The sequence below is a fragment of the Megalobrama amblycephala genome, linkage group LG14, assembly GCF_018812025.1.
Source record: "Megalobrama amblycephala isolate DHTTF-2021 linkage group LG14, ASM1881202v1, whole genome shotgun sequence".
Classification (NCBI taxonomy): Eukaryota; Metazoa; Chordata; class Actinopteri; order Cypriniformes; family Xenocyprididae; genus Megalobrama; species Megalobrama amblycephala.
Window position 1 is genome coordinate 3397483 of NC_063057.1, and position 72089 is coordinate 3469571.

The 72089-nt window shown below is 38.9% G+C and overlaps 1 long non-coding RNA gene across 1 annotated transcript; it reads right to left on the minus strand.

The window, feature by feature from the left end:
* Positions 1-5263: 5263 nt before the first annotated feature.
* Positions 5264-39506, minus strand: LOC125244682. Its single transcript, XR_007179356.1, has 3 exons — positions 39317-39506; positions 28364-28456; positions 5264-7425 (listed from the first exon to the last, which is right to left on the minus strand). It is a non-coding gene; the product is annotated as an uncharacterized LOC125244682 (long non-coding RNA).
* Between the last annotated feature and the right edge of the window lie 32583 nt (positions 39507-72089).

Consider the following 72089-nt stretch of genomic DNA (forward strand, 5'->3'; position numbering starts at 1 on the left):
AAAAAACATTTATAATCTTCAAAAAAAGAGAAATAGATCAGATTTGAAAATAAAAATCATAGTGATGCTGCTTTAAAAATATAGATGTTTTTTTATTTATTTTGTTCAAAATTTAAATTGATTTTACTTATTATAAGCTTTATATGTTTTATAAATATGCACATTTTAAATATTAAAACGAAAATAAGTAAATGAATGGCTTTGTCTGTTTGTCACGGAACAATTTCTATTTTAAATGTTTTGCATGTTAAATTGTAATATACATTATGTAAAATGTTTTATATATAAAATTTAAAAATGTATCAATTTATAAATTTGGACCTAAAATTGGGTTGCAGGTCTGATATACAGTAATTTTAATACATGTATATTTGTGTTTACTTTTTTATGGTACAGTAGACGATTCTAGTACAGTACTTGACCTACAGTAAAATCCTGAGACAAAACCACTTTTTTTTTTTTTTTTTTAATATATGTAATTAACTATCATCTACATTTAAGCACATGTAACATACTGTATCTTGAAATATAATACTCGTGAACCTATGAAAAGAATTATATTCCTGATTAACACACACAGCAGTTTGTCACACTAACCTATTTTAACATTCTGCCATCATCATATTCAAAAGACATTAACACAACTTTCCTTAACTTTCTGAGCGCCAAGACAGACAGCAGGAGGGCGGGTGGTACAACGTCTTACATACACAAGCAGGAAGACGAGGTAGCGTTTCCTTTGTGCTCGGCGCAGAGGGGCTGATGTGTGTTAATCGGAAGCCCTCTTGCCCTGCCTGGGTGTTAATTCAGCAAGCTGTTAAAGAGAGCTGTAGATTAACAGATAAAGGTGCTGTGCGTCGGGGTCAGGCTGATATGGACTCCCAGCCTTCCCAGCGCTTGTCAGATGCCTGCGTGGATTAACAACGAAGCTTCCTGTTCTCTCCCTCCCGTTGTCGCGAGGTCAGAGGTCAACCGTTTAGCCCTATCCTCAGGCCCTCGACGAGAGGCGAGAAGGTAGGCGATCTGCATACGGGCGACGTACGCGCACTGGTTCATTTGGAACGGGGCCGGGAAGGGAGAGAGGCTGTGCGGAGTCTGCCGCGAGGGATTATGGAGCGCACCGGGCAGACCAGGCATAAATTCCAAGGATTTTATTTTGTAAATTCTGTAGATCTCTCTGTTAAGACGGAATCGCGAACGTACCTGAAAAGAGATCACACTTTTCGAGGAATGTGTCCTAATGGAGGGAAAGAACAAAAAGCTGGAGGAAAACGTGGGAAAAATGAAATATGTGGAACATGAAACTCTGCAAATTTGACTTATAACAAGCAAAATTACACCCGCTGTCATTTAAATTATGGCTGCCCTCTATAAAGGTGTCTTTTAGGTGCATTAATTGAATTCGGCAGTATTTTCCAATAATAATCTGTAAAGTTCATCCGTCCATCGCTCACAGGATCCCCGCTGTGTGCGCGAGGAGGACGTATCTATTTCAGTGGCTTAATTTATTTTCATGATTCGCTGATAATGACTGCCATGCAGGCTGTACATCAGAATTAACCTTCATTTCACTGAGGTATATTACGATGACAGTCTCCGACACATTTCACCTACACAAAGGGCATTCACTCTCTCTCTCTCTCTCTCTCTTACTCTCTCTCTCTATTTCTCTCTCTCTCTTTCCTGGCTTTATAATCATCCACGGCAGACGAAGATTGTTTGATAGCCGATTAATTTTCATAGGAAATCAAGTGGCCAGCTCTCCCAAAAGGCACACATGCAATGTGCTTGCTGCTGTTTTCCCCTGGCAATTAGCCATTTTATTTAATGCTTTTTTTTTATTTTAAAAAAAATATATATTTTTAAATTATTATTATTGCAATTATTAAAAATAAAATCCCCACCCAGCGAATTATTTTCGGCGCTGCCGACATAACAAAAGTGGTGTAAATTAATCAGGCACATCAAGCACGGGAGCTTTCTAATTTCTATGCAAACCATTAAGTGTCAGATATGAATTTCACCATTTGCTATGGTCTCAGTCAAAGGATTTCATTAGGGGGCTGACGTCACGTTTGAGGCACGATCCGGATCATTCCTGTCCTATTTTCTCCCTCATGAGCTCTTTGTTCTTCTAGCCTTTGTGGGATCTTTGCACTAAAAAGGACTATGCAAATTACAATAATAGATTTCGCTAAGCGCCACGGCAATGGCATGATAGCCTATTTAGAAGAAAACCAAAGCAATATTCAATTTATGGTATTAACCCAGGCACATGCAAAGGTTGCCAAAAAAGTGATTAAGAAATTACAAAATTGGTCCAAACCGCTTGCAGTCTCTTTCTCTCTCTGTCTGTCTCTCTTCCCTCCCTCCCTGCCTCCCTCCGTTCGTTCGTTCGTCCGCACACAATGACATGGCAAACATAATGAGGGTGGACTGGTAATTAGAATGTTCTGGAGAGCTGGAATAGTGAGCTTACCCAGGGCTACCGGCTCCACACTGACGCTGAGAGGTGAAAACCAACGGCACGCTACAGTGAGGTCTGGAGGTTACTGTCAGGAGTCGAACCAGACCCGTGTTGATCACATGACTGCTGATATAGAGGATTTTTTAATTCTTCATATTTTTGAGCAGGAAAAATTAAACAATGCTGCTTATAAAATAAAATGCAATAAAAATACTATATAAAATAATTGAAATATTTAATATATAAGTTTACATTACATAAATAATAATAATTATTTTTATTATTTATATAATAAAAATATATTAAATGTCTCATTTTATTATAGTATTCTAATATTAGTATTAATAAATTAATATTAATCTTTATTTTTATTACTATAATAATTAAAAATATTAATCATGATATTAGTAGCAATAACAACACTCTGGATAGATGACATATAACACACTCATATATAATCCATGGATATGTTATGTTCACATATATATATATATATATATATATATTCTGGCTAGATGACATATATAATAATACTCTGGATAGAAAAAAAAATAAAAAAAATAATATATATATATATATATATATAGAGAGAGAGAGAGAGAGAGAGAGAGAGAGAGAGAGAGAGAGAGAGAGAGAAAGAGAGAAAGTGTACTTTTTAGTAACTGTTGATCATTTGTTTTTTCACAAGTTTTTCAATTTTTATTCACCTTTTTGCCTTCACAATGGTTCTGCAATGAAGCAAATTAATTTTTATACAAATACAAAAATCCCAAGTAAAGTGTCAATTAATATGAGGTCATAAAATCTATAAGCAAAATATTAACAAACCCGCATCTCCCTAATGAGCGCCACAGCTCAACATGTCTGGACCATGTGTGCTATCAACTAAGCCACAGCTCTGAAAATGAAGGGCTAATTTAACTGCTTCTCACTGTATCTGGTGGTTTATACAGAGACCCCGCAGGTAGAGCCGCGAGATGATCCGTCCCTATAGCGCATCTCCACCATGAGCCTACAAATAAATATAATCAATCCCACATTTACATACAAATAGGCTTCTTAGCCCTCTTCATACTGATCTGACGGCCGTCCACACGGGAGCAAATATATTCACTCTACACGGCAATTTCATATTTATCATCCGATGGCTTATTGATTGTTTCTTTTTTTTCATGCTTCTTCAAAGAAATTTTCCCTTTCATTTTATTAGTGGATATTGAGGGGCATGTTTAGCAGATACGGCACGTGTGTTTCATCATTTCCTGGCGGGCGAGATTATGACTATTGACATTGTCACATCTCTCGGCACTTATCGTTGCTTACTGGTAGCTATCAGTGCATCGGCGTGCCACTTAAAGGCCGTAAACCGGAGGAGCACATGTGCGTCTAATATGCCTCATTCACTTTGTGTCAAACTGACAGCCCACCACGCTCAAATAGATGTCAATCCCAGAGCAGGACAAATATCCACCGCGGCAAGCGTGACCGATGCAGTATGTTAACACAGCGGCCTGATATACAGATACACACTGAGAGAGCTCCATTATCCAGTATAGACTACCAGTAAGCGTCCGCTTTCACATGTATAATAACTTACGTAAGGTATCGCTTCCTGCGACGCCGACGATACAAAGTCACACCGAGGCAACTGTCGTGGTGAAAAATGCAACTTCCTCCCCCGCCGTAATTACAGTGCCAGAATGCGGCCGGGCTTGCAGACAATAACCCTGCTAGGTTTAATTTGAATAGGCAATCTCTGCTTTGGCTATGCATTAAGAGAAACATCTGAGATATTGCTCTATTAACTGTTTCACTCACCCAGTGCTGGCCTTTTAATTAGAGTTTAATAGCAGTTATTAACTCATTACGGGGCATAGGGGGAGCATTCGTAGCTACTGTGACCTCTAGCAAAGTTGACACTTCAATGGTAGAATATTTCCCGAAAATTCATTCATTTAATTGTGACCTATGCAAATGTAGAGTTCGTCATTACAACCCAGATGCAATAATTAACTAGAGTGCCTCAAATTAAAATATAAATGGAGGGATTGTGTGTCAGCCATGGCATGAAAAAAAGAAAGGAAAAATTGAGATTTCATTTGTTTGAATTGTTTTAAATGAACCCGGCACTGTTGGCAAAAGCCGCATCCTTTGTTTTGCAAATGGGAGAGGTATCAGAGTATCAAAGACGATATGTGATGCTCGGCGTGAGTTTCGTACACGCTCCTCATTCCAAACACACACACACACACCATAAACAAACTCTCACCCTCGTTTCACACATTCAAACGTGGAGTTTCAACACGTGCCACATCACATGTCGGCACTCGGGGATCTTGTGAACAAACTTATTACGACTTGTTTTTCACATTTAATTTGTTTGCTCGCAGACACTAAGTGGTTTATCAACACATCAGAGTCACCTGACACCACTGCTGTCATGTGACGCAACAAAACAATGCATTTGCAGTCAAATGCAAATATTCCAGGTTCATGACCACTCCAAGATGAACAAACTGAAGGTCAAAGGTCAAAGAAACAGCACAGCAGGCATCCAGGTATGAATTTTCAGGTACTTTAAAGGATGGAATGCTCTGAAATGAACATTTCCTTCTAGAGAATTCTTGGAAGGCTTCCTAACAATATGTGTGTGTGTATATATAAAAAAAATATTCAGTTTTTTTTTATATTATTCATATTTTTTATTATAAAAACAAATAATTCTATGTTATATGTTTTTATTCCCTTCAAAAGCAGTTATTGTCAAGATTGATAGTAATCAATATCCATGTTTGGGTCTCTGAGGATTAAAGCACCACTATAAGTAATAATTAAAATAAAATAAGATGCAAATACATTTAAACTCACTAAAGGCAAAAATGCACAGCCATCAATATCTATCCGTGCTTATTAAGCAAGAAAAAAAAAAACTTGCTTTAAGTTTTACGATACTCATCAGATCGAATATGTCTACAGCTGAGATTTCAGTCTTCCCGTCCTCCCCAGAAGCACGCATGCACACACACTCACACTCACACACCTGCCTGATTTTCATTTATAATGCCCCCTTCAAATCGCCTGAAGGAAAAGTTTGATTCAAACAGGGGAGGAAAAAAACACCTCACAAATTAACAAAACTGTCACTCAGGAATTACAGCGGGCTGAACGCTGCAAAATGCATTCTTTGAAGTCCTCATTTCAGCAAAATTATGTGAAAAAAAACTTTATATCTAATTAAAATGATAACTGTATTCTCATTTTTCAAACTCTCCATATCCTGAGGGCCAATTGGGATGAGTGGGTTTTTTTTTTCCTGGCATTTTTTTTTTTGCCATCTCTTCACCGCTGCGGCGTGCTGAACTGCTCCTACAGCAGGATCACATCATTACCATCTCCCCAGCTGAGTCGCCAGCAACCATTATCATGCAGCATTATTAATCTTCTTGTCTTATCAACTTGCAAATCACAAACCATTGAGCCTTATGGCGTGGTTTTGGGTCCACGGTTATTCATTTTGTAGGTCTACCTAGCCTCCAAGTCCTCTTAATCACCTGACGATTGTCAGTCTCTTCCTTTTGCCCTGCCCCCGGTGGCCTCAAAAAAAAAAAAAAAAAAAAAAAGTCTTTTAGCCCCGCTCCCTTTATTTCTCCCTCTTACGTTTTTTTTTTTTTTTTGAGGGTCCCTGCTTTTGAAGCGACTAGACAGTGAAGAGGATAAATTTCATTAATAGAAGAGAATTAACATCCCACTGCCATGAGATGACCTCTTTCCCTGACATGTATGTCTAAGTCATTCTTGTCATTTTTTTCTTCTCCATTAACATTCTTGGAAGAACGACAGCGGCATATAGGACTGATAGAGAGAGATGGGAAGAGAGAAAGGAGAAGTTTCTTTAAAACTAGATCCACTGACCCTCAGTTCTTCACTCTGGAATCAGTTTGCTTTTCTTAGTACTGAAATATTCATCATATTGAGAAAGAAAAATGTGTGCGTGCCTGTGTGTGCATTTAGCTGGAGTTTCCTTTTTAAAAACTATGCCTGAATTTGTCTTTTTTTTTTTTTCATTTAAGCATTGTTAAAAAGCTTTGTGGAAGATGGATGAGAGAGTATGAAACTCGGACAGATGCACGCGAGAGTCAAATTAGCCAGTTCAGATTTCTTTGATATTTTGATACCTCTTCAAGAAAGAAATTCATCTCAATTCTCACAGTTTCTGAGCACTTCATTTCATCTTTGAAGTCACACAGTGTTCAAGTGGACACTTGCGTTCTTCACTTCCACACAAAGGCACGGCTAAACGCATGCGTCCACACGCTGAGATATCAACTTTTTTCCATGGGATACATGGTGAAATGTGTTAACGGTGCAATGCGGGGAGCAGATAATAATTTCCATGCTTCTCAAATCAATTCTGTAAGCTTCATCTAACTCCTATCAAACCTTTGCGTGAAATCCCAGCCCAGTTACACCTCCGGAGCACTTATAAATAATGAAAACTCGTTTGAGAAGAAAAAGACTGCTTAAGGACAAAATGTTGATTATAAAAGTGTCTTTTATCCTCCTGTTCCCATCTTTCTGAAGATGCAAAGACTCCGGGCAAACAAAGCAGAGCGGTAGAGCCACATCCAACCAAAAATTAATTTTGATGTGAAAAGTGCTGACGTTCACGAGACAGACGGACAGGTGGTATTTAGATTCGAGCTGTGAGATTTGAACAGGCCTGACTCTTTGACTGAGATGTCTTGTGTCTATATTTGTCCTTGATCTTACCTTCTAAGTAACCCAAGACATCTGTTTGCACGCAACTCGAAAGAGTTTTCTGCTGTGACCGCTGAATCTAGTGTCGGAAACGAGATGTTCCCTGTTGAACCCGTTGGCCGGACATCCAGTTACTTACGGTGGTTTGGGTGGATGGTTATTTAGGGTCGGTTTGTGAGTTAGACGAAGATCTGAGACTTCTGTGGGAAGAAAAAAAAAAATCTCAGTATCTTCAAAAGCATGTTTTCCTATTTTATTCATGCCACTGTGATGCTGCAGCAAATTCAACAGCAATTAGAGGCGGTTTCATGCCACTCCATAAATTGCAGCAAATGGATGTCAAGCAGAAGACTAACAGAAAAGTTATGGTTCGTTTTTAGTTTTAGTTTGTTTCAGCCATGATTTTGATAGTTCCAGTTTAGTGTTAAGTTTATTATATATATATATATATATATATATATATATATATATATATATATATATATATATATATATATATATATATATATATATATATATATATATATATATATATATATTAGTTTAGATTTGCATCAGAATTAAACAACCCTTATTCTCATGAAATGATGAGATAAAACAAGCCGTACAGTGATTTTTATGACAGTAGTAAATATTTAGGAAATGGTCTGAGATGTAAATCTTACAAAAATACATCAAAAACCAACTTTGTCTAAAAGTTTTAGTTTACAATTAATACCCCTGGACAGAAGAAGAGAGACGTGGAGCATGAAAGAGTGTCTGTATCCTTTGGTGATCCCTCAGTCTAAAATTGAAACACAAACACGGCAACTAAACACACTCATGGGCGAACTGCAAGTTTTCATTCAAAGCCTTGTGGCGGTCAAGTTTTCCACATGCATAAATACCAGGATAAAACCAGGCGAGGATGACACTGGCTCCACGGTTTAGAGCCGGCAGGGGCAGAAACCTGCTCCTCTCCTCCGGTGAGGATTTTCTCGAGGCCCCTGGCAGGTCAAGCGACAAATTGCAGCCTGAGGTGATGGAAGGTTCTCGGCCAGCGCGGAAGAGCAATCAGTGGCCATCTCTCAGAGGATCGGCTTCCAGATCAGGCCACGTTCCTGAGGGGGTTTTGAAGGCAACCATACTCAAAGTTTCAGTACTCTATGCTAATCCTTAAAGGACTGTAGTTAGCGTTCTCTGGCCGGACTTTTAGGCTGCCGACCGGTTGATCGGAATGGGGATTGGAGGTGGGGGGCAGGACTGAGGCCTCCCAACCCCAAAGGCTGCTCTAGGGTGGGTGCCTGGGGCTATTGCTTGCAAATCAGCACATTTTCCCCAATCAAAGCCCACAGAGAAGGCCCACTGAGCTCCTTAAGAGAGTGAATTATTCACAGTCAAAAAGGTCGTCACAAACTAACTTCTCAGAAATGAAACGAACTCGCTCTTTCTTGGGCCCATTTCTCAAAAAGTACATTTCAATCTTTAATGGTTTGAGAAAAGAGGAAATGGGGGGGGGGGGGGGCACAGAAAAACTGCAAATGGAGAGAGTAAGAGCGAGATGCGATCAAAGTGATTTTCAAATTTGCAGATTTATGCACTTCGAAATATTAATGATAGATTTATTAAGAGCGGACCTCGGCTACACCCTCGCTGGCTGGGTAATTAAGTTTGCTCTCCACCTTGATGGTGAAATCCACAGTAAGTGAACTTTTGATGATGTAAACTAGTTTAAAACGGCTTCTGATCACCCACATCCCAAAAAGGCGGAAATCAAATGTGTTCTTTCAAATTAAATTATTGGTCCTTACTAAACTTTTAAAGGCGTTGTAGATAAAACTACTTTAACTCCACTGCAGGCTGGAGATAAAGACCAATATGTGTTTATACTTTGGTAAAATATAAAATTGATTTCAGATGTCAGAGTTGTGACCTAGTGGTAAATACACAACACAATAAGCTGTGGTGCTCCTCTGGGACAAACCAACTTTCAACATTTCCTGATCTGTTTCATCTGTCAAAACTCTCAGTAAATGTGACAAATTATGAGAAACTAAGCCATAATTATGACAATTTTAATCTCATAATAGACTTTATCTCATCATTTTGACATTGTCACAATTTTTATCTCATAATTTGACATATTGACCTATTATATCATATTTTGTGCTTTGTATCATAATATATCATGACTTAGTATCTCAAAGTTTTGACTTTTTTTATAATTGTTGACTTTTTAAAAATGTGGCAGAAATGGGCTTTCATAATAAAAAATACCCAAATTCACTAAAAAGTCAAAATTATGAGATTATGAGAAAAGTCAGAAATGTAAGATGAATTATAATTATGGCAGTCTTTAATGCCATAATTGACTTTATCTCTTATTTTTGACATTGTCGAATAAAATGTGGTGAAAATTTGCGAAAATTGGTTTCCATAATATAAAGACCCAAATGAAATAAAAAGTCGAAATAATGAGATACTGAATCATAATTATGGCAATCTCATAGTTTCGATATTGTCACAATTTTACATTTTATAATTTGACATTTGATCTCCTCATTATGACTTACAATGTCATAATTTTGATTTGTCATAATTTTAATTTTGATTGTCTCATAACTATGACTCAGTATCTAATAATTTTGACTTTTTATAATTGTAATGTGGTGAAAAATGGCTTCCTTAACATAAAGGCCCAAATTCCCCAAAATGCTGTTTATAAAAAGTGTCCAACAAGAAGAAGAAAAAAAACAGAGCTAAATGTTTATTTGATGGCACTTCGGGTGATTTTGCGTCAGTGTTTGAATAATTAACCATGTTTGAGTGTCCCAGGCTAGCGGAGAGGCCCGTGGAGAGACTCGGTGGGAATGTGGATCTGCAGAGCTGGTTCCGTCACCGTTGGCGGCACTTGTTTTCCCGTTTGTTGAGGCAGCGTCGGTCTGCCCTCCGTCTTAATGAGTGTGGACGCGTGGGTGCCCACGCACCTGTGTGAGGACCAGAGGGGTTAATCCCACGCGGGTGAGCATCCAGCTGACAGAGGTAAGGTGGAGGAGAGATACAGGAGGCTGCTGTTCCCTCCGGTTTCTACCCCAGCACGCTAGAATGAGTTGTTTCAGTCACCGCTGGATACCTGACAAGCAGGCCTTCATGAATTACAAAATGAAGATTGATAATCCCTTGTCTGTTTCCTCTGTGCGTGCACAAAGAAACACGCACGGTAAGAGAAAACCGAAGAGTGATGCAAAAATCACTGTCATTTGCCACGCAAGCTGTTCTCACTGGTTGGTACTTTTTCTTAAATGTCCTTAAAAGAATGTTTTGGGTTCAATAGGTTCACGTTAAGCTAAGTAAACTCATCCCTCAGGTTTAAAAAAAAAAAAAGAAAGAAATTGTGGTCTCACTAAAGCTTTTAAAATGGAAGTAACCATTTAAAAGCTTTTAGTAATGTATTTACATGAACTATTACTTAAAAAACATGTTTTTTTGAGTTAAAAATTTTTTATACTTTGAAAATAGTGTCTACTTGAATGTTTATTCAACGCTTGCACGGAATCGGGAACATCGCTTTAACTAATGATAATAACACGCTGGCACAAGGAAATCTAGTCAACCAGTCAACTTGTCCCAGGTGTGAGTAAAATAAGCTGAAACCATCATTTTGCTTGAACTCTGAGCTGCTTAATCTGAAGTCTTGTGCAGTGGTCAACTATCAAGTGCAGTGGGGTAAAAATTCAAAACACTGGGCTTGACGAGAGTGATGGACCAGTGGCTAAAATTGTTAAGGGGTGGAAGAAGATGTTTCTCTGCTAGTGTCAGCAGAAGTTTGCGGTGCGTGGAGGAAAGCAGAGAGGCAGAGGAAGATGCACTTGCCAATGCAGTCACAGCGAGACCAAGGAGAAAAAAAAACAAGTGCCACTGTTTGGGAAAGCTTGTTACGCTCCAACAGAAAAGTCTGACTTTCTTTCTCTCTCTCTCAAACACACAACTGTCAGACAAAGATTTTTCCTCTTCTACTAGAACCCACACTATATTTTCATATTAACATTTCATTTACAGTGTCACTGTACCACATTTCTGTGAAATATCGTTCCGGTTATTGGGTTTGTGTTCAAGGGAATGTGTGAAAATTCATTTTACAGTGATACAAAACCAGTAACAGAGCTGCAAATGAAACCTGCAAGGAAAACAGATAATAAATAAATAAGTGGATACAAAACAAGACACCGCAAAGTCACAGCACGACGCGAAATAAAAACCCTGGAACGCATCCATATCAATTTCACCCCTCCAGCCTACCGAGAGAATTCCAAGGGAGATAAATAAAGAACATTTAACTGCTCTCCTTTCCTGCGTTGCCTCTGGCCGTGTTAAATTCAGGGCACTTTGGAGGAAGAGATTGATGCTTTCCTATCTGATGCGTTACAAATGTCTGGAGGGATCCCGCTGTCCTGACTCTTTAAAAACCTGCACATCAGCATAACCGCCACAGCCACACACGCGCACGCCCGGGAAGTTTATTGACTTGTGAAATCGCATTCAGGACAGCCTTTTATTTTTCCCAGACTATAACCTTGCCTTCTAGGTTGCTTACTCAACAGAGCTGATTATGAGGAGCCGTTATTCTCCCGTTGAAAGGTCAGTGTGGTACTACACGCTTCCGTTTTAATATCAGCTCTCCATTATGAGCCTGCAAGCGCTCTTAGCTTATTAACAAATTGGCGCCCAACGCGGGGCGTGTGTTTTTTGCAGAAGGTGAGGGTTTGTTCATTGACGTGCCTGCGATTTGGGTCGGAGGGCTGTTGGTGGGTATCGGGGGTGCAGACAACAACCCCCGTAGCTTGTCGGGTGGAACATGACAACATGCTACATCTCTCTCCTTGTCACGGCCAACACGCCAAATTGGCATCGCTACATTGAGATGGTCAGCCCCGAGGAGGAGGAACACAAGTGGAAAGAAAAAGGAGCGCTTTACATATAGACACACAAGGATGACTTCAGGGCCTGTCAGAGGGAAAAAGTCAAATATAGCTGAGTGATAGTTTTCTCTTTCAGCCGGCCAAAATGCCAGATAGCATGTAAATCATGATCGGTTGACCGTTTCCCCGGCTTCTCTTGGCTACTTGTCAGTTTCCTGTCGGCCGTCTCCGGCTGCACGGTTTGGACAATTGTCTTCGACTTAGAGAGAGCCTGAGATTGATGTTTATTCAAAGCGTCTCGCTTCAATGGCCGGCCAACATATTTCAGCAACGGAACCATCAAAACAGACACCTCATCATTAGTCCACCTATTCTGGGTGTAGAGGAGTTTAATATGCTCGAGGAGGGGAGAGCGGAAGAGGTTGAGAGATTGTATCATTTATCTAACCCATATTTAAAGGGTTGTCGGGGAAGTTTAGTGAGCTCGGGTTCAGGGAACTAATGGCTCAGGATGTCTTAATATCCTTTTTAAGTGTTAGCATTTGCCACTCTGGATTTTCACATGATCGTTTTTAATGTGCCATAAAAAGCAATCGCTCAGACCATATGTGGCCAGTGGTGGAGCATCAACAGTGGGGCATCTTGAGCGAAGACAATTATGAAACAATGACGACTCCTACGCTGCATAAAATTTCAGTCAGACACTGAAAATATGTGAAGAAAATCAAAACATACAATGCCTGTGGTGGGCTAGAGTTTTGGGCCAAATGTAACACTCTAAGTCCAAAATGTGAGTAAAAATGGGCTATGGTGACAGCTGGCCGGTAACTTTATTAGGCACTACAAAAATAATACATTGTCTTAATGCACGTGAATCAAATCAAACACATACAAACTATTTAAAAAAAAAAAAAAAAACAAGATATATTTAGGATGCCTACAATTTTTTTGTTGCCTCCAGAACTCATATTTTTGTTTTGTTTTTTTTGTTTTTAACAGGTGTAGTTTAAAAATTATTATTATTAAAAAAAAAAAAAAAAAAAAAGTACTACAAATTTTAAATGAAATTTAAATTCTAACAATTTGTTAAAAAGCTAAGAATGCTTGCAGGGTCATAATAAAGAGTTGATATTAAATTAGAATTTAAATTTAAATAAAAATTAATAAATTATTCGAAATAACATTCCATGTTACATAAGAATTATTTACTAATCAATACCGTAATATGTTGCTACGTATGACAAAAATGTCTGATGTTCCTCCCAATGACTTCATATCATTGTCTATAGGTTATAAATAAATAAATCTTGTTCTAATTCTAAATCTAATTCTTGGCTCCTGAATGTCAAATGAAATTCAGTCATTCAGTCAACTGGTCTTATTTCCTTCTGGGACAATGAGAAATAACTTCAAGCAACAGGAAATGACACCTCATGTAATGACCATATCTCACATCAGATTACAATTTAAGCAATTCTACATATATTGCTAGCATTGGAGCATGATGCAATGTCTTTACAGTGCTGCAAGATGGCAATGTAAGAGACATACTCTTTTTGGATGATGTCCTGTAAAGAGTGAATCATCCTAACGCAGAGTAGTGGCTGTGCCTCCAATGACCCGGGTACGCGTATTGACTTAACCCAGTCGTCATGGCTACCCCACTCCATGTATATTTCCACAGGTGAGCAGTTAAAAACATGGATGGGCCAAATCCTGTCCAGAATGAATTATCCAGACGTCTCTCCTTTCAAAACATCCTCTCTGGTATAATAAGCCCTCTATTGGAAAAGAAGAGGTCTGACACCAAAAGCTTTGAATCAGAAAAAAAAGTACAAGTTTAAATAATTTTCAAAAACAGCAGGCCAATAAATTTCCAAGCAGAGGTTAATTTAGTAAGGAGAAACCCTAGCGCAATTACTCTGTCCGATTTCCCCTCGCGCCCCGGGGGCTCGAGTCAAAAATGTCATGGAGGGGAGTTATTTTCTCCTAAAACACAGCCCGGAAAAAAAAACAAAAAAAAAACAGCCTGTCCTAACAAGGCCCCGGCTAATATCACCCCCCATCATATTAGCTTTTGTCACAGGATATTACCACATCACCCGCATCCCACCGTCACAAATTTCTTAATAATGCACTCATGAGTGAAAACAGGAAATGTTTTTTTTTTCTTTCTCATTCTGCACACTGCATTGACGAGAAAGCAATTCCAAGCAAGGCAAAATAGGCTGGATGATGTATTCCACTCGGGTGACAGTTTGGGCCAACAGAACTTCATTTTATTAATCATCCAGGGCCTGCGTCAAGTGCAGGTTCCTAAATCTAACCCACCCATTACACGTGGTGCCGGGTATTCATTCTGACAAGATGTGAAATGTTTAGCAGTCACACTCTTGTCTTACTGACACACGGACTGCCCACCCTGTCAGCTGACAGCACCCTCAAACACACACACACACACACACACACACACGACTGCTATCCTGGAAATGTTTTAATCCTCTTCTCTTCCCATGCCGGACCGAGCCGCTATCACCGCCATCCCGCACGGCACTAATTATGATCTTAATCTAGTCACATCAGTTAGATCCAAATCAAATTTCCCCAGGCTGCAGCTTCAACCACCCAGGCAGAAAGACGACGAGCTCCCCGTCCTTTAATCAAAGTCTGATTCCAGTTATTTCAATAAGACAGAGGCAGAAATACACCACGCTGAGGCTTTTGGAGAGAGAAAGACGACTCCTTGGTGAAACATAACAACCCCCAAAAACCCAAACAAGCCCAGAAAAACACACCCACACATTTTTGGGGCCTCTCTGGTGAGCAAAAACATGTTCAATTTGTGATCAATGCGAGCTTGCTCTATAAACAATCAGGTTAACTTTAGCGAGATGAAAGCTGCCAGTTGCTGTGAGTTACCTGTACTTTTGGACACTCTTAATGTTCTCTGACGCTTTAGATCTCATCGACCAATAAATAACAGGGCACTCTTGAGAAAAAAAAATAGTGGGAGATCAGATATATGAGAAAAAACGAATGCTAAATTCGGTAAGAAAGCACTAACATCATTTTGTTTATGTTTTCATGCTCACTCTTAGCGCTATGCTAATCTGAAGTGAAATAAACACGCTTCTGCTGATGTTGCGGTTCATAAAAACATAATCTAGCATTGGTTGGGGTGAAAAACGCTCATTTGCACTTCAGAGGTGTAACATAACAGGCTTGGCAGGCCTTTGCTTATGTTTCATAGACTCCCCGCCTATCACTGCTAAACGCTAGAAAACTCGAGTGCGAGGACTCCAAAGCAGCCTATTAGAATTTATAAACAGTTTAACGCTGTGCGCCAAGCATTTAAACAAACATCATGAATATTTCACTATTCATAAGATTTTCCCTCTGATGCTCTAAACGCTGAATCCACAACTAAATGTAACCTGTAACATCTTGTTAGCTAATTGATTGTGACGGCTTGCTAAACACACGCAAATGCAATGCGCGCCTCTCCCACCACACAAAACTACGAAAGCAGATGATAGTCGGCTCCGCTGACTTTATCAGGATGTGTCTCTTGCAAACCAAGGCCTGTTACACATATTTACCACAGTATCTGGTAAAATACCATAGTAACTGCTGCTATTGTTAAATCATAGTAAATGAACAGAATTTGTTGGTGATCATCATAGATAATTAACACAGACTCCATCTTCACACACAACAAAGAAGATTTTACTATAGTAAAACAATGCAACTATGTTTTTTGTCAGAAAAATTGTAAATTCATGCTAAAAAATCAATTAGGAGAGAAAAACAATGCTGGTACAGTTTCTACAGTGCTATTTTCATTACAAATGCCACACTTTGCCTTATAAAACCAAAGTTACATTGCTCTGAACACTATAAAGAGGATCTTGTTGAGGGCCTTACATTGACAGACTGGCAGAGATCCATCACTCAAAGTGAACACTGTAGTGAATTTCACAACAAATCATGACCTTTGGAACTCAAAAATGCAACACACTTGCATCTAGAACCTGTCCAGTGGCATCCATCATAAACGAAATTTTATTGTGACATAAATAAGCAGCCTAACTGACACATTTTGTGCAAAGAAGATCTTTTTGATGAAATCGGAGAGCTTTCTGTCCCTCCATTGACAGCTACACAACTGACACTTTGACACTTCAAAAAGTTCATAAAGAGAATGTAAAACTATATGAATATTCCATATGAATTCAGCGGTTTAGTCCAAATTTTCTGAAGAGACACGATCGCTTTATATGATGAACAATTTGAATTTAGGCTTTTATATAGATATAAATATTCAGCTCATGCACGTTTGCTTGACGCATGCGAGAACCAATGAGAATCATTCTCATGTGTTACGCAGCACATTTGAGCTTCCGGATGAGGTTTGTTCTCGCGTGTGAAGCTGATTCGGTTGATCTTTTGTTTATGTTCGCTGATCAATGTTTAAATTAAATCTGTTCATCATATAAAGCAATCAAGTCCCTTCAGATAATTTGGACTAAACCATTTAATTCATATGGATTAGTTTTACGATCTCTTTATGAACTTTTTGAAGTGTTAAAGTGGTAGTTGCGTAGCTGTCTATAGAGGGATAGAAAGCTCTCAGATTTCATCAAAAAGATCCTCATTTGTGTTCCAAAGACGAACGAAAGTCTTTCAGGTTTGGAACGACATGAGGGTGAGTAATTAATGACAGAATTTTCATTTTTGGGTGAACTAACCCTTTAATCTGTTTACATAAGAAAAAACTAATATATCACAAAACGCCTAATGTAAACTACCTGCTCTTACACTTTGCAACTCTGGTCTTATGACTGACTTTCTCCGCAGCAGCTGCTGTGGTAACAGTAGGATGAGCCGCTGTGTGCTGCTGCAGCAGAAAGCACTGATTGAATCAGAATGCCTACACGGGGGCTTTGTCAAGCATCTGCACCCGCCAGCTCCCCTGGGGGATGCCTCCGACCGCATCCTCCACCTGCCCGGCACGACACGCGCCTGTGTGGACCCTCGGTTCTTCTCCGAAGGGGGCCTGCACCCCTCTGCTTGAAGAGAAAGGGGGGTGTAGAGAAGGCCAGACGCCCTCACAGGTACGCTTCTTCCACCGTAACATTATGATAATGCTGTAATCGCAGCAGACAAGCAAATCACAAAGCAGGTAATTTCCTATCTGCCGCGCAAGGCTGATGTAAATGCCGGTGTCTCGCACCACAGGGGGAAAGGCACGTATGGCGCTGCCTTGTTGAGATAATAGGCGGCAACTATGCTATTTTTATACCCGTGAAATCCCAAATCTCACCAAAACAGAGCCCCTTACATACGTTCTCTGCGGATGCTTGTGCATTTGGCCCCAATCAGTTCGTATTAAAATGTTCAAAACCCGCATTTGTCCGGTCACAAGAGAGATGACTTTCGTGTTGTATATGCAACGCGCATCAACATCTCCTCCCACAACAGTCTGGTGCACCCAAAGAACTATATGATCAAGGGAGCTACCGCTCAGTCATCCCTTCCAAAACATACACACAAATCCACAACCTCCCTGGCACCCATCTCTGTCAGTTCGGATGCCGGGCTGAGCTCTTGTTATTTCAGTCTTTGTGTTGTGCGGCAGTGTGTTTACAGCACATAGGCCTTGTTTCCTCCCTCAGAGAACTGCGAACTGATGAATAAGTAACAGTGTGTCTCCATGTGGCCGGCGCTCTCTTCATCCCTGCGAGTTCCACGAGCTCCCCTGGCAGCAGAAGACGCTCCGCAGAGGCTGCCGGCTTTCCGGAATGCTCTCTGAGGGTCTGGGGACAAACATGCTGCAGAGAGAGGGGGAAAAACAGCTCTTTATCCCAGACTTCAGTGGGAATATGTAGAGACGGAGGAGGGGGTGGAAGTGCTACACTCTAGCAGGAAAGGGAATGCATTATGGAAGTGTCAACTCTCCTGAGGAGACACTCCAGCGCCGGAGGAGGAACTTATTAACCCTTAGCCTGCTAATTAAACAGCTCCAACACTGAGTCAAATGGCATTTCATTTCCTTTAACTGTGAAGAGGGAACTGTAAATACTAACAGTGTTTCTGTGTTTGCGTGGGCAGGGGGAGATCTTTGTATCTTTGGCTCGCAAAATAATCACAGAAGGAGCTGTTGCCAGAAGTTACAGGCCATGATTGTGGACCATTTAGAATTTAGATGAGAATGCCTTTTAAAATTCCAAATTCTTACATCTGAATTGTGGTAGCAAATAAACCGCAGAATAAAAATCATTGTCATTTTTGAACTAGAAAAGCAAAGTTGTCAAGACGAACTTGTTGGCTTGTCAAAGTCTTGTTTGAAAGTTTTAAAAAAAGCTTGAAAAGCCTTAAGGATGGATGGATGGATGACAGAGATTCAACTTCTTGTGTTGAGGCCAATTCAATTCACATTCTAATTTATGAATTGAAATGAGCCAATTCTTCAATTGTGAACTTTACACAACCCTGCCACAGGCGTTATTCACAGAGCGTGACATCTTCCAAGAGGGTGTTTACTAATCGCATTGATGCGAAAAATCTAAAAAGGAGCCTTAAATCTTTAAAACAAGCACACATAGAGAGCCGTGACTCTCTAATGGTGTGTAATGCCTTTTGTTGTCGAAATGAGAGCAATTCATATCGCCGCTAAAAACAATGCATCAATTAAGCAATTAGCCGCGAACAAACTGGGCAGCTATCCAAGCCACCCAATAAGGCACTGTGCCAAGGGGCTTGTACCATTCATTATGAACATCACAGAGCAGAGGGTTGCCTTTCATTCACAGAGTGGAGGCATTTGTCTGGCAGTGAGGAGATGTTTTGTTCCACCAGATGTGCTTTTAACAGGGGCCACATGGTCGGTCAAGGCTTGGAACTATGGGGGGACACTGTGGCCTCTTCACTGAATCAGATTAATTAAGTCATCAAAGCAGCCCAGTGGCAGTCGGGCTTAATTGTGGTAATTGAGGTTAATAAGGAGCTATTATGCATTGATCACAAGCTTTGTCTCATTGAAGCTGCAAATTGTGCTTGGTTAAACACCCAGAGAGTGGAACGGCAAGCCCCGTTTCTGTAGCGCTTTTTCATTTATTCCCACCCAGGAACCCAGCCGGTCTTAAGGAACGGGCACAAATTCACGGCATGCGAGCGCCGCGTGGCCATTCGTTCGCTGAGCTATTACAATAATGCGCCCGCAGCTTAGCTGAAGGTCAATTTTATATTTGAACAAATCGCTCAATGGAAGGTGGCCGGGCACTTAGTTCTGCTGTAGTTTGAGGTCTTATTAACAACAATCTAGATGGTGGCTTTTATCCGCCTGATATTTGGATCAGACTGAATTTTAACCTTTCTGCTATGGGCCGTGTTATTAATTAACACCCACCAAGAGCGTCCCTAAACCCCTTTCCCTCTCATTCTGCATTAGTTTATTAGGAAGTCATCACTCTGGGTGAATTTAGACATGTCCTTTGCTAACACTTGACCATCTTCCTTAAACAAATGTCTCCGACCTTACGACAGAGAAAATCAAAGTGACATGACCGCCTCTGATTAACGATATGCTTTCACGTCTGGCTAATTTCACCAATGCGCCTCTAAAACCCTGCACATCATCCGCTCTGGATGTGTCTAGATGGGAACCCAAAGACAAAGAGGTATACTATGGGTTTATCAATCGAAAAGTCCAAAAACTTAATTCAGAAACTCTAATAAGGGCTAATTCCAGCCCTATTACGGACTTTAAGTTCTTGCATTACCCGCTGCTTTCTCCCACACAGTGGCTGCAAAAAGCTCTTTGGGAGTTAATGCCGCAAAATTATCTGCATTAAATAAAACGATGCGACTCGTGGTCTGTCCTTTCTCACTTTTAGTGGTTTCACGCTGACTGAAGGCAAAGGCTGGAGCGCTTCATAAATTAGACGCTTATGGCTGATAAAAGGCCTGTGATGCGAACGCTTAAAGCCTTGCACGACTAATCCGATGGAAGGGCCGCCAGGCAACTGTGTACTTTCCAGCTCTGATTAATGCAGCATGATCTGTTTTGGGCAGAGCTCCACATCCTCACGGACAAAAGAGCGCAGCCCTGTATCTCTCAGCAAGTGTGTTCTGAAAAGCACATCCTGAGGGAGAAAACGAGTGCGGTGTGAGAAAGTGAAGTGGCGGAGCTTCCTGGTCTGTTGTGCTTGTACAGGGCTGGATTTTCCCTGTCAGGTACTAGGATGAGGGGGATGGAGAGGTTGTAATTAATCAAAGTCAGATGTGGCTGAGCGCCTGGCCATGCAGTAGATCCCTGTCCTGGAAACTATCTCCCCCCCAACCCCCACCCACCCCGCTCCATCACAATCTCTCTATCTGAGCGCGCTTTCATACTAGAGGTTTTGGTCCAGACCAGAGTCCGTCTGATGTCAAAGTTTGGTTTGTTTAGTTGCCATGTAAGCTAGTGTAGGAGTTTGCAAACTGTTGGCAAACTGTGAGAATGGTGCCACGTTCATGTCAGGAATAAGTTAAAAAGTTAAGTCCTCAAAATCAATTAACAAGTTTGTTGGTGGGCATAACATACTGCACAACTTGTGTATTCTGATTCATGCACAAATGAGTTTTATGGGTCGGTTCTTTCAATGAATTGTTCACAAAGACTCAAGGACAAATGACTTGATGAATCCTTTTGAAAAATCCTCCAAATCCATCCAGAGCAGCTTTAAAATAAATAAACAAACAAACCTAAACCAAAGGAACAAAATCAAAAGGAAAACAATGAAGCTAGTGTTTTCTCCTCTCAAGTCAATACAGAACCAAATAAAACACTGTGGAAATATCCTGAAACACTATATCTAGGCCTTGCGTGAAGAACTTAAAGGGATAGTTCACCCAAAAATGAAAATTATCCAAGGATTTACTGACCCTCAAGCCATCCTAGGTGTACATGACTATCTTCTTTCAGTCAAACACAATCAGAGTTATATTAAAAAATATCCTTGCTCTTTCATGCTTTATAATGGTAATGAAATGGGCTTGAGATTTTGAAGCCCAAAAAAGCACACCCATCCATCATAAAAGTAATCCACACAGCTCCAGGGGGTTAATAAAGGCCTTCTGAAGCGAAGCGATGGGTTTTTGTAAGAAAAAATATCCATATTTAAAACTTTAGAGTTTTAAATGTTGGAGGGTTTCGATATAAGAAAAGAGGAACTTGAGTTTGTTGCCCAGCCCTATTTTTTGAACTGTGAGAGGCGTCTATTCTCACCTAAGATTATGCTACTCCTACATCGGGTCAGAGGTTTCGACTTGCATACGGGCGTTGTTATTATAGTTTATAAATTTTTAAATATGGACATTTTTCTTACAAAAACCATCACTTCACTTCAGAAGGCCTTTATTAACCGCCTCGAGCCGTGTGGATTACTTTTATGATGGATGGGTGCACTTTTTTGGGCTTCAAACTCTTGAGCCCCATTCACTACCATTATAAAGCTTGGAAGAGCCGGGATATTCTTTAATATAACTCCGATTGTGTATGTCTGAAAGAAGATATACACCTAGGATGGCTTGAGTAAATCATGGGATTATTTTATTATATTTAAGATCTTTGAGGAAGGAGAACTGAAACTGAAGCTCAGTCTTCATCTTCAGTGAAAGCGTCAATAAATTAAAGACTACATCCACCACCACATGCACACACAAACACAAGCATACGCCTACAGAACGTGGCGATGTGCTCATTAAATAGGAAAATAAGCAAATATACGGACACATCTTGGCAGACCGAACATAGCTAACAAAGAAAAGAGGCCCAAATCAATTCATTATTTTTGAACTCGACAAGGAAATGGTTTGCCAATTAGAGCAAGGTCGATAAAGCAAACCTAGAATGACATTCAGGAAGAAAAACGGAAGCTTATCACCTTGTTTAATCACACCAGTTATTCACGGCTCCAATGGGAAAGGGGGTTTAAAATAGCACTGTACATCCACACTTAATCCAGTATACAGGAACAGAAGAAAGCCTGGGAAAGAGAGAGAGAAACAGGATACATTTATTGGCCCTGAATGCTCTAATCGGACGATTTTTTTTTTTTTTTGAGTAAACAGCTCTAGTCAGAAACAGCTTTAAGTAGTCATTACTGCATCCACGACCAAACAGCAGCATGGCAGCTCTAATTTTGCCCACCTGACCGCCTCTCTTGTAATTGCACTTGCGTCCATCAGACTCAACAACATGATTACACGTATGATCTGGAGTATGTTGCATGTGTTGTTGTACGAGGTGGAGTGCGGCTCAGGAGCTGTTTATCAGCCGGGGCAAGCCGTAATTACATGCTTTCGAGCGAGAACATGTCGCAGAAACAAGTACAGAGAGAGAGAGAGAGAGAGAGAGAGAGATCATACAGCACCAAAAATGAAAATGTATGTGATTTGACTCTTGATTATCTTACACTGCAACTATCTAATCAAGCCTCTCTGCTGTCAGATCTAATAACACAGTGCCGTACGTTTTCTTACTGCTTGACCAAGAGCTCCAATTATTCTGATTCTGAGCGATCTACTTAAAAAATGCAAGTCTATAAATAAATGCAGCATATTGTGAAGATATTCACTGATTATTAAAGGGAGCATTACATGGAAAATAAGATTTCGCTGCTCTTTTGAAATAAGAGTTTGATGTACTTTAGTAGACATGCTTTGACATACCCCATGCAAAACTCTCTTTTCAGTCCATTTAAAGCATTTCTGAACTCTATAACAGGCTGTTCAAAATATGGTATTGACATAATAACCATGAACACGCTGACCTCCCTGACAAACTGCTGTGTGAAGTGTGCTAGTACGTGTTGGTTAACCAAAAAACATTGATGTCATTTACCAAAGGTGGGTGACATTTGGTTCGGTACAGTGATTTGATTTGATTCGGTACAGAACTTGATGCCTTGTCTTTTTATGACTTTGTGAATTGTAGACCTCATTTAAATCTTGAAAGTAAGAACTAAACTCTTGTTTGCGACAGCCCATGCATGCATACTTATGTGTGACTTGCACGCTAACACTACTGCCATTTACATTAAAAGAATCCTTAAAGGTACAGTAGTAAAAAAATATTTTTGCTGTTTTTGCTTCTTTCTTTTTTTTGCTGTTTTCGTGGAAAATTATCTTATTTAAAACTAACCTACAATGCCCTCCCAAGACTTTAAAGATTTTGTGATGACTTTGCATTGATAATGAATAATACAAAGTAAGCATTTTATTAAATGAAAAATAATGAATTCGGAATATAATATAATATAATATAATATAATATAATATAATATAATATAATATAATATAATATAATATAATATAATATAATATAATATAATATAATATAATATAATATAATAATATTTAAAAACCTACTTTAATGCATTTACGCCAAGAAATGATAAAGATTTCTGATGATTTTACAAAACCCCACTTTTACTCCTAGTGTGTTTCCAAATTTTTGGAGGACATTATATGTTACGGCATGAAACCATGCAAGCAACCATGATTTACATAAGATTACTAAAGAAAAAATTGCTAAATAAATTGATCCTACAAGAGAAAAAAAGAAAAGAAAAAGAAAACTCTAAAATCAGACAGCAATGGAAAGGTTCACATTATTCCTATTATTAAAACTTTTCAGTGCACCATAAGCCTTTCATTACCACCAGCAGTCTTTGGACAAAACACCTTAGTCCTTCTATACTGAGTTTCTAGCTTAAATATTGTTCTAGGAAGACACAAAGTGAGATATCTCTTTCTCTCTCACTCGCTCTCTACAATGCAGTACCAGTGCAGGATGGGGGTCTAATAGACTCTACTGGGACCCAGCATTTAGCACTTCTGAAAGCACTGGCGGGATTCCTCTGCTCCTTCACTGGTTTTGTTTAATACACTATAATACAGTTTTATCCATGGAGGAGAGCCGTTCCATCTCCACCAGCCTCCGGCCTCTTTGATCAGCGGCTATGTCGAACACGGTACCTTCTCTTTGTGCGCTTTCTCCGATGATTTGCCAATAGAGACGACTTCCCAAGGAGTTGTGGGTATTCTCTGTGCGGTGCTTCAAAAAAATAAAAAAGTAAAGAAAAAAAAGATGAACTCAATGCATTACAATACATGAGTATTAGTGTATATCTAAGGCTACATTCAGAGGCAAAATCAACACTGCTTCTCGCATTTTCCCCTGAGAGGACGGCCATGCAATCGTAATGTTTTGAAAGCAAAGAGCAAAAACGCTAAATTTTATGCTTGCAATGAAACAATACACATGACCTCAGTCTAATAGAGTGCCTATGTAAAACAGCCATTGACCTTTAAATATTATATGCTAATAAATAGCCGCGCCGAGGCCAGGAACCCCAAACATGAGATCTCAGGGTGCCGTGTGGACTTTTAATAAGGCAGGTTTCTTTTTTAAAGATCCCGATGCCAAGTAATTGATCCCAAAAGGAAGGGCTTTCACCCGCAGACCAGGGGAACGGCCCTCTGTGCATTATAGCTCAGTCACACTGCCCTTTTTTCACAGGGCAGATGGAGTGAATGAATGAAAACATCCCGAAGCTACTGCTGGTTACGCCAAAACAGAGTTTAGTGACTAATGTGTTGGAACGAAACCTGGCGTTTGGGAGATTCAAGGTCAAGAAAGAGCAGGATTGAGTCAAAAAGTGGTACTAAATGAAACATGAAGTGTGGCTAAATGAAGAGTGTTTTTAGCTGCAATCATCTCAAACTCACAAAAGTGCTCTCATGACTTATAAACATGCTCGCGTGCACAAACAGAAGTGCGTCTTCTCATCTAGGATGAGAGGTTAAAATCGTTTTCCATTTCTGCGTGTCGAAGCCACATCCGCACGCACAAAGAGAGATTATTCCTAAAACAATTAGTCTTCTCCTTCCCTTGTGAAGTGGAGCAATTGATCTGGTGATAAACAAGAGACTTATGGGCTATTGACTCCGGCTGGGTTTAGTGGCTGCCTAGAATTACAGCTGAATGCAATCCATAGAACATCTCAGTGAGACCACTGGACAAACAAAGAGTCAAGGCTTTTCAAGGAGGCCAGAGGCCTTTAATGACCAAGCAGCATTGTCCAGGTTTAAAGAGATTGTCTGACTAAGCCCGGTTACATCAGTCAGGATTTATTACAGATGTGATGTATACTCCACAAACTATCAGTCATAAGACATTTTGTATGAGTAATGCTAACAAGGTTGATATAGAGGGTTGATAACAGTGTCTAGACGCTAGAAGATTTCAATGAAGATGGTGTGTCGCAATAAGTTTTCTAAAGTGACACTCCATCATGTGGCCAAATTTGGAAAAATTTTCATTTTTGCTCAGTCCTTATAGTGTATAATACAGTTTACTTGCATATATATATTACCAATTTTTGCTCATCAGCCACTGTGGCTAGTGGATTTCCAAAGTTACTAGCCACTCAGCATTTTCACTGGCCACAATTTTGACATTTATACAATGGGGAAAAACTGCCATACATATATTTTTAATAATTTGGTAGCAGATATATTAGGCTGCTGTAACTTTAAGACCTTACACACAGATCTATTATACTGTTACACGTGTTTTCTTTCTCAACTGTTTACGTGCACTTAAAACATAACTGACTGTGTTTACGTCAATACTCGCCAAAACCGGCATTTTTACATTATTTTGTGCGTATCTGACTGTTTAAGCGCAATAAGCAGCGAAAAATAACTAAATTTAGTACTGAGAGGCGGCTTTATGTGCATGCACTTTGGGTGTCAGCACAAAATCTGTGGGAATGAGTAAAATTATACACAATACGTGCAATCCCATGCAAGCCCTGTAACACAAACAATATTCAACTGGAGCAAATGAAACGAGTGAGTGAGGGGAGGCGGGTTTGTGTGTCAACTTGCTGTCGGAGAGATGAGAGAGCGAGAAAGCGCAGCTGGTATCGTGTATCTATTCTGCGGAAAATGAGAAGGCCTATTTCAGATATTGCAGATGTAGCGTTTCAGATATTTCAGTGTCGATATGTCTCGAAAAATCTACATTTTTGACAAGACTACATTGCACTTAGTTTATTATTTCAGATGCAAAGTGGTTAGAGTGGCTGCTGGCTAACTAAATTAATGACTAAATGAAACAATGCAATGCGATAAGACAAAAAACAAAACAAAAGTTTTGTTTGGGCTTCACTGGCACTTCTTGATCTTAATGATGAAGTACTGTTCATGACAAGCTTTTATGTGCATCTGAACAAACAAGAGAGATAAGGAGAGACACACAGATAAAGAACAATACCAAAATCATAACACTTATCATATCAAGTCCCTTCATCAACCTAAAGAGATGAGACTTCAGAGAAAATGACTTCAAATGATGGCTTTCACACAGCAGAAACAAGACAGCAAAACTCAATGGAATTAATCAGTCCAGTGCCTTCGGTAATTGTAAATCCTTCCGTGCAGAATTTCGATATAAATAATATATGCTATGTACACACATCACGCTGTAATCAACACTAAAGGTGGAATACAAACAACTGTATCGAGTATTAATATCGAGATCTATAATTGATTTATATGAAAATAAGTTTGGTGACCATCTCCTGGGTAAGAATGTGTCTCATATGAGATACATTCTTATATACTTGAGCTCTTTTCCCCATCTGGCCTAGGTAGGTGCTTCAAGTAAGTACATGGAAACTGCAAATAAAGCTAATAAATAAATGGTAAACAGCAGAGTCGCCTCTTGGGGAATAATAAGAAGGCCTTTAATTGACAGATTTGAAATCTAAGGCCAATTCTCCACTGCACTGTGATTCCTGTATGCACGTTGCCTCTAAACTGTCCCATAAAATCCTATCACTGCACTTAATTGTTCGATATCAAGCCGAAGCGTCCAAGGTAATTCAAATGTCTTTTGCACGATGAATATGTGCAATCGTTCTCTTTTCCTATTCTAATTTAATGCCATCTGGGCCACATGATTGGCCCGGTGTTGCCATTGCTGCCAACCGAGGTCAGCATAACCATCAAGCGCTGTAATTGAGTAGTTAGTAGCAATTTTCTCCCTTTAATTTCCATCTGCAAAACCCAGGCCTGGCATGGCAAATAGCACATTACACCCGCACAATGCAGCCGTCCAGTAATAACATCATTTCCACAGTTTGAAAACTTCCATGAACAAATGACGAATTGTCGGTGTATGTGTCATCTCATTCGCTGCACACAGGTGTACGTACCTATTTGAAACATTGAGATATTCTCATTAGGACACTGGTTTCCATTTCCAACAGATAATCCCAGTTGATCGGGAAAAACAGTTGACTTTTTCAATTTGCATCTGCACGTCAGATTTATGAATCTCTAATCCATAACCGATGCCCATCCGGGTGTATTTCCCACCAAAAAGGACAAGGTGCTACTGCAAACTAATGGTCCAACGCAGTCTATCGTTGTGACTCGATAAGTTTTGCCGACAGATTTATGAAGATCGTAAAGCAAAATCAGGGACGAGAATGCAGCAGGCCGACATTTAATGGCTGCTTATCACACGAAGGGTTTTATTCGTCGGCACGCGTGTGTACACACACCTACTGGATCGCATTCACGTTCGGCCAAGTGGAAAATGAATGCTTTATTCTCGTCCTAATGATGTCCTTCTGAATGTGAAAGGGATGTTTTTAAGAAAATGTTATTTAAAATAATACATTAAGTACTGTCAACTCAAGACACAATTCCCTCGTAACATAAATTTGATTTTTATATCGCTCGCGGAGAATGGAATCCCTTTTTATACAATTTTGTAATTACTCTGATGCACTACATCAAAAGGAAAAGTAATAATAGTTGTAATTTAATCTATTCTCACAAGTCATTTTCATAAACTCTCCCTCTGTCTGCCTAATGCACGTTTCATTCATTATTTATAATGCGCTGATGATGTGGTAATGACAATGCCATTGTTTTTTACACTTAGCGGTGATTCAGAGCTTTCATTACGGGCACGGCGGGCCGCGGATTATCAAGGGCAAACAAAAGATAATTAACGACAGGAAGTAGGGCAGCCGAGCCCGGCTGGGCACCGCCAGGAACCCCCCGATTCAGGGTTCAGCGAGCACAGGTCTATTTAGAAGACTTGGCTTCTGTGAGGACTCAAACAGCATAATTAGTGAAGGCTCCCTGTTAGGAGGGGAATGCAATTTATTTTTACCTCCTCCTCTTCTTTGCACCTCCTCCTTCCATTCTTTCATTCTCTCTGTCTCTCTCTGAACAGATATCAACGCTGAGCTGGAGGTGTGAGAATCTGAGCATGAATATAGAGCGATCAAGAGGAAGTTAAACAATGGACAGTCAACTAAATGACAAAATGTAGCAGGAATTATCAAGTCTTAAGTCAAAAAGATGATGTGTTTGAGTGGATTTTTTTCTGATATATTCATATCAATTATACATAAATAAATCTATTATGGCATTCTAAACATAAAAGATTGTTTAAAGGGTTAGTTCACACAAAAATGAAATTTCTGTCATTAATTACTCACCCTCATGTCGTTCCAAACCCGTAAGACCTTCGTTCATCTTCGGAACACAAATTAAGATATTTTTGATGAAATCCGAGAGCTCTCTGACCGATACTGAGTCGGCGTTCTGACGTAGAACCTGGAAGCGCTGCACTGTGTCTACAACATAAACAGCGTAGAAGAATGACAGGAAAGAGAACAAATTGTTGAATAAAGTCATTATTTTTGTTTTGTTTTTGAGCACAAAAAGTATTCGCGTCACTTCATAAAATTAAGGTTGAACCACTGTAGTCACATGGACTATTTTAACAATGTCTTTACAACCTTTTTGGGCCTTGAAAGTGATAATTAAATTGCTGTCTATGGAGGGGTTGATTTCATCAATAATATCTTAATTTGTGTTCTGAAGAACAAAGGTCTTACAGGTTTGGAGCGACATGAGGGTGAGTACTTAATGACAGAAATTTTATTTTTGGGTGAACTGACCCTTTAAGTAGTGCTGTTTGGATACTGTTAAACGACAGTTAAACCACTTACCATCATCTTCTCTTTGTGTTATTCTAGCTTTTCTTTCTCCTCCTCAGATAAATAAATGTTCTGGATGGTGGTAGAGCTGACAGAACCCCAGGTGTCCCTGTATGTTGTTTGACAGTGAGCAGGGAATGACAGCTGTTCAGCAGTACAGAACTCAATCTGTCCTCAACTCCTCAAGAAGTGTGCACTGCCTTTCACACCTCACACACAACAGGAGCCTACTGCACCGACTCCACATCACACCTGGACCACAAACGTACAGTGTGTTAGAATGATATGAATCTTTCAAGCAATATCACGGATCTCCTGGAAGCTGATCCTCAGGTGGATGCACACTTTCACAAGGATGCGGCATATACTATAAACCCCAAACTCAATCATTTGCCACATCTTTGCATTGATGATCACTTAAAACTTAAGAAAACATGGAATATTTGCAGCACAACCACTAATTCATCACTCTTACACTCAGACACTTGCATTAAATAGGGCATATTATGCTCTTCTACAAGTCTTGATTTTGTTTTTGGGGTCTACTAGAATAGGTTTTCATGCTTGAATGAATTCTAAAAACATTATTTATAACATATTTTACATTGTTGCAGCACCTCTCTTCCCAGTCTGTCAGTAATGCTCTGTTTAGTTCCTGTCTCTATAAAGCCCCTCCTCCCGAAAAGCGTAATGTGCTCTGATTGGTCGGCTGGACCAGTGTGTTGTGACTGGTCAACTGCTTCGAGCGTGTTTGGGAAATGTCACGCCCCTTACCATAACTGCGATTTTCGATGCACTGCTAACACAATACATATCACAATTTAAATTTTCTTATATTTTTTGTTTTTATTATATTTAAAAAAATATATATATAGAGAGAGAGAGAGAGATAGAGTATATATGTATTAAAATATACACACACATAAATTTTTACATGAATTGAAGGTTTATCTGTAGCCATTATTTATTAATTTTATATAAAATAAAATTATAAATCTTTGATATGTCCCCATTTAGACAGGAAAGTAAATGTTTGTGTGTGGTTGTGAGACTGAACACACGCGGGATTGTCGTATGCATCCACACTCTGACATGTTTTTCTGAAAATATACATGTACGAGAACAATCTGACGATTCAAAGAAAGAAGTAAATACAGCTAGAAGAAAGACTTCCTGTGAGAGTGTGGGGGGCCTGGGCAAAGCACTCGAGGACCTGTAGCAGACTTGACTGGCATGACACCAAAGAGGAACGCCTTCAGTATGACTACTAAGAGCTTTGGCAGGATTTTTATTAAGGAGTTGGGACAGCATTCATTTTTAAAACCTCCTCAATAAAATATCATACAGTCGTTACATATTCCTCTGGATTATAATGATATGAATATTTAAATTTAAATGCATTCTGAGCACGAGGTCTCTTCTTCAGTAAGGCATCAGATCTCATTTTCTACTTAAGCTGCCCCGTCATGTTTATGCATCTCCACATGCATGATACATATCTCTCTCTATCTCTCTCTTTTTTTTAAAAGCTTCTTAATGCAACCCGAGTAATTTTGCCTGAATTTAATGGGCGATGACTTTTCATTGGTGATCTTTTTTTCTCTTTCTGCCTCCAAAAAACCCCCTATATAATATGATCAAATGTTCCTTTCATGCAGAACACAGCGTTATCTGAAACTTCACACTTTGTTGCACTTGAAGAAAAAAAATGAAACCCTAAACTTAATCAGTATTATAGTTCATTTCTGATATGGAGAGGTATGATTACTATGTATACAAGAGAAGAATGTGACAAGTACTAAGACAAGGCGCTGATTAGCAAAGATCTGTTGTGGGAAGATAAGGTGCGTTACGAATCACAAAAAAGTAGCCAACGTTCATTTATTACGTGCTTGGTGGAAGCTAGAACTTCTGTGAAATGGTGACAGACCCTAGCGATTTTATCTCTGGAACCAAAGTCCTCTGATCTTTCAACTTCCTTGACAAGATGTTGTCATTTTATTTTTTGATGGGTTCAAAGACGCTGGGAGATCGAGGATCGTCTGACATACAGTAGATGACTCAGTTTAACTCACCCAATGTTTAATTGAAGGATGTGGGGGGGGAGGAGAAACTCTCTGCTTTATTAGAGTGCAGTGCTTCAGTATCAGCGGAGGTGAAACATGTTAATAATTTTGTTTTCAGAACATGTAAGAGCATGTAAGAATTTCACACAGAAGAACGTGCGAGAATAGAGAAACTAACCACAACAGTTGCATACGGGTCCCTCCTTCAATGTTTTAACAAACACTACTGTTTCCATTTTTTTTAATGAGTTTAAGTAATGTAAAAACACAAGTTGCCAAGACTAACAGATCATATTATTTTTCACAGTTTAAGATAATACTGATGTACTAATAGCAAGGGCCTAAAACTAACCTTTTGCCACACCTGCCAATTTCCGTAACTTAAGAAAATGGACCCGCCATAAATATATTTTACCGTCCATGAAACTGGCCAGTTATGACACCACAATTTTACCAGTGAAAATTCATAATTCTCTATTTCAATATCCAATTTCAATACCACAGCTAAAACTACTAGCCCAACTAATATAAATTTAAAACATTATTAAAGACAAGTAAATAGTCAGTAATAAAATAAGAACAAATAATCAAATTACAAGCAAAAGCACAAATCAATACAATATAACAAAGATAAAAATGAAATAAACAGTGCTTTTCAGGTTTTTCATGTAGGTCTGACAGTAGTTTTCAAGTACAGAAATGTAATAAAGTAAGCAAATGTAAAATAACACTGCATAGTCACTGTATAAATTAAACATCCTTATTAATTAATCCTTATTAAAGTTACAAAAGTTATTCAGTCAAGAGCAGCGAGTGATTTTTTTTCTTTGTCCTTTTAACATTAAAAACACAGACAGCAGCAGGAATATTAGGCTGCTGTCACTTTAAGAGAGAAATGCACAGATCCAATATACTGCACACATGCGTTTACTTTCTCAACTGTTTACGTTCACTTAAGACATAGCGACTATGTTTACTAAAATATTTGCTATTTTTTGACATAATTTTGTGTGAATTTGTCTGCTCAAGCACAAGAAGACGTGAAAGAGAGCTCAGTTTAGTGTGATGATGGCTTTCTGGGTGAGTAATGAAATGGGCTCCCTTTTGCGTCTTCTTGCGCTTAAATATTTTAATTGTCAAGGCTTAAACTTTTGTGATGATGCAGCACTGGTCCATCAACTGTTTCGAGCATTATTCATGTTCATGCATCGTTCGAATTCATAAAAATGTTACCGCCCAACTGGCAAGTGACACTGTTTTATATACTCGCCAACTCTAATTTCTACTCCCATTTGGCGTTTAGCGAGTGTTAATTTTAGGCTCTGACTAACGTACATAACTAATGAGAAAAAACTAAAAAGAAACATTTGCTACATCAGAAATCATGTAGGTACTACATTTGGTTTGAAACTTACTTAACAACTGTTAAAAAAGTACTTTGTATATACTATGAGTGTGTATAGTATGAATGAAATTCAGACATACTACATCCACCATGTTGTCACTGTCATGTGACCTACGGAGTCAGTTGCATGGCTTCACTGCCATTCACAAATCCTTTCCCGTGGCCTAATGGGATATTAAAGTGTCTATTGTGTGCAATTCAGAATCTCGACGGAAGTCATTAGGGTACTTTTCGCCTACTAATTTTCAGATACTATGTATTAGGAAATACTATTCTGTTGGCGAACTGTTTTTCACATACTATATACTAGGGAACTATTTGATTTCAGATGCAGCGATTGTTATTTCAATGAAAAAACATAAAATTTTAAGTGTCACAGTGAATTCTGGGAATGCCAATTTAAAGTTTTTCGCTGTAAATTTAAAAAAAAAAAAAGTAAATTTATCAATATTTTACTTTATAATGAATTGTCCCATTATATTAACTATATTTTTTTGTATTTTTTTATGTATTCTTTATACTAGGAACATTGAGGAAAAGAACTTTAAGAGAACCAACCGTTTTTACGCGTAGCATTTTTATTGCTCGGTACGGTACCATACCGTACTGTAGTTATTTCCACTTCGATTGTCAGAAGTTGTGAATGGTACCAAAATACCGAACTGTACCATACCACTTTTTTGGGACCCTTCCGTTGGGGTACATAGCACAGCAGTCTGTTACCAAAAGGGTGGAGCTAGACCCGCTGCAGAATGTTGATTGGTTAGCAGAGAATCGTCACTTGTGTGTGCTACAGGGGGAATGACAACACAAGGGGCGCCATTTTTTAAATATTAAAATATTGTCGTCTTCTTGTGACAAACAGCCACATGCCAAGAAGCAAGAACAAGATCAGCTGTATGTCCTCCATTGTTGTTAGCTGTGTCACATTGTTCTTCACGTGAGAATGACGTTGATCGCTACTTTCCGACATACACCAAGTAAGGGTACTGTTGGCGGTGGAAACGCAAGCCGGACCAGGGTTACGCTCCCGAATCATACTGTACTGTACCGTACTGTATCGCTCGGTAGAAACGAGCCATTCGTCTTGTACCATTAAAATTATTAATTTCTTCATGCATCGCTACACTTTTGACAATAGGCATTATGTGAAATTTCTCTAATATGACTGATTGGGAAAAAAAATGACACATATCAGCTTTAAATAAAAAGACTCCCACTAGTTACTGCTTGTATGAGCGAATACACTAGCTCAAACTCTCCACTTATGTGAGGACGGAGCCAAAAGAGAGGGAATCGATTTCATCCCTCTTGACCCGACGACCCTGTTCGCCTGAGCCGCCTCCGAGGGTGGCGTGGTTGGTGTGTCGCGGTGGTCCCCGCCACCGACTTTGATGTTGGGGGTGGAGTAGGTGGGTAAATGGCGAGAACGCGGTGTCCTCACATAAAACGGAGACAGTTGCCGGCACTTGGCATTTCCAGTGCTGACAGGCTGGCTTGTTTGTTCACTCTAACGAGCACTCGGACTCCATTAATGAGCGGACTGAATCCATTATCATCATCATTTCAAAAGGCAGCCCTGCACTAAACAGCTCCCCGCATTAGCTGCCGTTGCCCTTGTTGTTTCATTTGATCAGTGGTGGCAGCAGGGACTCACCCCTCTCTAGCCTTCCTAGCTCAAACACACATACATACGCGCTTGTTTTATTACCCCATTGCAATGGCTGTGAATTTATGGGGTGAGAATTAAGCACGAAGTGGAAGTTACAGATGCTACGACCCTGACTGGAGTTAAAATGCGAGCTAACGGAGTAATGACATTGGAAGTAGGGATGTGCAACATATTTTTAACAACGGCTAGTCAATGGGTTGCATGTAACAGTAGTCTACTGGTCAGTCTTATGGACGTTCTGCATAATTAAGCTGATTTAGAGCTATTATGCAGATCGAACGTGTTTTTGGGACAGACGCAACTTGAGCATGAAATAAAACTTTCTGAGAAGTATCTCAATTCATCCCCTACTATTTCTTTTTTAGAAAATATAAAAATAACAGCAGCAACCACAAAATTATTACTACTTCTACTACTACTACTACTATTGTTGCTATAATTTAGCAATAATATTTTAGCTAAACTATTAAGAGATGGAATCACTATAGCAACAACAACAACAATCTTGTAACATTTAAAAAAATATTATTATTATTATTATTACTGTTGTTGCCACTGTAATTTAGCAATGATATTTTAGCTAAAAATAAATTGCTTTTGTAACAAAGATATAATAATTCTGATAACAATAAAAGTAATAATTAGAATAAAAATACTAGTAGTAATAATAATATTAATGCTATCTCTTGTAACAATTTGAATTATTGTTGTTGTTATATTTAGCAATTTTTTTAGCTAAAAATTAAGTGATGAAAATTGCTTTAAAAATAACAAAATCTCTCTTTTTACAAATATCTTGTAAAAATTAAATTATAACTATTATTTTTATTATTATTACTGTTGTTGCAGCTATAATTTAGCTATGATTATCCATTATCTATTTATCTATATTTTATAAAATTTTAATAGATGAAATTGCTTTTGTAACAAAATATAAACCATGATAATAGTAATAAAATCAATAATAATAATTATTATTATTATTTTGATGATTATTATGATTATTATTATTGTTGTTGTTGATTGTTACATTTAGCAATAATGTTTTAGCTAAAAATTAAGGGATGAAATTCATATTGTAACAATTTAAAAAAATGTAACTTATTATTATTATTATTAAAATAGCACTACCTCTAAAAACAAAGGGGGAAACAAGATAAACTCACATGTTGACCCCACTAATCGAGCATCCTAACCCATCCCTATTAGAAAGCGAGAAAGAGGTAGGTGTAAAAAGACAGCGAGCAGAAGAAGCACATCTTAAGTCATAAACAATCTAAGCTGGTAGGCAGTATGAAAGTGGGCGACGATAACATTTCCATCTCTCTGCCACCTTTCTAAGGGACATCAAAGACCCAATTAAGGCCCTCTGAGCAAATGGCGTATGTGGTAGCTGCTCTGGAGAGCTGTCACAGAGTCTGTGTGTGGCTGTCGACGCCCCAACTCAGTGACAGCCTCCTTTACAATCCCAGCCCAGCTCGATGTGCCCCTCTCTTTCTCTCTCTGTTAAAGGATTTTAATTAGGCCTTGCCTGCTCAGGCTCACACAGCCCTTTTGTATGTGCTGAATGGTACAAGGACTGTGATTTGGAAGCCCTTCACAGGCAGTCACTGATGTGAGAGAGAGAGAATGAGAGAGCGATTGAGAGGGAGAGAGAGAAAGAAAAAGGGCTCTTTCATTTTGATATGTGCTACTTCACTACACCGAGCCCCCCCCACCCCACCCCACACTATTGTACGATCTCCCCTTATGAAGAACCGGAAAATATTCAAATGTTAACGTGCCCATGTTGGCTTTGATATTTAAGACAAAAGGGTACAGCGTGAGACTTACACTGACACTTCACAAACTAGAAACGGGACATTTCATCTGACGCGTCATGATCTACCAATACGCTTTCAGTCTTTAAGAGCATGTATTTGAGCGGTTGATTTCTTTAGTGTGTATGTGCACGATATATTCTGTTCCAAAAATAGCTATTTTATTGTTATTCTTTCCTATAATAAAACGTTTGTTACAAGGTTTGGCCAGAACATTATACATTTGTATACAAATGTGCTTACTTAGGTGATTCTAGGTGATTCAAATAAAATAATTAATGTGATCTCTTTAACTTCTCAGTTGTTTCTCCTAGTCACAGATGAGATTATTTGGAGATCAATTTACAGTAAGTTACTTGAGCTGACTGCCACTCATAAATGTTTCAGCTACTACTTTTATTGTATGTCAACAATTTTGTCAAATTTGTTTAAGGCTCCACAGTATTTAAGGAGAAAAATCAGTTACACTACAATATTTCGATGGTCCACTTTAGACATTTTATTAACTATAAGTAGCCCAACTTTACAACTACATGTCAAGTAAAGTTTTAGTGGCCTGTAGTAGACTGTTAGGATAGGGTAAGGGTAGAATAAGTTGACATGTAGTTAGACAGTAGACAGTAGAATGTCTGTTGGGGTATCATTAAAATAAAGTTTTAACAGATATTAAACAGACAATCTACTTATACTCTAATGAGAGTTAGTTGACATAGTTGCAAAGCTACTTATAGTTAGCAGAATGTCTTAAGTGGACCATCACAAAGTGTTACAGGAAAATCTCAGTTGATACCCAAAATAAAAGTGCTCCATTAAGTCTCTCGAGCTTTTAAAAAAGAAATCTTGGTATTTCCTTCAAAATGTTTTTTTTTTTTTTATCAAATATTTTCCACAAGAATATATTTTCCATGGGTTTGCATACTAAACATCTACTTCAACAGGCACTGCAAACCTGAATAAATTGGCAAAACTCAAAAAGAAAAACTGAGATAATCAGAGTTAATCTAAGTTAAAACTTTTTTTTTTGAGTTATGAAATTGAAAGTTTAAGTAAGCAGAACTGGCAGATTCCAATTTTGTACTCATACATTTGAATTGCTCTTAACTTGAAATTTTTGATAAGTTAATTCATACATTTAACTTAAAATTATCATGTAATCTTAACCCCCCCCCCCCCCCCCCAAAAAAAACAAACAAACAAAACAACAACAAAAAAAACTCTTCTAAATTAGCACAGCAAAGTATTAAACACTACAAAATCCCACTTAACATGAATCTTGCACAAAAAAGAAAAAAAAAAAACATTATATAACATTTAATTTTAGCGTTTGCTCTCCTGTTCGAGTATTATGGCAAAGCATGCTGGGAAATCCCATTCCAGTCTCAGGAAAATTTAAGTTTGTCTAAATTAAAAGAAACAAGTTAATAAAACTCAAAACAATTAAACAATTCAGATTACTTAAAATGTGTCAGTTTCATGAATTTAAAAGAAAAAGAAAGTTCTAAATACTCATAAAAGTTCATTTGATTGAACTCATTTGTTTAATTTGAGTTTACTCAAACCAATTAATTATTTTAAACATTATGGTCTACAGTGAGTAACAGGATGAACAAAAATAAAATTATTACACAAAAATACATATAAAAATACAACATACAACAAGTATGTTTTCTATCGCAATCACCAACTCTCAGATCTCACATGCCAATGGCACGCTGCCAGCCACACTCCTCCTCCATCACCCCACCATCCTCCCCTTTGCATCCCGCCAAAGCAGGGCCCTCCGTTTACCAAGCATGCCCAAAGCAGGCAGGCGGGCAGCCAGGCATCGTAACCCTCCCCAGCCAAGACGTGGCATGCTGGGACGGTGTCCCCCCTCTCTCTCCCTGACATTCCTCCCTGACAGCCCTTTACATCTGCCTGCGCCGCACTCCGTCGGCAGACAAAGAAATTAATACCCCAAGTGACTGTGTTTTAATTAAGCAATTTCATGCAAATTACACATTTTAGATTGTCAAATAATATACTGCGCAAAATGGAAGGCTGGCTGATCTGATATGCATGGAGCGTTTTTCTTCCAGGGCACTGTGCATACATGGAAAATGAACAAAAATGCTAATTTCTAATCTATTATGCAAACAGTATGATACTTACATAGATTTGCACGCCTTTCTCGGTATGGCTGAGCAATGCCTTTGTATTGTGTATTTAAGGTGCTCGAGTGTTTAAAAGTCTTGTTTTTGTACCCTTTTGGCCGCATATTTACTTTCAAAGCTTTTTGGATTACGCCGCGAATAAAAATGCAGCAACATGCGTGCTCGGTTCAAGTTTGTTTTTGTTTGTTTGTGTTGGCGTATCCAAATGAAATCGCAACACAAATTAGCGTAGTGAATTGCATGAATGCATAATGAACAAACAAATTATACACCTAAAGTAAACCTAAATAAAAAATAACTATTCAAAGCAGCCATCATTTTAATGCCAATTATGCTGGGGGGGGGGGGGGGAAATAACGTCTTTTCCTTCCTTACATTGTTACAGGATCAGCCAGTATAACTAACAATATGTACAAATTATTCAAATGTGAACAAAAGCCTTTTTTTCCTCCCCAAGTTGATTTGATTTAATATTAGAGTAGAACTGCGAAGAAAGGCCTCTTGAAACCACAGGCACAAAAGTCGGTGAGCACAGGTAGCACAATGAGGCCCTCATTAACAAAGGCAAGGGAGGATTCTTGCTGTTTCTTTGTGATTCAAATACATTTAATCAAAGGTTTGTTTCAATATACTGGTACTTAATAGTGTACATTACCACATACAATACGTCTGAATGAATTGCAGTCCTTCTAGTAGGCTTTTTTAATGGGAACAAATAGCAGGATAGGAGTAGGGAACTGAAGCAGTAATGGCAGGGTACGACATGGCTGTTGACGAGGTTTCTTCATCTTCAGCACAGAGTTGTTCTTTAAATGGACCCTCATACCGTAATCGTGCCTCGTGTGCATTAAATTCAGGAAACAATAAAGGAACGGGGCTCCACACCAGGTCTAAAATATCCTTTCCCAATTATGAAGCTTTGAAATCAGACTTATGAGCCCCTCCTGTGTTTGTGTGCAAGAGAGTGTGTGTGCGTGAAGGTTTTGAAGCGATCCCACTCACCTTAATCAAGTCAACAAGGGGGTGGAGGTGGGTGCCTGGATGGTGCTTGTGTGTGATTGAATTTTGATGTGCGTCATTGAGGTGCGATTTCCAAGAACCAAATTGGCGGCCGCACGGCGTGACTTCTCCTCAGGTGGCAAATGCACTTCATCTGAAGGTAACGTGCATCCGTGGCTGTGGGGTCAGGTGAGCTGAGGTCAGATATGTTGGTGAAATAATGTTTGAATTACTAACAAACAGGTGAGAAACTAACGGGCAACTTGAGTGTAAACAGGAGGAAGCAAAATTAAAACTTAAAGGGGACCTATTATGTCCCTTTTTACAAGATGTAATATAAGTCTCTGGTGTCTCCAGAATGTATCTGTGAAGTTTCAGTTAAAAACAGCCCACAGATCATGTATTATACCATGTTGCAAATGCCCATTTTTTGAGCGTAAGGAAAAAAATGCTGTTTTCGTGCATGTATCTTTAAATGCAAATGAGCTGCTGCACCCCACCCCACTTTCCAGAAGAGGGCGGAGCCTGTACAGGTCGTGCCTCAGATACTCTGCCAAAAACTAAAACATCTCTTTGGTTTTGACACTGTTTATGATTTATGGGAATTAAAAAAAAAAAAAAAAAAAGATTATACCATTATAGGGTGGTTGTGTACACACATTGCTGAATTTTGCATAACAAAAGCAAGACAGCCCAGGTGAATTTGGTAAAAAAAAACAAAAAAAAAACTAATAGATAAACACATAAACACTTTAAAACACATCCAAAGAAGCGAATTACACATTGCTTTAAGGCGAGCCCTTTAATATAAGACTATGTGTGAGTCTTATATTAAAGCTTTGGTGTGCCAACTTTTTCCTGCTTTTTATTAATATTTTTGGTCGAGCACCCATCTTTGAGCATATTTTTTGCCGGTGATGTGCATGCTTTAGTCCTGATTTTGCTGAGTTTTTTAAAGGCGAGCCCTTCCACAATTCTTCGTTTCGCTACACTTCCCTCCTTGCACTATTTAGTTTGCATCTTAATGTTCCTGAGTTTCCTTCTCTGATCTAAACTGGAATCTGATCTAAATTTGAGTGCCACTCCATGTCCAACTGGAAGACAGCGGTTGCTGAATGAACCCAAGGCGTCGGGCGGCCCGCGGGAGTGCCTGCCGTCCTGCGGTCAGCCTCCCAGATATAAACACCGCTCCAATGACAGAGAGGGGAATCATGAGCTGGCAGCCAGGCGTTTTCCCTCTGTTCAATGTAACAGGATATTAAACAGTAATTATATGATCCTGAGACAATCTGATTAGCACAGAGAAAAAGCCTTATTGATCCCAGGTGCGGATCAGCAGCCAAGGATAAATATTTATTCTACATCTCTCTCTATGATGGTATAGAGCCACTCAAAACATGCTTGTCAAACAGAGGGAGTTTATGCTAGTATCAAGATGAACACGGTCTGTGACGGTCGGTCTTGCGGAGAGAGGATGGGTAAACTAGCTAGAAAAGGAAAGTTGGCAGGGAAATGAAAAAGGGGATAATGACATATGACGTTGGGCATTACATCACTTACAAAAATAACTTGTATAATTATAGACCAGTTTTACTCACTGTGGACCTGGCACAGAACTGGGGATGTTCAATTCAAGAGTTTACCATGGCACAGTGATGATAATGTATCAGATATTCAAGGTACCAATGTACTTTTATAGATACCATGTTACTGATTAACTTTTTATATATACCATGGTACTATACGTAGTATGTTCATATATCATGGTATTTAGTATATGGTACACTTGCAGAAAAGTACCAAAAAGTGCAACCAATTTCAGTACTATGGTGTACATAGCAAAGTACTATTTGATACCACCAATGTACCATGGTACTACCACAGTACTTTTTGGGTGCTCCAAGATATTTAAACAAATACCATGGTAGTACCACACAATAGAAATCAAGGTATTTCAGAAAATACCATGATACACTCAAAAACAAAAGGTTTTCGCAGCAATGTCACAGAACCATTTTGGGTTCCCCAAAGAACTTATCAGTAAACAGTTCTTAAAAGAACCATTTTTTTTTCTTAGTGTGAAGAACATCTTACTAATCTAAAGAACCTTTTTTTTACACTATAAAGAGCCTTTTGAGCAATGGAAAAGTTCCATGGATGTTAAAAGTTCTTCACAGAACCATTGATGCCAATAAAGAACCTTTATTTTTAATGTCCAAAAATCCATGGTTTTACCATTGTACTTGTCCAAAAAACTTGGAATAACTCTAGTACTCTGAAGTATTTTGAAGAATATTATGGCAGTGCCATTGTAAATGTCCAAAAAGCCATGGTATTATAATTATGCATTTCCAAACAATCATGGTTAAACCATGGTATCATGTCCAAAACACAACAGTGTAATAAAGAGATAGTCCAAGGCATTTCATACAATAGTATGGTAATACTATAGTACACATCTGAAAATTATGGTATTATAATTGAACTTTGTTAAAAGACTGATAATACAGTGGTATTCCAAGGTATACCATAGAATACCATAGTAAAACGTTTCAAAGTCTTTCACAAAGTTCGTAGTATTGTTATGACCGCCGCTCAAGACGTCATTTGCTAGAAACCGTTCCCAGAGAATGACGAGTCTCACTTGCTGAGATGACGGGGGGGGCACAAACATCCTTTGCGGTGTGCGGCTCATTAAATCTGCCTCTGGGTAATCCAATTGATCTGCAATTCGTTTTAAGTAGCATTAAATCAATGCGCACAGACATGAAAAGCCGGGCTCCTCGTTGACTTCAGTGGAGCTACCTGCAACACTTTGTAATATTGATAATACGCCACTCTCTCCATTTGAGCTTTCTTTTTTTCTCATGCAAATGATAGCTGTTTGTAACCGGGCCTGATCAGCGGGGTAAGAAAAGGGAGTTGAATGCCTTGGGGAATTGATTTAACTCTAGAACAATGCCAGGAAATGCAGCGCTTTTCTCTAAGACTGCCTGTGTATAGAGATAGTGTTTATCTTGAATGTAATCCCAGCTTCTCTGCGTCTTTAGCAGAGACTGTGGGCCTAAAGCAAGACAGGCGCTGTAAATAAGGATTTTCACCTGATGTTTTACACACCACACATGTTAAGTGAAGGACTGTCCAAACACTAGGGGAGAGGGGTAAGATGTGTCAGTGCACTACAAAAACTGTTATTTTTAATAAGAATGATCTAATTTTTTTATTAAAATATCTAAAAATCCTTGAAAATGTACTTGACAAGCAACACTGCATATGATGCAACTTTAATAAAATTTTGTCTAAACCTTGTCCTGGATTACTGATAAAAATGTGAAAATTGTGCAGCAAGATAAGACTGGCAATTGTGAATTAGTAAGTAGTTTTTTTTATATATACATTTCCCAGTGATTCAGTTTGCCACTTCACATGACACAACTTACCCCTAATGTTGGGCAAGGTACTGAATGTAACTACTTATAGATGCTTTCTTCTAATTTGAGTTTAAATATACTGAAATATAATTAGGCATATTAGTGTCCTCTTAGTGGACAACTCAATTAAAAAGTGGCACAGCTTACCCCACTCTAGATAAATCACAACATCAGCATGAACATGGCATCTGGGGAAAAAGGGATTTGCATATTAATAGCATATAGTACAAGGTACTAGAAGTGAAGTTATAAACAAACAATGTAATTCCACAATTAAAGCACTGCATCGCGGCAGACATTACAATCCCTATTATTGACAAATCAAACTAAATAAAATTAGAAATGGATTCCAAAAGCAAGCTCCCAGTGTGATGTGCAGCTCTTCATCTGAATATTACAGCGTAATTAGGTCAGGCTGTTGAATTTTTAATGCTCTCTGAAATCATATTCGTGCTCGCTGTGTGTCAGGTAGAGCCCGGCTCCGACGATACATCATCATGCAGTGACACCAACATAATGGCCATCCCTTCAAATGTGTGACCTTTTCCAAGCTTGCACACCCCAGTGCGACATATCCAGCCACCGCGTTTGGCAGGAACCCCCTCACGTGTCACACACACCGGAGGGAATGAATGCTCAATACTAAACTATGAAATAAGACCAGCATTTGATTCATAATTATTATAGACAATAGAAGATGAATTCACAGCTACTGTATTAGTGTGGTGTACAGTACCACACCAAATATGTGTGGCTAATCTAGCACTGTTTGTGATATGAATGATACCTCAAATTCTACATCTTGAGGAAACTTGAGGAACTGTTTCTCTAAGCAATCAGACTTACAGATTAAAAAGGCAAAAAGTCCAATAAACAGAGCCTTATATAGTGAGCAGAATACCATATACATTTGGGTTCATCTATTAACTTCGACCAGTAAGAAACTAGTCTCAGCCTCAGATGTCGAAGTTTCAAAGTTGTCATCTGATTGGTTGAATTCTACAGGGTTTTTGGTAAATTTGTGCATCATGTTCTTTAATGGTCTGCCTGGAAACAAAGTTGTTGTGATGCCAAACCCACTTATGGAAAAAGAAAGCTGTCATGTTTACAACTGTGCCAATAGCTATATGAACAAAATGTGCATAAAGTCTAAAAATGTGCATAAAAAAAACTTGCACGCTCAATTGAGGTGGATACATTTTTTATCTGATAATAATATACATATACTATGATGGAAACACATTTACTGAATAAATTCCTCAATGCGCATCAATTAGATGGCATAAAAATGCCTTAGCCAAAGTCTTTTATCAAAGTGTTTTGGTAAAATTTCCTCCCAGAACTGTCTTACACCACTGCTCCCAAACAGCAGGCATCCGATCGCAAGATAACATGACCGCGTTTATTGTGTATTGTTTGAAAGTAATTTATATGAAAAAAGATCCACAGTGCAGGGTTGCCAGGTTTGTGCAACAAAAGTAGCCCAACGGCCAGTGAAAAGTAGTCCAAAAATGGCCCAATACGATATTCTACGTTGAGTGGCCGAATTCTCCACTGAATTTGTGCATCTGGGGGGTGTTCAGGGGGTGTTGGGGAGCCGAAAAAAATTACCCAAGGCAAAAACGTAAAAGTAGCCCAATTCCACGGGAAAACCATGGACTTGGCAACACTGCCACAGTGGCTTCTCCTACTGCAGCAACTTCCATTTTTCTTAGTGATATTTGGCACTAGTTTATTAGGAAGTACAACATTGTTCTGTTCGTCTCGCTGTATGGAAACAGTGCTTTATTATAAGTGCTTTATTCGCTTTTATGCAATATTTTTATGCGATACTCCAGTTTTGTGCGTAAGTTAAATTCACAACTTTGGATGGAAACACTTTTCAAAAGTATGTGAAGTTCACAGAATAGACTTTAAAAAACGTCTAAAAGTTTTACACACCAGTCTGTTATAATATGAACATTGAGTTTACACTTTCCCCTAAATATGATGCTAAACTGTTATTGGTTGCTTTACATGTTAGTCAGACGGCCCCTGGAATGTCCTTGGCCAATGAAAACTTCTTTCCAGACCTTCTGCAGTCAGTCTGAAGGTCTGGCTATACAAGACTAGTAAGAAACCACCTAGCAACCACCCAGAATACCCTAGTAACCACATAGAAACACACTAAAACCACTCAGAACACCATAACTGCATAACAGCATGTTCTTCCATTTTCATTGACACCTAACAATTTTTTTATTGCCAATTTATGATCTCATCATAAAAATTGTGCACTATGTGGACAACCTAACCTCTCTCTGGTGTACATGATAAAAGCAGATACTTCAGTCTGGAGTGGAAGTGGCCACCGTAAGGCCATAACAAAGAGCCCTTTCTCATGACAGGGTCTTTGATTTGAGCAGCTCTGTGAAAAAGGTCAAAGGTCAATGGTACCCACTTTCCTGACACTTTTAACCCCCTAATAGACAAGAAGAGACAAAGCATACAATTATCACCAGGTCAGACAGACCCGTTGCTATTAAAACCAGTGGGGGAAAAAAAGGTGTGGATCAGGAGAGAACTCTAGCTGACACTTTGCTCACCCTCAGTGTGTAAAATCCTTCATTAGAGAGTGATAGCTCATCCCACGCCAGCTTTTCAACCCAAACCTCACTTCTGATCCCATAATTATCCCGAGATGGAAATGATTGCATCTGGAGTTTCTAAACTGACAACTCTATTTGCACTGAAATAATCCTCCTTCTTGGCTCCTGATACCTGAGAATAATCTACCCAGTGGAGCGGGAAGGCACCGCATCCCCCTGCCCGCGCTCCGACGCAGCAGCTCGGTAATTTAGCCAACCAACGTGGGCTTTTTGAAGCATGCCGTATTCTAACTGGAGCTTTTAGCTTAGCCTACTATGCTGTAATTTAGGCCGGGCTTGGAAGCTGACAGCTTACATATGTGCTGGGTGTGTTGTGGGGATCCAAAGATTACAGCACCTGCCAATAAAATGCATGACGGAGCGCTGAACGGCTAGTAAAGAGTGCATTTGTAAGCTCTGCATAGATATGGTATGAAACTGACCCTACAATCCTCCATGGTATTCATAAGTATTAAAAGTTTGGCCTCAAAGGAAGAACTAAGGTTTGGTTTGCACGTTTGTGTAAGCCAAAAACAATGTTTAATTTCAGAATACAATCATCAAAAAAAGGGACAAAATAAAGTCCTTTGACAAGTTAAAGGGTTAATTCACCCAAAAATGAAAATTCTGTCATTAATTACTCACCCTCATGTCGTTCCACACCTGTAAGATCTTCGTTCATCTTCAGAACACAAATTAAGATATTTTAAAATCTGATGGCTCAGTGAGGCCTCCATTGCCAGCAAGACAATTAACACTTTCAGATGCCCAGAAAGATACTAAAAACATATTTAAAACAGTTCATGTGAGTACAGTGGTTCAACCTTAAAATTATAAAGTGATGAGAATACTTTTTGTGCACCAAAAAAACAAAATAACGACTTTTTAACAATATCTAGTGATGGCCGATTTCAAAACACTGCTTTGAAGCATTCAAATCAGTGGTTCGGATCGCGTATAAAACTGCCAAAGTCACGTGAACTATTGAAATTTCGAAACACTTATGACGTAACGAAGCCTCGTTTACTGAAATCATGTGACTTTGGCGCTCCGAACCACTGATTCGAAACAAAAGATTAGTAAGCTTGTTTTGAAATTGGCCATCACTAGATATTGCTGAAAAGTCGTTATTTTGTTTTTTTTGGCGCACAAAAAGTATTCTCTTCACTTTATAATATTAAGATTGAACCACTGTACTCACATAAACTGTTTTAAATATGTTTTTAGTACCTTTCTGGGCTTTTGAAAGAATTAGTTATCTTGCTGGCAATAGAGGCCTCACTGAACCATCGAATTTCATCAAAAATATCTTAATTTGTGTTCCGAAGATGAACGAAGGTCTTATAGGTGTGGAACAACATATTTTTCATTTTTGGGTGAACTAACCCATTAAACATGTTAAAAGGCAAAACATTATATGCTATATTATATATATATATATATAAAAGACTTTTTTTGTTCTATTTTATATGATTACCTTCGTATACTTTAAAGCTGTGGTTTTTATACAAACTGCAGAAGAAATGCTGGGGAAAAAAGTGTTGAATAAGAGAAAACGTGAGTCACGCTGACTAGAAAATTAATAGAAATTGCACCTTAAAACAGCATTAAGAACTTATGAGGCCCATTCATTAACCGGCCGGGTGTTAATCCATCACTGAGAGAGAACCATGAAGGACGTCCTCTTACAGGGCCCTGGCAGGAATAATCACACTTTTCTGAAATTAAAATTCAGAGGAGGGTCCATGTATCACCGGCTAGTGAGAGGCCATGAGATAATAAAGGCAATGCAGGTAATAATAAATAGAAGACACTGAATGAGAGTCATAAATACCCCAGCGAGCACTAGTACAGAGTCACGTTTGACAGTATCCTGATGATGGGTAAATACATGCTGTTTATCCATTTGACCTGACACTTGTAATGAAGAGGGGGAGTGTGTGGGATGAAGGGATGAAGAAAGACTCCCTTCACAGGTAAAGATTAAGAGAAAGGATAACAACTATTACAAACCGTTTGTTTTACTAAGGAGCAGAGAACCATGCGTTCTGTGAATCATTATAGAGTAACAAACTTAAAAGGTCAATTCAAGTTCAGTTCCTTCATTCCGTATAGTAAGTATGGACCTCAGTCAGAGCAGACGCCATGTTTAATTAGACAGATGAAAGAGACTTTCAGGGACAGAAGTACAGTCAAAACATTGCAAATAAATGTTTTCACAATGTTCCGGTGAAGATTAAATGTAACCTATGTCCTTAAAAGAAATAATAAGGTTCACTGCAAGTTAACTATAGTTCAAATCTGTCTCCATGTACTTCCATTGTAAGTGCCTTACTGTAACAATGATTTTTAATTCTCTTTAAATACGGAGTTGAAAATGTTGTTGTAATAATCAACATTATGCCACAACCACTATTAATTGCCAGAACATTCCTTTAAGATGATACAACAATAATCACTCTTGGATTTGTTTTCATTTGTCAAATTAGGATCATAAGCACTTTAAAACGTTAGACTGAATGTCTTAACAACCCTTTTAATGCATGGTATATTTTCATAAAAAGGCACCATGATCGAATAGCATAACACTGTACTATTCAGACAACCACAGCAACAATGTTAATTAGAATAACTTAACACCGGTTTCACAGACATGGCGTTTCTTTCATGATGTTAGCATCTTTAGCCATTGAATAATAATTATTAGAACCCTTCCTCTCCTGCTTCACAGGTTAAGTATAAATCACTAAACATATAATCACAGATCAGTGTGTGTTTCAATACTTCTTGTAAAATAGATTCTGATTGGTCAATACACCATTCCAGCCAAACTAAACACCTGATAAAGTAAGAGTTATGAAACCAAATTATATACACTGCCATTCAAATGTTTGGGGTTGGTAGGATTTTGTAATGTTTTTGATATATATATATATATATATATATATATATATATATATATATATATATATATATATATATATATATATATATATATATATATATACTGCTGTTACGTAACAGTCGGGATCATTAATATGTATGACCCCAATATTTGCATATGCCAGCTCATGTTCAAGACATTAGACAAGGGCAGGCAGTATTAACGTCTGGATCTGTGCACAGCTGAATCATCAGACTAGGTAAGCAAGCAAGGACAATAGCGAAAAATGGCAGATGGAGCAATAATAACTGACATGATCCATGATATCATGATATTTTTAGAGATATTTGTAAATTGTCTTTCTAAATGTTTCGTTAGCATGTTGCTAATGTACTGTTAAATGTGGTTAAAGTTACCATCGTTTCTTACTGTATTCACGGAGACAAGACTGTCGTTATTTTCATTTTTTAAACACTTGCAGTCTGTATAATTCATAAACACATCTTCATTCTTTATAAATCTCTCCAACAGTGTAGCATTAGCTGTTAGCCACGGAGCACAGCCTCAAACTCATGCAGAATCAAATGTAAACTTCCAAATAAATAGCATACTTACGCGATTAGACATGTTGCATGACGAACACTTTGTAAAGATCCATTTTGAGGGTTATATTAGCTGTGTGAACTTTGTTTATGCTGTTTAGGGCAAGCGCGAGCTCCGTGGGCAGGGAGCACAAGAATTTAAAGGGGCCGCGCAACATGAATCGGCGCATATTTAATGATGCCCCAAAATAGGCAGTTAAAAAAAATGAAAATCTATGGGGTATTTTGAGCTGAAACTTAACAGACACATTCAGGGGACACCTTAGACTTATATTACATCTTTTAAAAAGATGTTCTACGGCACCTATAAGGAAAAAAAAAAAAAACTTGGTGTGACCATGTAATCAGGTTGAATAACACTAAAAAATAAAATGGATTTTACGTTACCTGACAAAACATTTATAAAGAAACACCATTTTTGCCATGACTATATTCACAATATTGCACAAACTCTCTGACCTTATCGTTAACCGTTCACAGTTATGAGTCACCTGTGAAAGACCGGAAGACGTGTTTGTAGAGGTTATGCTGGTGAAGACTGACCTCTGACATCTGGGCTCTCAGCAGGGTGCTTCAGTCACACTGGATGAGCCACAGCGAAGCTGGTGAGAGCCACTGTGACTGAGTGTGTGTGGTGGCAGATTCTCCCTGGGCATCTGCGGTCACTAATAAGGAGATGTTTATGCAGAGTGTGTCAGAATCTTGGTGTCTTCTTCCCCCTTTCCTTGCCTTCTCTGTTTTCAATTATTTACAATTTTTGAGCAGGAGAGAGGAAGAGGGAGAAAAATAAGAAGAAATAAGTAGTCAAGCTTTTGGACGTTTCTCGATGCCGTACTGCACTTTTCTCAGAAACATCATGCATATTTAAAGTTAATAAAGCCTATTCCTTACCTTTTATCCAGACTTTTTAATGTTGCGCGAGAGAAGAAGAGCTGGGAACATCAGAGTGCTACTCAGAGGCATCGGCTGTGTCCTCAGGTTCAGTGTGACGAACCAGACCACGTCCCTGAGGAAACCATACACACATCATTATTACACTAATGACATGAAAACAGCACCAAATAATACAGCACTGCTACTTTAGAGATGCTTCTTGGCTCAGAATGGACTGTGCTGTTAATCGCCATCATGTTTCAGCTTTGGTGTCAATTAAGTTTTTGTGCCGCTTTTTGGTTTTCATACAGTATTTATGGAAGTTGTAGATTGACAGAGAAGGAAAACAAGAATAGCTTATTCATGTTTAAACTTTAAGATGTTAGAAAAGCTCTGTCAGAACAGTGGAACAATCACATACCAATATATAAAAAAAATAAAAAACAGATCCATACCAAAGTGTATTGTAATGGAGATAGAATATCTAAAGCCAGTGTATACAAAATTAACACTTGTCAAAGTAAAGGCATTGGCGGGTAAATAAAATATAGCTGCTTATTCCAAAGGGAAAAAAAAATACATTTAGGTCCTAGATAAAATCGTCAAATTTTCAGATTTTATTTTTTATTCAAAAGGAAAAAAAATACATTTAGGTCCTAGATAAAATCATGGACCTAAATGTATTTTTTTTCCCTTTGGAAAATAAATAAAATAAAATAAAATAAAATAAAATAAAATAAAATAAAATAAAATAAAATAAAATAAAATAAAATAAAATAAAATAAAATAAAATAAAATAAAATAAAATAAAATAAAATAAAATAAAATAAAATAAAATAAAATAAAATAAAATAAAATAAAATAAAATAAAATAAAATAATAAAATAAAATAAAATAAAATAATGCAAAATACAGTTTCATGTCTGTAAAAATGAATTAATATATAATTTTAATATAAATACAGAGTATTATAATTATATATGAAATATATAATAATCAGTCTTGTGAGTGATTTGTCTTCACCTTGCGTGTATGTGTAGTCGTACTATCGGCTCAAAGATGGGCATCTCCACTCAACAAAAAGGTAGCAGGTGGATTTGGTAGGGAGTCTGACAGAGACGGTCATAAATCAGGGCCGGCATGGCAGGATTCCGACAGACTGCTATGGCTTTATCTGCTGAACAGCTTTCATCCTCCCCAGCCCGTTTATGCATATCCACTGGATATCCCACCTCCACGGCGTCCAAAGCTCGGGCTCAAGGCCTCTCCAAACCCGCCGTCTTCCCAGAGATCCCAATTCCCTTCCCTGCTTAATTGATTCTGCTGGGGTGTCAAAAAAGAGAAATATATATCTCATAATTTATTAAGGCAAGCTTTGATATGGGTGATATTTAAAAAGGGTTAATATATATAAGGCTTAATCTCATGGGTGGGTTTAAAATTTCATGAACAACTATCTGAAAAGAAATAGTTGCAAGTGTTAAAAATGCTGTTTTTTTAAACTTGATCATGAATTGACTTACAATTTACAGTATGAATGCAGAGTAAAGAGTGTGTATTAACTTTAAACAACTTTAAAGTCAGTATGTAACCCATTTTAGCTTAATGTGATGTTGAGTATTTCATAGTGTATCCAATGAGAGAGAGAGAAAAAAGAAAAGGGCATTTTATTCAGCAGGAAATGACTGGATCATCAAAATTGGACTGTGCATGACATGTTTGGAGGAGAGATTGAAAATTAGAGGGCTTGATGATGTCAAAAGGAAAATTGTTTTAGAAGTGGAGGAAGTAATATTTTAACAAAAGATTAAGAAGATTATCCATCCATCCACATATCTGTCTACCCATCTATCTATCTATCTATCTATCTATCTACTAAACCATCTATCCATCCATGTATCATTTTCTTTTTCATCTAAACAGAGGTATTCGGTTTAGTTCTTGGTCTCAATTGACAACTACCACTGATTTCAGATCTCAGACTCTCAGATCGGCCTACAGTCTCCTGATGTAACGTGCCTGTAGTCTCTAGCACAGAAAGGGGAAAAGGAGAGGAAGGTGGAAGCACAGGGACGGCAGCGGCCCGAGATGCTGGCGGAGCCGTGGAGAGCGAGCAGGGAAAGGCAGCAGGCTTCAGCCCCCAGCATATTCATAAATCAGCTCTTTCAGGAGCTGTCAGCCACTCCATAATGAGGGTTATTATTCAGCTCGGGTGTCAAAGTTACTATCAAAGGACCGTCTCTGGAAGGCCCTCTCACTCTGCTCCTTGTTAAATAAACAGCGGCGTACACAAAATGGCAAACAAGACGTGGGTCAACCTGATACAGAGCGGGGCCACGCGGGCCTCTGGAGTAATTTACCCTTCGGGAATAGCCGACTGGGGAGATGGATGATATCAGGCCTTTCAGAAAGATTAATGGAGAGAGAGGACAACAAAAAGAAGAAGTGAGAGCAACTGAGACATTGGAGAGGTAGATAAGGAGAGATGGCATCACATCTTTCTACCTAGAAGGGGGTAATAAAGTTTGTGTTCAATACTGGACATTTTGACCAAAAAAACCCTAATATTTAACCCTAATTATCTGTTCACCCATTTAAACACGCAAACTATTCCCAAAAATGGTGGTTAAAATAACTACCAACCATTAAAAAGCTCATTGCAAAAAAGATTGCTCACCCATATACCATATAACGTATTAAGGCATATAAAATAAAGTTAAACGAATAACGACTAAGCTATCAAAATTGCAGAGCTACAACTGACAGCAAAATTCCCCACATCACTTGACCTCTCGTTGATAACAGTCTAATATTAACCCTCTACGAATATATGCTTTAAAAAATTCATTCTCTTTATTACTTTGTTAATATCAGACAGTGGCCTCGGAGCTGAGGGTAGTATTAATTTTGAATACTTGAAGGGGGCAGAGGAGATGAGGGGGCGAGAACTGAGCTGTATGGCAAATGAAAGGGCTAATCTCTGTTTAACATTAACAAGGGCTCCACACATCCAGAGAGGCGCAAGATTATAGTTCTCAACGTGGGACTCTGGGTTATGGCTGCACTGAAATACTTGACTGAATATTAAAAAATTAACTGCGTTTTCATACACAGTTGGTTAAGGAGTAACTTGCTATGAAATACTTGGGTATTTACACTTTGTAATAACAAATAACAAACATTATAAATCAATAACTCTCCAGAATACTTGATTCTGATTTGACAATGATGTCATTCTGTGATCAAATAGTTTTGCATAATGATGACTAAACTGTAACCAGTGCTGGCTGCATATCTCTTATATATATATATCATTAAATCATATTGATTTTTTTCTAAATAATATGATTGCATAATAATATAATCAATAAAATAATAAATTAGATTTTTTCAATAACATATACCTGCAATTTTGTACTTCAAATATAATAATATTAATAAAACTATTAATAATAATAATTTACATAATTTTACTAATAATAATTTACAGAGCAGCCAAAATGCAAATGGAAAGAGGGGAAAATAATTATTTCTTTATGGAGAAAGGGTTTAGAATATAATTATATTTAGTTGGCTTCTTGGGTGGTGAAATCAATTAAATCCTACATTGAGTAAATGAGAGGAAATCACTGATAGTTGCAGGCCATTCCTCAAATTGTCATAATTACCACAGCCAGAGGGGTCACCATCACTGAGTCCCTTCAAGGACACACACACATAAAAAAAAGCTTTCCCAGGAGGAAGAGGAAGTTCTTTCCTCTTGTGTTTAAAGAGGAGAGCAACTCCAAACAGTGAGGAGTCGTCATCGCGGGCATTGATTTTCATCTCACCTACCTGAAGGCAACAGATTAATCTTTTACATCTGTGAGTTTTAGACAGGCCTTCACGCTGTGCGAAAAATCACCAACGTACCAGATACCAATTAATGATTTTGTCATTTCGGTGCTGGGACAGTGCGTGTTTGTCAAAGTATCTCTGCGACGGTAATTTGTGCCATCTGTTCTCATAGTGGTGAAGAAAGCTGAAATATGTGATGCGTTTAAACTCAATAATGTGTCATGTGACTGGTGGGGCCGTGTCTGGTGGACATGAAGAGAACATATGTTGTCTTCCAGCCCGCGGGCTGACATTGAAGATGAGAAAAGACAGTACTTCAAGGCAAATGCCGTCCCTGAAGAAAGCCTGCCAGAACCTATATGGCTCAGTGTATTGACAAATCTCTCGTGGACGGCGCAGACATGGAGGTTTACAACGCCGGTCTCTTTCAGTCCCCGTCGCCGTGATGGGAAGGACTGAAGTCTTCAAAACAGGACCGTCCCGGGGCGGCTTGGGGGAAGCCCCATGACACGTTGACTGACACCTTGCGGGGCCAAAGGTAAACCATCTTTGAATTGAATTAAACAACTGAAGGTGCAATAACCTTCACCGTATCTATATTTGATCCAGTTTAACATGCCTCGCTTGTTTATTACGCACGAGAGGTTGAGGTTTAATTGCAGTGCTGAGGTGAGACTTTGGCCTGAAGATGGATGATACGGAGATAGACTCCTGCCATTGGAGACCGCAAAACATCCCGGAACCACCGGTGATGAATGAAGAGTCAGACGCTCAGTTTTCCCACAGGAAACCATCTTGTACAAAGGTAGTAAGAAAGGATGACAACCAACCTTTACAGCTTCCCAACTCCACATCTAGGCTAAACAGTGGAAGTTTCTACACAAATCTTCACTCACAATTCTGCTTGGCTTCAACGGTGGCGAAGGATAAGTCAACGTTTAGTGTCAAAATATCTTGGAGGATAGACAAGACGGAAGGAAAACGGGTAGCAAGACGAAAAACGGCAAGTGGCGCATCTGCAAATTAGCTTTGACTGCTCAACAAGGAGCGTGTGTTGACAAGGGAGAGAGTTGATGTGATTTGCTGACACCAGCAAAGGAAAAAAAAAAAAAAAGAGACAAAACAAATCTAATCATCCCTTCCCATCAAGAGGAAATCGCTGCCTTCTTCTTTCCACAAAGACCCCCTTGGCTTAAATCAATTTCTAACAAACTTGATTCTGAGGCGGTAACGGGGGGAATCAACAGTACCTTTCAATTTAATTCAGTGCCGCGCTCTGGGAGAGAGCAACTTTCATCCATCAACATCATGTGCCGGGAGCACAGCTGTAGCTCTAAACACACACGCTTATATACAACACAAGACCCAGTGGAGGGAAAACCCCATGTAAATACATCTTTAAATATCAGTTTACATGCCCAAACCACTCAATATTGGCAGGTTGTGATGGAAATCATCGTTTTTTTTAACTAATGCAATCTAATTTATTACCACAAGAAACTTTTATAAATGTGTATCTTTACACACTGTCATAAATATCAAGTTGAGATGTTAATTCAGTAACTGCACTTACAAATGTAAATTTTTTAGCAATTTTCAGCATGTTTCAACCATAAAATTTACCAGTTTCTCCTGAGATAAAAAAAGCTGCTGTAGTGAAGTTTGCACTCAGTCAAAGGCAAGACAAATCTAAATAGATAAGAGAAGAAAATATCTTAAGGTCAAAAACATGTTTTTCACAATCATTTTGTTTTACTAATGTGGCTATAAACTGCGTAAAGCACCGATACAGTTTGCTTCAAATGGCAGTTAGCTACAAATGTCAAAATTCTGTCATTAGTTACTCACCCTCATGTCATTCCACACCCGTAAGACCTTTGTTCATCTTCGGAACACAAATTAAGATATTTTTGATAACATCTGATGGCTCAGTGAGGCCTGCATTGACAGCAAGTTAATTTACACTTAAAATGCCCAGAAAGGTACTAAAGACATATTTAAAACAGTTCATGTGACTGCAGAGGTTCAACTTCAACTAATGTTATGAAGCGACGAGAATACTTTTTGTGCGGCAAAAAAACAACAAAATAACGACTTTATTCAACAATTTCAAAACACTGCTTCATGAAGCTTTGAAGCTTTACGAATCTTTTGTTTCAAATCAGTGGTTCGGAGCACGAAAGTCACGTGATTTCAGTAAACGAGGCTTTGTTATGTCATAAGAGTTTCGAAATTTCAATGGTTCACGTGACTTTGGCAGTTTAATACACGTTCTGATTCAAAACAAAAGATTTGTAAAGCTTTGAAGCTTCATGAAGCAGTGTTTTGAAATCGCCCATCACTAGATATTGTTCAATAAAGTCGTTATTTTGTTTTTTTGGCACACAAAAAGCATTCTCGTTGTCTTTATATATGTCTTTAGTAACTTTCTGGGCGTTTGAGGTTGTTGGTCTAAAGATGTGGGGAATTGCTCTCAATGGAGGCCTCACTGAGCCATCGGATTTTACTCCATATTCCATAAAAAAACAAAAACAAACAAGAAATGTCTATTTTGATTTTTTATTGATCATGTTGATAATTTAGAGGCCTTAAAAATATGTATATCAAATATGATACAGTCTTTATAGAGTTAAATGTCTTCAAACTGTTTCTCCACCATGACAGCAGTTGACCCGAAAGAGAAAATTGACTGTAAAAGGACAGTTTAAGCTAACGCACGCTCCAGCACCCCTAGTGGCAGCATTGAAAATGCTACGCACTCTTGCATGGATAGCTATAAGCGTCTGCGTTCGCATACTCACAGAGAGTGCGTTTGGGGCCCGAGACTGGCAGCTTGCACAGGTGAACATGCCGCAGCTGAAGAAGATGATTTGCAGGAGGAAGCGAAGACCCTTCTGAATCGTTTCCCTTCCTACTTCACTCTGGCCACATCCTCCCTTCCCTCCACCCCCCGCCACTTCCTGTCATTAAGCCTCTCACTGCCTGTCCCTAAAATAATCCCAGCAGTTTTTTGTCAATCCACTAATAATTCAATTTAGCAGGCCCGGCACAGAGCTCCTCCATTAGTTTTGAGGACGTGATTTAAGATTGATGACTTGTGCCCCTTGGGAGTCTGTTTCATGAGGTGCTGGGGGGTGGCGGGGGGCGCCGCGGCCAAGGTGCGGAGGGAGAACAGGCATGGGAGTCGAGCGAATTAAACTTTGGAATTGATTTTCTTAAAATTTGAGTTGACTAATGTGACAAGTCGCAGCTGTGAACGGCAGAGCGCCGGGTTAAAAAACCCGCGGCCTGTCTCCTCCAGGCTTCTCACAGTGACACGCCAGCGCGAGAGAGAAAATGTGTGTTAGGAGGCCTTGCACACACACACACACACACACACACAAACATATGCTGCCGCTCAGTCGTCAACCTGCTGTCACCGACACAAATTACAGCCAGGAGAGAGAGAGAAAGCAAAGAAGAGAGACAGACCTCACATCACCACAACCTCAGAGTTGCAGGTACTGCAGGTAGTGCTGACAAGGGACAGGTCACTGCTGTGACATTGTTGAATAATTCAAGAAAAGAAAGAAGGAACGAGGGGGGAAGAGAGAGGGAGTAGATAAGTCAATGACAAAAAGTATAGAACATGTATGGGTGGATACTCTCGGCTTGTCGTAACACTCTGCTGTGCCATCAAAAGCAACATATTGCAGTGTCTACAAGTTACATCACCGAAATACAATACTTCTGGTCTGGGAGGCCACATCTGCTAACATTTGCATCTGTCTAGCCTTCTGAGTGCAAATCACAGGCCTCTTAGTCCTTCTAAAATTAAAGTTGACCCTGAAATTTAGTTTCTTAAAGGTATATAGACTTTTTTTCCCTCATGAAACAATGCAGATTGTTTCAAATTACTACTTTGAAAAATGAATTAATTGAGTATCAGTAGCCAAATAAAAGTATTTTTTTGTTTTACACGGAGTGGGTCCTCTAACGGAGGCCGCCATTTTGAAATCACATGATCAGTCAAATACAATTCGACTGATGTCACGGCAAGCTTATTTTTCACTTGATTCCTTCTCCATTTAGGTTCATTTTTTATCATCCAACAGATTTCTGATGTCTTGCCCTTGATTTTGTTTCTCATTGAATATCACAAATACATCAAATTGACAAAGCAAAATGGTTGTGAACGCTGTTTCGTTTAGTTGCAGTCTAGAAATTAGGCCCTTTAAACCCTCATCATAATTTGCTCTCAAAAGTACCACCTACTAGACCACCAAACAGACTGAATTATTTTCTTCATTAACAGCAGCGTGGCTGTAATTCCCCGGCCAATGTGAGTCACAAAGCGGTCCCGCTTGATCCAATGGCGCAATTCAGAAACGACTTAAAGAAGCAGTAAGCAAACAGAGCCGAGCGACATGGCCCCTGATGAGTGAACGCTGGAATTGGTTTCACGCTCGAGCGCAGCCTTTAAGACAAAGTACCTCAGGAGATAATTATAGTGTCAAGCATCCGCCAGGCCGGCCGTTGACGATTGGCCAATATTTAGCTTTAATTAAATCAAAGCAGAAATGTAATTTCTCCTGAGTGATCTTTACACAGAAAGTCGACTTTAGAAAAACACAACATAAGTCTTAACGCGTCTCCTTTCGTCCCCTCTGTCGCTGCTGAAGTTTATTTTGCGACCAAACACATCATCCAGCGTATGCGAATCCTGCAAACTGATGAAGTAATGAACTTTGTGAAGTGTTCATTCACCTGAGAGGCATCGATTTAATGAGCTGGTTTCAGACGCTCTTAACTTTGGGGTCTGTGAGAACTGTATCTTATTAAATACATATATAACTTGTAATCATACTGTAAGTGTATCACTGAATCAGCCAAAAATATTGTAGCTGTGCATCTCGAGGCAGGAAAAAGGGTTTCAATTTTCAAAAAAACATTCTTTGCATATTTAAAAACAACTTTCATGGCACAATATGGGCTGGATTTATAAATGGTAGCCTGTGTTATTCTTAAGAATATTCAACTGAGACGCTGAAGAGTTTAGCTTAATACTTTGACACTGCTGCAGTGGGGTTGCAAACATTTTGGGATATCAAAAATGGGTCATGGACCAAAACGTTTGTTGAGATCCCCTACTGTAGAAATTGTGTGTGAATACACAGTAAAATGACTCACTGGACCATAAAGTTGAGAAATATATTTTAACATAACAACATGAGGACACAAGCTTTTTGAATGTCGCTGAGAATGGCATACATACAGCGAATTGTGCAATGTGCACATATCTGCAGTAAGGGTATCCTAAAATAGACATCCCATACAAAACACTCACAGATATTTAAAACCTATTACTTTCGATGCCTGTCGTGCTATTGATTTCATTTGCTGGCATCCAACAGAAAGGGCTGTACTTTTCCCTGCCTGCTGTTTGGGAATATGGGAATGTTTGGCTATAATCATAGAGTGGACTATTGATCTTGCTATTTTAATATGTTGTGTGAGCAGCTCTGTTTGACTGCCTTTTTTCATTAGCCGAAGGCTCTCTGCCTTCAAGCCGGGGAATTAAAACTGCCTCTTTCTCTATTTGGACTGCCGGATGAAGCCGGCCAAGAAAGGTCAATACAAAATTAATATGGGCATTAATATTCTTAATGCAAACCTGACGCGTGCAAAGTCTTAGTTTTGACTGAGGTCCGCACAAAGTTAGATATGATCCTCCCGAGGCGGCCTCAGGCGCAGAACACCTGCGGTCGCGCATTAATTGCGACTGTCTTGCGCACATCATAAACTCGCAGCTGATGCTGATCAGAGCGCTTCGGTGATGACTGTGAATCTCCTTCATTTTAATTGATTGTAAAACAGCGGGGGGAAAAGTGCTTCAGCAGCGAAAACATTTGGAGGTTGCCTCTGTGTTAAGAGATTTAATTACATTTATAATATGAGGAGGGATTTGACTATGCAAATGCCTTTAAACTGAAGAGTGTTGTATGTAAACACGCCAGTTGATCGGTGCCCAGAAGCGAAGCGAAGGGATGATCTGTTTGAAAAAGAGACTGTACACAGATGCAGAAGAAAAAACCAAGACGAACGTAGCAGGGTCTTCCCGTCGGCATTCCTAGTTCTTAAAGTTAATTATAATTAGTATAGACTAACTAAATGCTAAAGCTACTCCTGACTCCTGGCATTTTTAGACATGTATTAAACTGTTCAACATGTTTGGCATTTCTCAGATTTTACTGTCTTTATGTGGACATCTGGAAAGGGAGACATTTGGACCACATAAAAAGCAAAATTTGGGGGGGGAAAAGTACGCCAAACCTGCCTAATGTGCTTTTGGTCCTCTGTGTGTTGCCAAAAGAGCGCTGACCCAACGAGGCAGGGACTCTGAAGGTGTCCTGTGGTATCTGGCACCAAGACATTAGCAGCAGATTCTTCTAGTCATGGTTGCGAGTTGGAGCTGCCGTGGATCTAACTTGTTGGTCCAGCACATCCCACAGATGCTCAATTTGATTGGAACTCTTCATCATGTTCCTCAAACCATTCCTGGCAATGTGTGCAGTGTTTCAGGGTGCATTATCCAGCTGAAAGAGGACAATGAAAGTACATCATAAAGGGGTGTACCTGGTCTGCAACAATGTTTAGGTAGGTGGCACGTGCCAAATTTATTTATGTGCATGAATGGGCCAGACCCAGGGTTTCCCAGCAGAATATTGCCCAGACCATCAAACTCCCTCCACCAGCTTGTCGTCGTCCCAAAATGCATTGTGGTGCCATCACTTACCCAACGGCGCACATGTTCATGGCCATGGTTTGTTGACTGGGAGCAACTCACAAGCCTTGCCGTTTCAGAGATTATCTGACCCAGTCGCCATATAATCAGAAGTATAGTCACTGGATACACTTTAAGATTTTTATATTACATAATAGGTGTAAATGGGACTCAGTCTCAGATGACCACTTGTGTTCAGATCACCAGAGACAAATATTAATACCAGGATAAACAGCCTTGATTATTGGTAAATAACCAGTGAGTACCCTCTTATTAAGATTCTAGGCCAACGATTTTGTCTTACCTAACAACAAGTACAGTAGTAGCGTGTTTTCAGAGTAAACTGAGGGCAAGGCAAGAGAATTCCCATCTGTGTAGATGTACCTGCTGTTATTTATGAGGGCTCTTGTTTAGGTATGCACACCACAGATGCTGGTAATTAATCCAGTGCGCAATTAGATATTGTTTCAATTCACAGCTGAGTGTAATTAACTTCTGGCGTCCTTCCTCTCCAAGCGAGCTGGCACTGGGTTGAATTAGATAGTATAAGCGTGATTTCTAATCTCTAACCTAAGGCAAGAAGTGCAGGACTAATTTCATGTTTTCTTTCAGAAATAATCAATTTCCTTTGAAAGTGTTTCTGAGGCTGATTAGTTCACAGACCGTTTAATTGGCATGTTGTTCAGATCATATAAGGACAGAGGTCACATTTGCAAACGATCTAGAAATGAGAAGTTAGTATTACAATTACTTTGGATACCAAATCCAGGTACTGATGGGGCGTACTTGATTCACCAGACTTGTGAGGGTCAAATTTCTCAAATATGACTTCATGAGGTTATGCATTCATTTTGTTTTATATTAAAATGCTTTTTCCTCTTCCAGCATAACACTAAACTGCAAGTGGTAACAGTAGCTTCTGGACAACTAATAAGCCATTTTTAGATGGATTTCACCATGGGGCGCTTTTAAACACTGATTAGTTTAAGAAATTACCACTTGTTTATACTGTATTTGCCAACATCTCTTTCATTAAATAATGAAATGTCAATAAATCAATGGCCAACTGAATAATTAAATTTGCATGCGATTTATTGACACATTACTGAAAGACATTTCGGACATTCTGACAAACATTAAGGCTAAGATTTAGGTACGCTTGTTCTGAATGGTAAAGGATAAAGAAAGGTCCTCCTTTTCAGTAGAAAGAAAATCTGTTTCTCCCAAGTCTTCAGCCTCTAACTTTCAGCTTTTGAGTAACTCTACGGCTGCCTTCCATAAGACCTCCCTTTGGGTTGTGTTAATGGAGGCCGTTAAGGTCTTTTCAGTGTATAGATGCGTGGAGCAAAGCTCCATTTATGTTGCTTATGAGCACATCTCGGATTTTGGGCGAGCTGGGAAGCGGACCACCTTTCACTCTGGCTCTGCTGGGCCGTTCTGCCATATCCTTCACTGGGGTGATGCTTCAAGAGTTTGCCTTGACCTCCCCACCATTTCCAGCCATCAATCTGAGCCTGAGACTGCCTTCTGCCTTTGTAGATGGGCACATCTTTTTATTCTAAATCCGCTCTCATTACGGTTCCTCTCAGGCGGTCAGTAAGAAAACCTCAGCTGAAAGTTGGGGAGGTAATTGAGCGAATCTTTCCCTCCACTTCAGACCTGAAGCGAAGGCCTGCCCAGCTCTTATTTGCCTAGATTCAGGATGTAGTGGCTACGGCTGGGCTGTCGGCCGGACTTCATCTGAGCGTTCATGTCTGGGCAGTGGGTTCGTCGCCTCATTATCAGCTGGTAGAACTGTCAGAAGTGGAAAAAACAGGGTTGTAATGTAATCTGGTCACTGGACTTTTTCCTCTTCTTAATGACGGCCTTCTTCGCTCTCTCTGCCCTTCTGCCCTTCCTAGTCACGTCTGATAGACTCACACGGTGAGGGGAACGAGCCGATTGCATAATATGATATTGATCTTCACCCACAGGCAAATGCCATTATCGCTGAGAACCATGTAGATGAGACAAACAATCTAAAATTAAGGGGAAAAAAATAGAAGGAAAGAATGCATTAATTTGCCGTTCAAACCTCTGAACATCTGTTAACTAGTTAGGCTTGGTTAATAAGCAAAATAATTAGGGTTCCATCTTGTTTGATTCCCTCAGCTTCTTCTTCTGTATTCATATCTGGAGAGCAACGAGCGCTGCTACCCTCAGGCAGAGGAAGCAATAATATGAGCCCAGGAGAGCCATTCACAGGCAGGGAGAGAGGAGGCATCCAGAGGAGACTCCCCGGCTCTCCACCTGGGCGTCTGGGAGGCTAAACGGCGCAGATATCGCTTATTAAACCATCTGCCTCATGCTAATTAGATTATCGCAGATAAAGAGAAGGAGTTTTCTTTGTACATTTTAATGAGATAATGTGTCAACCAATTGCACAGGGAAGATGGATGTAATTTGGGGACTCCGGCTGCAGAATTTCAGGTGAAGGTGTGCAGAGGAACAGATGCGGGTTTGAGGGTGATTAATCATGTGTATCCAAAAAAAAAAATTTTTTTTTTTTAAAATAACAGCTAAGGGGAATGAAAATAAAAACAGAGCCGTACAGAACCTAGTAACAAAGTATTTTTGGGTGTTTCTTCAACTAATGACACTTTCGATTTTTATTAAACTAACATTTATTTTTCTTGTCTGAACATCAAACTACTTTTTAAACTTGACAATCCATCATATGTGTACATTATTAAAACCGTGATAATCTAAACAGTAATAAACCATTGTAACTTTTATTGTATGAAAATGATCAATTTGTGAAGTGGAACTGACACTCAACTGTCATTTCTGCCTCAAAAAACAATTTTTCCAAAAGTTAGTTTTAATTAAATTAGTTTGTATGTCTATTGATGACTGTAAAAAGAGCATAAAAAGTGTGTATTTTCTAAAAATACATAGGACCAAAATAGCCCCAAGTTAAAGAAATAACCTATTATTATTCATACTAAATATAATCGTAAATCCGGCACCAAACAAGACCAGTATTGATTTACTATTGTACGCCAGTATCAGGACTGACAAAGAACACCTGGTCTAACAAGCACCTGGTTCCCCCTTTTTGCTATACGTAGATAAATTTCAGCTTTGAAGGAGAGAAAACTGAGAGCCCTGCTAACTAATGAAGCAGAGGCTATCGATTAGGGCCGTCACAAGAGGAAGGCATAAAAGTACACATTCAATAAGGGACTTCATATCCCGTCCAGCTAGTGTAAAGGTTAAGTGCTAAGGAATATTACCAGGATCAATATGTGACTGCAACTTCACATATAGTGCACCATGTCTTCTCACAGGATAACTTGACGTATACAGAACGGAAAGGAAGTCCCATTTGCGAGGAAAAGGTAGAAAGATCGGATCACATTACGCAAACCCCAATTCATTGCTTGCTGGTGGTTAGCGGCGTTCTGTAATAAAGCCTTCGCTGTCATCAACAACTCAGCAGTGTAAACTGGAGCTTATTAAAATTTAATAACCGTCACTTTGTCTCTGTTCACAATAAATAACAAACTCAATTTCCTCCCCGTTACGGCAAGAGAGGCTCCTTAAGCAAGACAAATGAATGGTTTGCAGCACAGACTAACAACATTAACTGGCTAATTAAACAACAATAGAGGATGCTGGGGCTTCTTGCGATAATTATGCAATGTAGTTTAATGAAAAGGTTAACTGTGCATGAGGAATACGATGTCTTTGTCTCAGTGCCAGACCATTTGGGGAGCAGAAAAAGAAACACATTTGCTTTTTCTCACTAAACAAGGCAAATTAAATGTGTTGCACGGCTTCTGCTTGGTGTTTTCCATAGACAGCAGCCATTAGTATCCCAGACAGCACAAAACTTAAATGAGGTGTAAGTACATCCTCTGATGGCTCAGTGATGAACCATTCTTGATTCTGCTCAACAGGGTCATGGCCTTATGGTTAGCACATTGCTATGGAGTGCACATGTGGTTCGAATCAGGTTTACATCTGGTCCTATTCCATCCTCTTCATCCTATCATATCCTGTCAGATATACACTCACAGGCCACTTTATTAGGTACACCTCGCTAGTACCAGGTTAGACCCCCTTTTGCCTTAAGGACTGCCTGAATTCCGTATGGCAAAGATTAAACAAGGCGCTGGAAATATTCCTCCGGGATTTTGGTCCATATTGACATGATAGCTTCACGCAGTTGCTGCAGATTTGTCGGCTGCTCATCCGTGATGAGAATCTCCCATTCCACCACATCCCAAAGTTGCTCTACTGGATTGAGATCTAGTGACTGTGGAGGCTGTTTGAGTATAGTGAAATCATGTTCAAGAAACCAGTTTGAGATGATCTGTTATTTGCGACATGGCGTGTTATCCTGCTGGAAGCCATCAGAAGATGGGAACACTGTGATCATAAAGGAATGGACATGGTCAGCAACAATATTCAGGATAGGCTGTGGCGTTTAAACGATACTCAATTGGTACTAAGGGGCCCAAAGTGTGCCAAGGAAATATCCTCTACATCATTACACCACCACCACCAGCCTGAACCATTGATACAAGGTAGAATGGATCCATGCTTTCATGTTGTTTATGCCAAATTATGTCCCTACCACCTGAATGTCACAGCAGAAATCGAGACTTATCAGACCAGGAGGTGAACCTGTATGAATTGTAGCCTCAGTTTCTTGATCTTAGCTGACACAAAGTATGGTCTTCTGCTACTGAAGCTTGTCTGCTTCAAGATTTGAAGTGTTGTGTTTTCAGAGATGCTATTCTGCATATCTCGGTTGTAACGAGTGGTTATTTGAATTATTGTTGCCTTTCTAACAGCTCGAACCAGTCTGGCCATTCTCCTTTGACCTCTAGCATCAACAAGGCATTTTTGCTGGATATATTTTCTCTTTTTTTTTTCTACAGAGCAATCTAAGAAGAGCTCCAGGATTATCTGATAGGTGAAACCCTCACTCAGAAGCTGACACGCTGTGCTCCATATACTTGTATGACTTGAGATGCTGGTGACGGCAGTATTATCCAGTTGTGAGCTCCAGTGTGACTTTTCAGGCTTGGTCAGGTGACTTACTAAGAGCTTCCCTATATTGGCCTTCTCTCATTGAAATGCTCTGAAAATGTAATTACAGCCCCTGCTGAGAGGTATGGATAGCCATTTCAGTCAGCCACATTTCCATAAGCTAAGCCTTTAAATATTCCATTAATTGATAATGTAAATGCCCTTGAGACGCAGACTTTAAGCTGGTAAATCACTACCGGGTCTTTTCCATTGCAACACTACCGTCTCATAGACAAAAGCTCTTCTAAAACCTTCCAATAGAGGCCTAATGACTCCCCTGTTTCTACATCTATACAACAAAGCTGCTTTTTACATCTATATCCCAACACATGGCCCATACGTTGATTAAGTTTACTAGTGTGAAGGGTTTAGGTGTGTTGGTGACCCTACCCACAGTGCAAAGTGGGACTCACCTTGAAAAGTGAGTTTTTCCTCCATTCTGATGATAAACATTTATGATTCAACTGTGAGCTAAACTCAAGTAATAGTACCTTGGATGAAAAGGCCACATTGGCCTTGTTTGCAACTCTTCCGATGATTTTCATTAACGTCACTCTAGTTTTGTGTACAGAGGAAAGTGGCAGGAATGAATGTGATCAGGAGAAATCTAACCTGTATCATCCATACGAGCATCACAACTCAATGTTCCTGGAGCATCCAAGGCTCTTCCTCATGTTCTCAGCCTTTGATATTCTGAAAAAATGAGAGAAAAAAATTTAATTATATATTATATATATGCACATTATGTAAAACACTGAAACCATACTGCTTAGAGATGTATGTGTGTGCATATTCCAACCATAGAGTGTTTATTAAATAAAATAAAAACCCAGACAAGTCAAAAACAACCAAGGGATCAATAATGTATAGCTGCGCATTGTGCACACGATGCGGCTGTTAATTATTCAGTAAATGAACTGACATACAAGTCCATTAGTGTTTTTAAATGAAAATTACTGTGCAGAAGCTTTCATTTTTTCATGGCTTACGAGCTTAAAGAATTTATGATAGAAAAATATTTATCTCGTTTTGAAAGCGTAGGATGCAAATCTCCAATGATGAACCATAATGGATGATGTCTTTTCAAAAATAAATGCGCTGTACGAAGCATTCCCACTGCAGGCATTTGAGAGGCTTTTGTCATGAATTTGTGATGAACTGTTGGTTGACAAATAGAGAAACATGAATATTGTAAGCATTTACAGCGTTTTACTTACAAGTTGACACATTTAATATGCTCACTAAAAGCTAACACGTTTAAATGACTTCCTTTAGCTGAGTGCAGAAACGTATTTGGTATGCAGGAGTGATTCTGCATTCTTGTTAAGAGATGCATGTGTATTCTTGTATAACATCAAAGCATCTGCTGTTCATAACATTTATATAAAAAATGCAGAATATTACCTTGTTCAGCATATGGTCACACACTAACAGAAGCATGCAAACTCATGCACATACAGTCGTGCTCAAAATTATTCAGACCCTTGGTATATATGACCAAAGAAGGCTGTGAAAATACATCTGCATCTAATACTTTTGATCTTTTATTTAAAAAATCTACAAAAATCCAACCTTTCATTGGAGATTAATAATTTTAAGGGGGGGGGGGGGGTCTCATTATGAGAGAAATGTTTTTCTCTAATACACACTGCTCACAATTAATCATACCCTTTTATTCAATACTTTTTGCAACCTCCTTTTCCCAAGATAACAGTCTGAGTCTTCATCTATAATGCCTGATGAGTTTGGAGAACACCTGACAAGAGATCAGAGACCATCCCTCCATACAGAATCTCTCCAGATCCTTCAGATTCCCAGTTCCATGTTGGTGCTTCTTCTCTTCAGTTCACTCCACTCATTTTCTTTAGGGTTCAGGTCAGGGGACTGGGATGGCCATGGCAGAAGCTTGGTTTTGTGCTCAGTGACCCATTTTTGTGTTGATTTTGGTGTTTGTTTTGGATCATTGTCCTGATGGAAGATCCAACCACAGCCCATTATATGACTTCTAACAGGGACAGTCAGGTTTTGATTTTTTATCTGTTGGTATTTGATAGAATCCATGATGCCATGTATCTGAACAAGATGTCCAGGACCTTCAGCAGAAAAATAAGCCCACAACATTAAAGATACAGCAGTATATTTCATTGTTGCTGCTAAAAAAGCTATTTTTTTGCTTCATCTGACCATAGAACATTTGAAAAGTAACTGACACTACTGGAAATTCAAACAGGATGGGTTATATAGTCAGATGAAGCAAGAAAATTAGCTTTTTTAGCAGCAAACACTTAAGATGGGTTTGGTGCACACAGGGGTAAAAAGTACCCCATGAAACAAAATATCATTATATCATTGCTTTTTGTGCTTATGCTTTATGATGTTCCCAATTTTAAGTAACCAGATCTATCAAGTTTTGAGTTTGTAGTACTCATGCATGTTAATTGCTCCTAACTTGAAGTACTGAGTTAGCTAACTCGTACATTTTGATAGCAATTAACATAAAAGGTTTAGTTAATTAACTTTTTTTATTTTGAGTGCTTGCAAATCAAATGAGTTTAGTCAGAAGCAGCTTTATGTGCGCACATTGGGTGTGAGCTAAATCTGAGGGAATGAGTAAAATAATGCGCAATATGTGCAATCCCACGCTGAAATTAAAGCCCTGTAACACCAACAATATGGGTGAGGGAGGGGAGTGAGGGGAGATGGGTTTGTATATATCGTTACTGCATGGCACAAGCTGATTGGTCTATGCTGATCCTGCAGCCATTGAGACAGCCTGCTCAACATTTAAGAGTCTGGTTCATTATTTGCTGTAAGCTATTCATGCAGCGCTCAGAGTTCCTCTGAAACCTTCCACCTCCCTCAGCTCCACCTGCCTAGATCTTCTACAGGATTTATGTATGTCTATTTATGCAGCAGCAGCAATGTATCTTACATGCTCACAGTAGTATGTCTGTGTGTCTATTAGCAGTAATAAGTCCATACTTGATCTGCAGAAACAATCAACAGCAGCAGCAGCAGATCTAGTCCACCACGACCAAGACCAAATACATTAACATTGCCATATTTAATAACATGCTAAAACTATTCTATATAAAACTATATAAATATGCGCTGTTAAAGGTGCTATAGAGGATACATTTTTGCAATATTACTTGAAACTGTCTTTACTAACTGATAAAAGACTATTTATTAGGTGCACTGAAAGGAATAATATTAATATACATCATCTGTGCACGAGGTAGGGCCTTAAAAACATCAGCCAATCGTTTGTGTGATCATCACACAAACGATTGGCCCTCTGGCTTGTCAATCACAGCGAATGCCGGTGGTAAACACTCATGTTCCAATAATCCTGCACGAGTTTTGGGAGGCGTTCCCTCGAAATGAGCTGTGAAAGAGGGGCGTTGTTCATACGCATGCGCTCATTTCAAAAACTCACAAACAGTCTTTGGTTTCTCAGTTGTCGAAAACATCCTCTGTAGCACCTTTAAGTACTTCAGGTTGCAATGTAAAAAATTTTATTGCACTGTTATTTATATCAAAATGTGTTATATAATATCTGTTTTATAATGCCAATCTAAGGATTTTACTTTAAGGCCCAAAAGATATCCATCACATCCGTTTGTTACTAGTATCCGCCAAGGCCTTTGATCACTGGTTATCTGTATATACATTAAAGATTTATTTTTTATACAGCCCTGGAGGTATGCTTAAAGTATTTTCACACCCTTTCTTTCCATCGCCTCATCTATCCCACAAACATGTCACCTCGTTACGCAAACTGACAGGAGTCAAAAAAAAAAGCAGAGACAGTAAACAGCTACACGACTGCGGGACCGAGCATTGCTTTCAGAAGATCACAGAGCTGAAATTGCACCTGACATTTCAAAAGACAAAAAAGTTACGTGCGCACACGCTCCGCTGACAGAGTTTCTCCCCCGTTGCCCTCTCTGGGGTGTTTCTTTATTAATGAGCAGCACACATAAAACGCAACAGTATGACTGAGGGTGTCACTCATCAAAAAAACTCCATTCACAGCCGTCTCCTCGCATGGAGAGGAACAATTCTTTTTTATAAGGACCAGAGACAATCGTTGATTGCCCGGTCTTTCAGATGACCAGACCTTCAAGCCTCATTTTTCAGACACGGTATGAATATTGTATGCAAAGTGAAGCTAGTTTTTGGCAGCACAGGAAGGAGCCACAGATATAGAGAGGAAGGCTTCTCCTCAAAGACAGCTTTACTCTGTGGATATGTGTGTGCGTTTGTGTGTGTTTTTTGTGTGCACATGCAGGAAAAAGTGAAACCAAGAAAATGCTTGAGTGAGTGACACTTTTTTTTACCCAAGAAAGAACTGTTATTTTATTCTTCTAACGCAACACATCAACCTCGGGATATTGTTTTTTTCCCTTTAAGATGTGAAGCAATAATACACTAATTTCTTTTCCTAGCAAGAAAACAAGGCAAAAACATCCCCAAAATAGGATCACACTCTCCATTTAATTGTCTGTATAATCAAAGAAGTGGAGCACAACAGAAGTTTTGGTGTGCACAGCAGAGGCGGCCGCTGTAACTCATAGCTGTGGGGCTAATAGGGTGGGGGTGGGGAGTCTGGCAGGGACAGGTTTGATGTGGAGCTGTCACTGATGGAGAAGGTAGCTGAGCATGTCCAAAACACCAAACACAGACCTCTGCTCCTCCTCTGCTCCAAAAAACAGAATACAGGAACACAGTTGTTTGAATAATAAATACTTGTGGCACTCGAGTGGCAGGTTGCCTGCAGAGACGCGCGCCCAGAAAACGATGTTGATGTATAGGGAAAGCCTGGCCCGACATATGTTGCCATGAATAAGGTATACGGGAGACATCAATGCAGCTTCCGGATTTCCAGGTGCAGGAGTTTCTCTCTGGCGTAAATTGACACATCCTGAGAGGGAATAAACTTTTGGAGGAAAAGCAGCGTCCATCGAAAAAAAAAAAAAAAATGCCACAATTCTTTTCCCGAGATGCTGACCAAGTATGCGGAACTTTTTCTACCGGTTTTCTTGGGTGACGGTACCTTATTACTGGTTTAAAACCCCACTGAAAGAAAAAATCTCTAGCTGGTCATTAGCTCGACTACTAGCCGATATGGCCAAGATGATCTGGTAGACCATCTTGGTTAAGGATGCACTGATTTTAAATTCTAGCTGATTATGATAAACTGATCATTGTTTTTGTGTAACCTAGTAATGGCTGGTATCAAAATTCTATACTATTTCCTTCAAATAAATTAAAAGTAAAACACAAAAAACTAAAATCAACAGCTTCCTAGTGTCGCTTTCTAATGAACCTGGCATTGAATATTGTTGGCTCTTTGTTGTTGGGTTAGTTGATGAATTCTGTCATTGATCTTTTAACCTCATGTTGTTCCCAACCCGTAAGACATTTGTTCATCTCCGAAAAGCAAGTGAAGATCTTTCTTTTAGATAAAATCTAAGAGCTTTCTGTTCCTCCATAGACAGCTATGCAATTACAACTCTGAAGCTTCAAAAAGTTCATAAAGAGACCGTAAAACTAATCCATATGTTTGGTTTAGGCCAAATGTTTGCAATCAAGTCTCTTCAGAAAATTTGGACTAAACCACTCAATTCATATGGATTAGTTTTACGATCTCTTTATAAACTTTTTCACTGTCAGAAAAAAAGGTAAGAAACTGGGGCAGTACCGTGAAGAACAAAAGTGAAAATTACTTTATAATATGTACTTTTATGTAATAATATGTACCTTTAAAGGTACTAATATACACTTTTAAAGTACTAATATGTACCTTTATGCTACTAATATGTACCATTTAGGTGTAAGATACAAAAATGTACCTTAGGGTACTGCCCCAGTAACAGCGCCGTACTTTTTTTTCCCTAAATGTGTTGAAGTGTCAAAATTGCAATTGCGTAGACTATGGAGGGACAGAAAGCTGTAAGATTTCATCAAAAAGATCTGATGAAAACTAACCCTTTAATCTTGGTCAATCTGGTTAGAGTTAGCAGACTGCAAACACGCATTCAGGTCTGACTCTGTTCTGGTATGGAATGCTATTCAGATTCGATCTTGTCAATCTGGCTAATGCTGATTAGTTAATGTGACAACAAAATGACTCCACTTACTTTCTAAACACACATTTCTGGTCTTATTGTCTCCAATTTATTCATTTGGAAACTTGCTTCAAAATGACTCTTGACTTTTCTTTCTGGGATGGGAAAAAAACTTAAAAAAAGCTACTTAGGCTACTGTTGTAAGAAATGCAACCTTTCAACAATCTTGCCAATAGAGTTAATACATCTTTTAAAAAAAAAGAATCATTATTATTGAGATGCTCTTGAGTGAACTTTAGCTTCAGCCTCCACATTTCAGACAAAAAGTCTTTTAAAAAAGTGGCAGCCGGTGGCGTTTCAGGATGCGACATTGTGAACTGTGCATATTCAGGTCTGGTTCCATTCTACTGAGGAATGCTTTTCACATTGAATATTCTGTTTCACTCTGAAATATGACACATAACGGGAGTAAAATGGGTTGCAAATGTCATTTCTGACTTTAACTGTGTTCCGAGACACAGTTTGACCATCTTAAGTTAGTATAACTTAGTTTTTCCAACAGGGAGTGCACTCTAAAAAAAAAAAAAAGAAAAAAAATATTAAAAG